Here is a 63,519-nt window from a genome sequence, read left to right on the forward strand (position 1 = left end):
CTAACCTGTAAAATCCTGCAAGGCTAATGAAACTCAAAAGCAAAAATGCTCTCTTTCTACTAGTTGTAGCCTTGAGCATCTCATATCAAAGACGCTGCATAAGATCTTAACATGCACAGCGTTGTTTCTCATCACCGTGGCCTATTGACATCGGTGGATTCTCTGGAATGTCTAAAGTTTTCTTTGTCAATACAATAAACCTCCAAAACCATGTGTTTATTTACAATAGGATTCTGACCTGGAAATGTTTTTCTGGCGCTGGAAACTTTGATTTTTACTTTTCAAGACTCCTAACGCTGCCTCACTGCAGACTTGGGAGTTACAGATTACAAGTCATTGATCATTTTTCGCTCAAAATTGACAAGCAGAGTAGGCAGATAAGGCCCAGCAGGTTGAATATAACCACAATTATTCTCAGTGCTGAACATGACAGGAAAAGTGATGATAAAAAGCTGCAATTATTAGAAATCAACATTATGAATTGTATCTTAATGTCATCCAGCTTCACCGCATTATCCCATTGAATTACCCCCCAAATGTGAAATGACACCTTTAAGACTGGATGGTGTGTGTTCGAGAGGTTAGTAGGGAGTGTGAGTGGCAGGAACAGCAGTTAGCCTAAGGTGCTTCACTTTTTTAGTCACATGCTCTGCTGTGAGCACACACACACACACACACACACACACATACACACACACTCGTTCACCTTTACACAAAGACAGACACATCTTCCACAGGGATGAGGCTCATCTGCCTGCCCTCTGGTGCTATACAGTTTTCAAAGCACCTGCAGCATTTGTTTTCTCAGAGAGTGTCTGTCAATGAAAGATGCTCCAGCCTATTTGTCAACTTACTCATGAGCAGGTTTGTTCTTTTGGTTAAGATTTTTCCTGTCAAATAGCTTTCTAAAATCAAAGGGACTGACTGTATTCATATTGCCTGTACAAGTCTGCAGTAACACTTTGTTATAGTATGTTATAATGTAATAAACAGAAGTGTTTATTTATGCATTTCGGCAACCATTATGCCTCATTTGGGCACATATACAATAAGTGGACACTGGGGTATAAACTATAGCAAACCTCAGTTGTAATATTACAAAACATTCTTCATAAGAGAAATTGTAATTGTTGACAAATTCTGTATATTTCTAAACAATAACGTCCTTACATCTGCTACATTATAGTGTGTCATAAACCAATTATAAAAAATGGTATGGAAATGATTGAGCCAGTTGCTAGTTAGTCTATTAAATCCTTGAATCAAGGTTTATTGAAAAATGGCCAAAAACATCTTATTTTAGTCCAGCAATCTGCTTTAGTTTCCCTCATTCCATATCCAGAAACATATGTAGAAAATCCCTGAAATAAGATGCAATGTGAGAGATTGACTTATCTTATTTCATTATTATCAAAGTGTGGTATTTCTTCGTTCATGCAAATTAAGTGTTGAACATAAAAAAAAAACAGGTTAAAAGATATTCAGACTGATGTTTTGCAACATGTGTGAGTCTGAATGTGTCTGTCTGCTCACTTGCATGTGTGAATGTAAATGTTGTTAATCTATGTGTTAATCCTTTTCCATCTGGGCCGGCTCCTCTGCTGCTCTGTTGCAGTGGTGTGTGTGTGTGTGTGTGTGTGTGTGTGTGTGTGTGTGTGTGTGTGTGTGTGTGTGTGCGTGCGTGTGTGTGTGGGGGGGGGGGGTCAGCCAGGTCAGGCCTGACACCATCTTTAACTGTTATTTACTGTGATTCCACGACAAGACAGATACCAGCTCCTACGACTCCACTGATGTATGTTAAGCGCGCTCCAAATTACCAGCCTGATGGATCTATTGATGGCCCATTCCAACCTGTCACCTAGTCTCCATCAGCCTCTCAGTTATCCCCCTGTTCCTCCTCCTCTCCCACTCCTCCCCCTCCTCTTCTCTCCACCCTCCCCAACCTCCGTCCCTGTGGGTCTGAATAAGAAATGAGGAAGCAGGCAGATAGAGACCTTTGTAACCCTCTGTGTGCTGCCTGCTACAAGACAATGGCCACCACTGACACTATTGCAAAAGTTAAGCAGGTCTGTGTAAGAGCACAGCTGGAGCACACACATACACATACACAGTCATGCATGCACAAAGACGCGCATGCACTCGTCCCTGGAGAGACAAGAAGGGCAATGTAGACCATGACCGTGCCTGCTAACAGCCTAGTCTTATCACATCCTGTCATTTATTATTCTCTATACAAGCTCCTGCTCCAGATAGCAGACCCTGTCATAGGGGACATGAAGATCCCAGAGGTATCTGTTACAGCTCTTGTAATATGCTGTCACCTGTGTGCTACACTGATAATATCCTGCAAGCATTGATTGAGGCGAATCCAGGTTAACACGCTCATCGGATCGCAAACTGAAATGATCAGGGGAGGAAAAATCAACTCTTAAAAAACTTGTTAGTGCTGCAAATCAACAGCTACTCAATTTCAAAACTCCCCACGGGCTTCTCCAAAAAAACTGAACGCTGTATTTTAGAGTGGAGCTGATGATGGGCCCCATGGTCCCATTAGCCGAAAGATAAAATGAAGATGGTCAATACGGTGCACGTGTTCTGGTGTGTGTAGTTGCCGGGTCTGCTCTATCAGATAAATACTGCACTGAATCTAGTTGCGCTAATTGACTCTCGCAGGCATTACTGGGATTAAGTTAGCAAGCGTCCAAAGTTCATTACGCAGATAAATGCATCGCTTAGCCTGCTAAAGAGCCCTCGCGCAAACTTAACTCCCACACAATACAAGCAACAAATAAAAGGTTTCTCATTGAGTTAAAAAGGTTGGATCATTTTATTTGTTAGCACTTCTGTGTACTTCAAAATCACCAGTGACTACGTACTAAACTTCAGTTTTAAGGCCCTGCAGTTCTTTACTTGAGTATCTACACTTATGCTATATTGTGAAGTATTGTGCCCTTTTCATTCCACTCCACTCCACATTTATGTGACAGCTAAAGCGTAAGTTTATTTGCATTTTAAGATTTTACTGCAACACATGAACAATTTCTAAAATAGGATGCATTTTATGGCTTCAGATATACAGCAATACGTAAAGCAATAAAGATTAGCTTCACTTTACCAGCTAATTTCAAGTTGTGTGTAGAATTTTATTAATCAGTCATGAGAATTCAGTCATATTCCTCTAAAACTGCCCATTCTGCATAATTAATACTTTTGGAATTTGCTGATAATGCTGCACTTTTTATATTGTGTCATTGTGATCTTCCACAACTGCAAATCAGTTTTTCATTTTATCATGAAAGGTGGGAGGAAACTGGGACTTTAAGCGCACAATATGCTGTGGGGAAAGCATTAACATGCATATTACACATTCATTCTTATAGATCTTTCAAACTGAAATAATTCCCCTTTACAGCTGTTGATTATTTTGATGTCTTTATAAATCCGGGGCAAAAAGAACTGCGATGACATCTGAGTTGATAATGGCAAAGCAATTTAACATGCGATCTTTGATAGCATTTGAAACACTTGCTCTCTCTCCCTCTCTGTATCCGCAGCGATGAGTGACACAACAGCAGGTGCTCGGAGAACCGTGGAGAGTGCTTTCATTTTGCCACTTATACGACAAATTACCGAGACAATGGACCTGGCGAGCCGGGACCATAATTCAATTCCAACTGTTGACTCTGGGCATTCGCCTGCATGCATTCGCCGGCCTCAGGAAAGGAGATTCCCCTCCACAAGAAGAAAGAAGGAGAAAAAAAAGATAATCTGAACACAGTCAAACAAAATGAAAGGTAATATTCTTTATCTGGCCGAAGATAGCAGCAGATGAACTGCCCTAATATGAGCACAAATATGATTTAGAGATTCCGTGCTTCAGACGGCCCTCTACTCAAAGTGATTTGGATCAATAGTGTTTGCAAGGCACAGCAGAAACAAAGCTAGAAAGAGCCGAGGCGAGAAAAGGGGAAAGGAAGAAGAAACGCATGCATTTCACAATGGGGGAGCAAGAGAGCACAGCACCAGAGCTGTAGTCAAATTTCACTGGTGTCAAATTAATTTCCGTGTTATCTGGAAATTCAATTAGAAAGGACCCCCCCTCGCTCTCCTCCCTCCTCTCTTCCTTTGTGAGTAAGAGAGTGTCGGACATCCCGGTGTGACAGATTACACTGCTCAGAGTGCATATCAGGCCGAAGTGTTGAGGCCCACTAATCCGCCCTCTAATTCTCAATTAGTGTAAAATGAGGCCATAAATCACGCAGACAGGCCGATCGATGGAAACGTTGTTTTAGGAGTGATTGGCAGCCTCCCCAAAGGTTACTGTTTAAGTTGGTTTAAGGTTACAGCTCTCTACAGGCTGGAGGCAGACTGTGTGTGTGTGTGTGTGTGTGTGTGTGTGTGTGTGTGTGTGTGTGTGTGTGTGTGTGTGTGTGTGTGTGCGCGCGTGTTGGCTTGGCTTGTGGTTGGGAGGGCTGGGGGGGTCGAACTCAATCTATATGATGCAGGGCCTTGGTCCTTTGGGGATACAGCAGAGGGACAGCACCAATTTTTAGCCCATCAGCCGTCCAATTTTTCTCCTTTTCATACCTGCTGTAGTAAATGAGAAACAAATTAAATTTCACCCCACTATCTCCACAGAAACCATTTAAATCCTTTATGGAAACCAAATTGTCCCCAGACAAATCGCCCCTGGTTCTGTGGAAATACACTATGGCGCTGCAACCGAAATAAATTTGTGTCACTCTGGATATGGCATTGTCTGTAATGCCATTCATTGGAGGATCCTGGTGAAAGAGAGTGGGGAATAAAATAAGGGGCACTTTTGGAGGAACAAAAGGGGTGAAAAAGACCCCAGCTCCACATTCTCTTTCTTACTCTCCTCTCCATCTCTCTCTGTCTTTCCATCCTTCTCCTTTGCGCCCACTTTTCCCCTGTGTGGTGTTATTAATTTTCGGCCAGAGTTTTTGCATTCATGAGGTTGAGATTGAAATGGAAATGAGGGCTGGCTGAGTGAGCGAAGTGAGCAGCCTCAGCAGTGGCCGCGGCCAAACGGGGGCCCCAGCGCGGCAAGGCACACCACCGACACGTGTCAGAGACAGAGGGGACTCGGCGGCCACCATCCAGCCTCTCATTCCCCCAGATTACCAGCCCCTGACATCAATCACTGCATCAGGGAAACAATGCATAAAACGGCCCCAACAAGGGCGATGAAAAATTACTGACAGTGCAGGAGTGGAGCGCGCGGTGCGGTGGAGGGGTGGGGGGAGGGTGGGGGAGGAAGGAAGGAGGAGACCTGGTGCCATTCTACCTTCGCCAAGCTGCACGATTAGTAACGTCCACAGGGGAGAAATAAAGAGGCAGACAAGACGAACACGACAGCGAGAAAGGACATCAAGCAAAACTGAAATGAGAAAAACAGCAGAAAACGCAGAAGAGAAAGGAGGTTACGAAGCAGGAGGCCATATTGACAAGCTAGCAGCTGAAATTGCTCTAATCGGGTGGCAAGGATGTGTCCCCTCTGTGCGTAACTTTAGACGTTTAGCTTATTTATGTAAGCTAATGTAAAGATCCAAAACTTAGGAGTCAATCTTTGAACACAAAATTTTGATCATAAAAAAAAAATATACTATACTAAATTCTCAGTCAATAACAACATTTATTAATTAATTTTGGCCAACTCGGACCGGCAGAAACAAGATAAATATCATCACCAGTTTTTTTTTGTCAAAAAGTCTTCTTACATACTGAGCAGACATGGAGCAACATTAGCATTCATTTGGAGTCATGCTTCTCGCTCTGTTCTGGTCTCCACCATCTCCTTTGGCTTGTAGATGCTCCTCTTTGTTCACCCGAGCGCTGCTATCTCTGTCTGTCTGTCTGCTGTTTGGAGCCGGGCAGGTATTTGGTAAGGTGGATTTACCTAAAACCTTTAACTGAAAACAGCTGCAGCTGGAAACAACGCTGATGAGAGCCGTGAGAATGAACGAGAAGGAGAGAGAATGAAAGAGCAGAGGGGAACTGAAGAGTTGGGTGATAATGCTTTGTGGTTTTATCACGACAAGCTGTCCCTTTCACAATACACATAGTCATTTGATCCATTGTAAGCAGCTTTGATTAATCATAACTTAAATTACAGGCATGTTTGAAAGCTGTGTACAGCATCAGTAGGGAGTGATAGCAGGGTCCGGTCATGCGTTTGAATGTTAGCAGTGAGGGGACCTTTGGTTTACATTCTGATCATGGATTGTGCCTTCAAACAAACGGTCCAGGGTGACCTGTCACACATGTTGACTTTCCCCAGGTAACACTTCTCATTACTTTTTTTGAAAAGCCGGGGTCAGCTTTTACGACAGTTTCACCTCAGGTTCACGTCTAACCCAGTCTGGGCCATTATTGATGACATCACCACTTAGGGGGCCATTTTGGCCAGTGGAATTCCATTTCAGCAGGGCCAGACTGGTCTCTTATTATGATCATTATTAACTGCGTGTTTCTTTTTTCTCTCTCTCTCTCTCTCTCTCTCTCTCTCTCTTCCCCCGCAGTTGCTCGGTGTCTGCTTTGTGTCCTCCACAGCAAAAAGTTAATGTGCTGAAAGGCTGGTTCTTGTCTCCCTGAGCTTATTGAAATCATGTGAATGCCATTTGTGCTTAATCCTTCTGGGTGTGCCATAAAGAGAAGAGAGTCGGCAGCTCCTGAAGTGAGATGAGAGGACCTCAGGGGATTCACTTTGCTTCGCCTCGTCTGCTGAGAGAGAGAGAGAGAGAGAGAGAGAGAGAGAGAGAGAGAAAGAGAGAGAGAGACACAGACAGAGAGCGTTAGACAACTGACAACCTCACCAAAATACGTCTCATAATTTGATTAGGTTACAATGACAATCTTTATTTATAGTCGGTCTCAGATGCAGGGAGGGGGGGTGGGTTTTTTTTTTGTAGATTCATATTAACGGGTGGTTTCATGGCTGGAATCTAAATAAAAATAAGCAATGCTCATGTAGCTAGAGGCTAATTACAGACAACAGCATGTCCATCTGACGCCTGGCCCCAACTGCTCCAAACACTCGTTCGCCTCATTAGGTTTGTGATCACTCATTTTATTTAGCGAGGGGTCGCCTCCTCCTCAAAACCAGGATATCATGTCACTGGAACACCTTCCATATGCATGAGAATTACATCAGAGACAGCGCTGTTGTCGAAGCTTTTGAAATAATAATGCGGCAAATGATAACGCCTCGGGACGCTACAACACCTCATTACAGCTCTGAGTCGTTCTTGCAAAGGAGAAAACAGGCGGGAATGAATAGGAAACATGGCGGCACTTGAACAACAGTGGTATTTATATTCATCCGTTTACATCAAATTGTTGCTTCCCCTCAAAAGCCTGAAACAGCAGCAGGGTTTGAACTCAGGGTTAATGAAAAAGTCCCTGGCGTCAAGTTACCTGCTCGTCTGCAGGCGAACCCGTCTGTCGGAACAAACATTTCATTTGTGCGCCACATGTTTCTCAGACAAGACCCTAGTAAAAGTTGTTCAATAAATTTTACCGCCTGTTTTACAGACCTCCCCTTTCCCCCCTGTGTCATTTTTTTAATTGAAAGTAGATTCTAACTCGGCTATAAACATCATTCCACCCAATCAGAGCTGGTTTAGATCAAATGGTTGTTTCAATGGGCCGCGTGCTTACAGATGCCTTCAACCTCGCCTTGTCTCCCAGGCTCTCGTACTGTTAAACACTCTGGCACTCTTTTAAGGCTGGGAGATGGCTGTCACTGTATTTTGTCAGCAAAGCATAATATTTCTTCAGGAGTTCTGAACCTGGCACTCAGCAGGGTAGAAATGAAAATAAGGCAGTACATAAACGGAGGGAGTCAGCCGTAAATCACCTAACACGCACAGGAGGCAGCAGGTAGACGCGCTGCTGGCTGTCACAGCACTCCCCTGGAAAGCAGATTGGACACCAGCCATCATGCTTTAATCAAACTGCACATAATAGACATGTCCCTGCTCTTTATGACACACACATACAGTAGAGCGAGCACACACACACCTGCACACACGCGCACGCACCAAAGAAGTGAGCTTTCAGACTTTTCCAACTTGTGCTATTTAAATGTGGCTTATGTTTGTTTGTTTGGGTGTCAGAGGTTATTCTTTTGTGGTATCCTAAAAGCGATCTTTGAAGCTTAATTCAGCGGTTCACGCACGCACACACAGACACACACATTCTTCAAAGGTCGGCTCTCTTTACTGTGATATGAAGCTGTGTTTTTTTTTTTTTTTTGACATGCTGCATGTCAAACGATAATGTTATTGTTGGCAAGGCTCTTTTATAGCGGTATAATTTTATTCTGACTTTTTCCTTTCTTTTTTAATTAAACAGTAGATGTCTGGCATGGCTGTGGGTTTGCAGCTAAGTGCGGTTTGAAAGCTAATACCAAACAGATGGGGAAGTATTCATATTCTTATGAGAGCAGAATTATGCAGAGACCGCTGAAACAATAGAGAACCTTATCATACCCCGAAAGATAAACTGTCCCAATGAGCTGAGACACTGAGGCGGTGTGGAGATGGAAGTCCATTGGACTGCATTCAGGTCACAGTGTTGCTCTCAATTCTTTTTTTAGTTACGTGACAGATTGTGTTTCAAAAGCATCCCTCAAGTGCAGTATTATTATAGAATCTGCTTGTCAGCTTATAAACCAGGAATCACATCCTTCATTTTCAGCATTTGCTACTGAACGTCACGACTTAAAACATGTCAAAAAACTACTTACAGCCCACAAAAAGGGAGCGACATTCCCCTTGGAAACCCAAACTATGTAATATGTCATTTTAGTCAAAAATAGGATAAAAAACACACATCCACAACACCTCCTGAGTTGTTACACTTGAACAAATCATGTAGGGATGTGACTAATGATGCTCTCATTATGTGGGTGGTTCATCGTAAAGCGCTCAGAGGTTTTCCACCAAATGATTATTCAACTGAAAAGCAGCACTGATTGTGTAGAGGCTCTTCTGCACAAGTGTCCTCAGAGGCCCTACGGGTCAACCCATCGAATTTAGCTTCGAATTGTCTTTTTGTTTGCTTTAATCCTCCACCTGCCACCGATTAGCAACTGCACCTACTCGACTAGAAGAACTTAAAGCCAGTTTGAGGGGGTACGGCGATTAAAAGGTGGCTAAGCCAAAACCAAGAAACAAACGAAAATCAAATACACTCACTTGGTATTCTGATTTAAAATACATGCAGTTTGTTAATGAAGTGCTTCTCTAATGTCATATCACCTGAACGGTGACAACCCCTCCACAGCGATGCAGCGGTCCCTGAGGGGAGGGAGACAGATGCATGCATGATTTGAGAGCAGGCATCGGGGACAGTAAACCAAAACCAATTGAGTTACTGCTTCATTATATAAAGCCGGAGAAGGTGGTTTAAACTATATGAATGATAACCCAATATATTGGACATTAGCAGCACAGATTGACATGTGACAGGGGGGAGAGCGGTGAAGAAAGGAACAGATGGTTCGCCCTCTCCCTCGGTGTCTCTGCTGTAACATGGTGTATCTTGTCGCGGGGCGAGTTTTATTGATTGAATTCCTGCCCTCAGACACGGGTCCTATAGCTACATGTGTCAGTGCTGCTACTGGCTGTCAGAAACCCAACACCGGAGCACAGGTTGTGCAGCAGGGTGGGGAGTGGCCTTTTATGATAGTCACACAGCCGGTCCCATCTGTCATCTGAAATACTGCTTTCCTGTTGTCAAGGTCTTGTAGAATAGAGCCTCATTATCACTTACAAATAAGTGTGGGGATATTAGCGCAAACATCGCCCTAAATCATCCTTGTATGTCTGAGTTTTTGTGTTTTATTCTGCATCTTTCATCAAATCACGACTGAGATTTTATTCAGAATCTTAAGAGGAAAACGAGACTCAAAGCCTCATTCTGCAGAAGATGAAGAGGGTTTTTTGTTTTTTTTTTTGTTTTTTTAAAAATCCTTGGATGTGATCGTGTTGTTTGTGTTTGTGTTTTGTTATCCTGTCAGAAGGGTAATTGCTGCGGTTGCAGAAGATTAAGGTTTTGTGTGAAAACAGAAGCGTGGAGTGGACGCAGTTACGCCGCTAACCACAGCTTAATCACGAGAGCACAGGATTGACCCCGCTCCCACACACACGTCACTTAATTGCACACAGAAGGCAGAAAAAAATGTTTCCCTTCAACGAACAGTTCATCATTTGATGTAAACTATGAAATGATGTTATATAATGATAACCATCAACAGTGATCCAGTGCACCCAAAGACCTTTCTCATCAATTATCTGTTATTGGAGCCTCTGTATCCTGTGTATTGTGATATTCGTTTACGTTTGATGAATGTTGCACTCGGCGGGTGTTTTGGTCCCCAGGATATCTTTCTCCCACTGATGTACTTATTAATAATAAATTGAGCGAGGAATGTGTGAGTTCTGCCTCCCTCCACTGTGATTATAGAGACAAAAGACTGTTTGAAGTATCCATCTTAATACAAAGACACTTTATTAGATAAAACTAACTTGGCCAAGACAAATAGTGACGCTGAGGCTCTGGAGGAACAGCACTGCTCACGTTCTCTCTTTTTTGCCTTTTTCTTCCTCACACCTTCTTTTTTTTTTTTTTTTTTTTACAAATGATGAATTTTTTTTACCCATAATTTCATCTTACTGAGATCATTGTAAGAAGGGCAAGACCTCTGCAGTGTCAGCTGAGGAGAGAGCAGGTCGGATGTGGTCTGAGGTGGTCCCGGTGAGTTTCTGGCAGTGGGAACCACCAGAGGTTGTCTGCAGAGTCATATGTCATTCATTCATATTACCACATTCGCCACCACCCGTCCCTAATTCCCCACCCCCCTGCTGTTCTAACACTAACAATACATAATCTTCATGTGTCAGACATTCAAATGAAAATACAGAGACTGGTATTTATGCCTTCATCGCACCTCTCGGATGTGTGTTTTTCTCCGGCTCTATCAAAGAGCAGTCAGTCACCTCAGCCATATAAATCATCCTCAAGCTGCACTTTGTGAAAACATGCCGATTAAGTTTGTGCACCGTGGTCGGCCGGGAAGGCAGTAAATTTCCCTAGTAACAAAGTTAACATTGATTCAGATATAAGCACTTGTCCGCGTGTAACAACGATAACCTTTTAGTAGATTTGGAAAACATATTTGACACCCATTAAAATAACGAATGATTTTTCTCCTCCCCAGAGGAAGGCAGAGAAGGTGTGTTTGGACAGGCGGAGGGGAGTTTAACACACTGTGACTTCACGCCAGCCTGAGTCCTATGGCTCTCCAGCAGCCCAGGATAAAAATCACACAGCAAACTGGCCATTACGTTTCAAATCTGAAAAATGATGTTGCCATTTGACAGTATTAGGAAGCATTAAACTGGACGAATAACACCCGTCATTTTCTGCTACATAAATACAGTCCATTTAGCATTTTTCTGCTTTCACACAGATTTGTTTGTAATAAATAAATGAAAAGCCGAGAGGCTTCCATCAGCGGTGACAGCCAAGGAGGTGAGGAGGGGTACCAACAGAACGTTAAAGGTCAACAGAAACTCAGATAAGAGATTCAGATCAAAAGCATATGTTGGGCAAGCTTTCGAAAAGCCTAACCGACGACTCAAATTACCCCCTGAAAAATTGCACAAGGTGCCTTTAAATACCTCCACACCAACACGCCGCATCTCCTAAGTCTGAAACATTGAAAAGGAAAATTTTGGTTTAACAGGCTGCCAGCCAAAGTTTGGAGGTATTCAGTGACCATCAACAATTAGCCTAACGTTAGCCCTGGTGACATGTTTGGGTTTTTACAGGAGGTGCCTTTCTCATCTTTTCCATTTTCTCCAGCGAATGTAACAGGCTAACCCTGGGGCACGGACCAATGAACTCAGACAAGAAAACTTCAAAATAAGTCTTACCTAACATCAACGCTGACTCAAACTCTCAGCAATACAGCAGAAAACATGAAGTAGCAGAATGTTACTGGGAATAGTAACTGTACTGTTGTTACTAAATTACAAACTCTAATCCTTAAATATACCAACCCATAATTATCTCTGTACCAGTTGAACTGTCTGATTGACATGTTACTTCTGGGAGTTGCACTTCAAAAAGGTCACATTAAGGAGCACTGAGCACCAGAGCTTTAGTGAGATTACCAAGAATTTCATGCATTTTTTTCTGAGCCATGAAAGTCCTGAATTTGTACCACTTACCACCATGACTGAGATACCACCATGACTGAGATACCACCATGACTGCAATATGATACGACATCATTAGTCTACAGACTGTAGCAGTTGCAGGCATCCATTGTCTGCATGCCTCTAAGTGCAGCCATAACAGCCATGTTTCCATCTAACAAATTTGAAGAATACTTTTGAAAAAAGAAAAAAAAAATGAAAGAAAATGCGAATTAGGTGCCTTTCCATTAAGAGGTTTGGAGCAAATAAATTAGGTTAAACAAAGCGTTGTTTCACCAGAAGTTGGTGACATGACGCAGGGCCTTAATGAACAGAGCAGAAGAAGTAGAGGTGAGCATTTGGACACAGGGGCATCTTGGACAGAGAGGTCTTCCATGGTGACATCCTCTGGGCTGGTCCGAGGACAAGTTTGTTCTGTGATGGCCATTAGCGCCATGAGCACCTCCACAGACTCAATACATGGTGTCCACCCAGTCCATGTCAGGGCAGCTATTGGAAGAGGTTGAGGTTAAACTTCTGGGTGAAAAATGAGTTTGGCCTGTTAACACATACACACACACACACACACACACACACACACACACACACACACACACACACACACAAAAAGAGTTATTAGGGACACAGTGTGCATGTTTCTATATATCAGACTGATCCTCTGTGTGGGTCCACTTTGGGCACTGGTTGCATCCTGTCCTGCTATACTTGACTTACATCTCAGCCTCCAAGCAGCAAGGACTTTTCAGCTTGAGTTGGCCCTTAAAGATTGTTCTGTTGTTCTATTGTGAGTCTGTGTGTGTGTGCGTGTGTGTGTGTGTGTGTGTCTCAATGTGACAAAACATTGTCCTGGGGACAACTACAGTAGCAGGAACTACCGCCGAGTCAGTACTTTGCGAGATGTCTTCATGTCCGTCTGTCTGTTTGTCTGTCACAAGGACATCATGAAGATATCATTCAAATCACTCAAATCCTTGCCATCGTGGCAGGTGAACTTGCCACTGCAGGCATCAACAAGCGGCCATTTCTCAACCTTGACAGACTCATCGAAAAGCAGTGACACAAGGACCGCAGAAAGGTGGAGGTCTTGATTGATTTTCAAGCATTGTCAAACCAAGAGGAAATTGCTGAGGGGGTCGTCTTCAGATAAAAACTCCTCCCTCCCGCAGACTTTCAAAATCACATTAATAGAAGCGTCACACTGAAGCCCCTGGTCTGCCATCACCCTTCTAAAAACCTGAAGAACAACCAGGATTGTACAAAAATCAACATGTGTGCTGAAGCTGATCTTGCTCGGGTAATGGAGGATGACTGGGCGCTTTCTGTCTAGCTGGTCCCGCAGGTCATTTGGATTAGGGGCATATGTTTTCCAAGGCTCCGTGGCGTGTAACATGTCATCTCGACCCCTTAGCTCTTGTTTTCTCGGAGATGCCAATTTTCTGCCTGTGAACGTGAGCTCGCCAAGTCTGTCACACGCCTCTTTCTCCAGGTTGCATCCAATCAGCTAAGCCAGACGCTGCTGCTGTTTCTTCTTCTTCTCTGAATCAACTGCCACCAGTGCACTATACGCGTCAACAGACATTTTGTTCATGTTATATCAATTAGATACACCTGAGTTTCATGTTCTTACACTGTGTGTGCTGCGTGGTAGATGATGTGTTTAAAGGTCTTTAAATAATTTCCAAGCGGAGAAACCAAACTCAGTGAAACTCAGCTTCAGTCTTTTATGATGGTGCACCGTTCAAGCATCCAGTGAATAGTTTCCATTTTAAGTGTATACATAAGAGAGTATGTACGCGTGTCCATTCTTTTAGAGTTGATTTAGTCGGGAATGTATTTTCATAATGCCACATTCAGGTTAGCTTCGACTTCAATGAGTTATGACAAGAAAAGCTCATAGTCTTGAATTTGTAAAAGTATCAAAGAACAAAAGAAAGAACAAGTATGCCTCTCTCATTTTTTTCTCTCCCAAAAAGCAGGAACACATGTCAGTTGGTTGTGTGTTCTTCCCAAGGTAAAATATTTTCCCTAGCAAAAGCACCAAAGTGACAACTCCATCACTGAAAGTAGTTTGTCCTCTGCAGTTCAGTGAAAATATTATGAGAAGCTGAAGAAGCAGAACTGAGGAGGAGGGGGCTGGGATGAGTGACGGACAGCTTTGACACACCGGAGTACTTAGACAATTACTAACAGTTTCTGCCAGTCACCACATCTGACACAACACAAACACGGCGAGGATAATTTTACATTACACTGCCGGGCACGGGTCACTTTAAAGGAACACAGGGAAGCCCGTTTCAGCTTGCATTTCAAGGCCAATCATCCAAATTGGCCCCACAACACAACTGGCTGCCTGAGACTCATTCCCTCTCTCCCTCTGTCTCCACCATGCAACTCCCAGAACAGATGATAACCATGAAAGCGAGACAGCGAGCAGATCTTTGAAGTGCAGCTGTCAGTCAACATGTTTCCAGAGTGGGAACCATGAGGGTAAAATGGTGTACAGGTGTGGGAGCAGACGCAGTTGGACCCCTCCGGGTCAAACTGATACAGAGCAGGGGGAGGGCGGGGGGGTGAAGGGGTGGGGGAGGGGTGCCTGTTTTGGTGAGAACGGGCCTTGTAGAGCGGAGGAGATGTGACATTAAATCCAGAATAAAAATGAGGAGGTGGGATTAAAAAAAAATGACAGCACACAGCCAGTGTGTTTCAGCTCCAAATATTCCTTTCAACTCATATTTAAAGTAGGAATACGACATTTCAGGAAATAGGCTTGTTCACTTTTTTTTTTTTTGCACAGTCAGATGAGATAATTGAAACCACTCTCACATCTGTACTGTAAATGCAAGGCTGCAGCCAACAACTGGTTAGCTTAACACAGCACACAGTAAACACAGGGGAAACAGCACTGTCGTTTCCATCTCTGTTTGGATGAATTAAACAAACGAGATACAACGTGTTAATAAGTGAGCTGCAGAGGTGCTAATAGGTGGATTTTATCACCTTCAGTCGGAGCCAGGCGAACTTTCCCTCTTCATGTTCAACGAAGCTAACGGGCTGCTGCCTGTGGCCTCATTTACAGGACAGATATGAGTGTGGCATTGATCTACTCATCTAACTCTTGCCGAGAAGCAAATATTTCTGCTCCTGAGCTTTTTGCCACAGGCCGCTGAGCAGATATTAATTCCTTTCCTACCCCACCATGTCTTCATGAGCATTCTTTGCTTTATTTCAACACAACAAGTTCACAGAGCCTCTTATTATATGATGATACATTACAAATAATCACTACAAATGGCAAATTCAGCTGATTTCTGAACTCATTATGAATAAGTCTGATATATCTTTTGACTTGTTAGCAAACAGTTATCTACCCACTACCAACCATCCGGCAACCCTTGCTCTCCCAGTTAGATTGACAAACGTAATCACCACTGGGAGTGTTAAAATGTAGTAGTTGCTGCAAGCTGATACTGTATTGAAAAATCCAAATTTTTCCCTAATATGTTCTCTATCAACATTTTTCTAACACATTAATTAAAAACACTCCCTGACTGTGATAATAACAAATGTAATCTGGGCTTCATTACATTTCCTTCAAAATGTATTTGCTGTTACAAATTAGCTGTATATAAACATCATTTGTAGAAGACAGGGTTGCCAGGCTTTAGCTTCGGTTTCCTCTCACTGCTGAGAAAAACATCTGGCTCTTTAGCAGCTAAGTGCTCCACTGTGTTCACCAGCTAGATGCTAACTTTGTCTGTCGTACAGCAGGTTTGTCAGAGCTTTGTCACTGAGAACAGTTGCTTGCCGAGTCTACAAGCCACACAAACAAGAGTTATGTTATGTTGTTGTGTTAATCTAAAAATCTTGATAATAGCAGTTTTAATTCTACTTTTCCTCTCTTAGAGAAAGCTCAAGACAAACTCGGCTGACTGAGTGAGTGGGTGAAGTAGAGTGTAGAAGTCACATATGTTAATTCTTAGTGTATAAGTTATTGGATGTGCTTAAAGGGAAATTTTTTCATCTTTCATTAATTCACTACCATACATCCACCGATGAATACAACATGTCATGAAATAACACACTTCAAAGAGTGTTTGCTTTCCACAGCTCACGGCCCCTCATTCAGTTTGAGCCTGCATCAAACATCCAATTGACAGACATCCTTGTCATTTCATCATTGGCAATTCACCAGTGTCCACTTTCTGCAGGGAAATGATTTCCTTTTATTTTCAGACAGCCGCTTTGATACCAGGCAGCCAGTCTTCAGATAAGTTGCCTTTGAATTATTTTTTTCAACAGTAACAATATAATTTCTGTGGGACACTTTTCCAGGTAGGAACCAGAGCATGTGGTGCCAAAGTAATACTCACATAATATGTCTGTTGTTCTGTGATTGCTGTCAGAAATGTGTGAAAATTTTAAGAGCAATGCAAACTTTAGACATGATGCATGTAAAGTGCAGGACAGAAGTGGACACAAACAGACATGAATTTGTTCTGGGTGGTGCAAAATGTTTCATCTTGAGCTACAAAAACGTGCTCATTCATGGGCTGTATGACCCCAGTTCATGAATGTATTGAAGCAAGCAGAAAAGTGGAGTTCCTGGAGTTCCTGGTGAGTTCTAATAAAGTTCTGTTCAGTTCAGTCAGGCTGAGCTGTCACACAAACACACCACAGGCACTCTGCACACATGGTCGGTGCACATGTTGCTATAGGTGGCTACCGTTAGCATCTGTATGGTTGATACGTTGAGATTTTTTTTTTTTTTTTTTTTTTTTTTGCTTTGCTTCATGGAGCCGTATTGGTGATTCATCTCCAGAAAGTTTGCTAGTGTTTAATCAGACTGCATCAGTGTATCAGAGATGTGGCCTGTCATAAGGGAGCAGTGCTGCCACTCTGCATATAGAGTACCCAATGTGTTTCTACTAATCTGTTTTTGCATTTAAAAAAATGTTTTGTGTAGAAACCTGTGAGAGAGCCTTCAGCACTACACCGACTGAGACTATTTTCTATTCAGTAGTGTTTTGACCTCCAGAATCTGTGACTCCTTAATGGCCCAAGTCCCTTCTGGATATAGAGGATCTACAAATGACATCTAACACGAAGCCCAGACTGAATGCAGCTGCATCCTGAAATCCTTGTTGATCAAAAGGTGTCACCTGAACAGTGGCCGCACATCTGGAAAACATGGGGTAAGGACCATTCTCAGGACTTGATCATGGAAATGAAGTCTTTGTCAGTGTTGTCATATTAGAATTCTGTCTTTAATGTCTGGTGTCCAAACCTCTTCAAATTTCACATTTACATTTATCACAGCTCTTTCACGTGCTACTGTGAGGTGACTGTGGTTCCCCACACAAAGTGACCCTTTTTCATGACACACGTCTTTGACCCGATTCCACCCTCGTGTAACTTCAATGGCTCTAAATTTGGAACAGCTCAAGTCACTTGTCAAATCTGACAATACTGTCACTTTGGTACACTCCAGCTTGGCCGTGCATCCAGGCTAATTGTTCCCCAGATGTGAACATCCACAGCCATCTAATCACACTCCATTCTGATGTCTGTGTCGGAGTCCAGGTTAATCTGAACTGAGCGTGGATTTCAAGAAAAATCAAAAACATCCTGATTGGCTGACAGTCCTGGTTAGCTGTGTGATTTCAGAGTGACTATGCCATCTCCAATGGACCTGGACCTCCTACTGATGAGTGCTCGATGGAAATTTGTTTGAAAGACACTCCTTAGAGATCTTAGGCGCACACACGCACACATAAACACGCACGTGCATGCGTACACACAGACTATCAGAGAGAGAGAGTCCAAACTCATAACTGTCAATGATGGACAGGCTGATGCAGAGACTTTTTGAAGTGACAGAATGGACCAGGTTTCCGCAGCAGACCCCTTCTGATTGTTTTGCATTTTAGTCTGTTTGGCTGAGCTTAGATGTTGGGAAATCACAATATTTCTATTGTTGGTATTTTTACACAATGTCTGTCTGGGTTGTTTGACTGGGCAAATTAATAGGTCTAATGGTTGGAATAATTAGGAAGGCAATGTTTTGTTCCAACAAGCACTCTGCCAAACAGCTGAAAGAAAAGGTAAGACGCAATTCCCTCCCTGTGTATACATGCCAACACATGAAAGTCATTTAGCTGCACTTAACTGTCGAAAAACAATTAGGGCAAAGCATAACAACATCTGCATGCATGACTTCTGTAACATGTTTTCTGTATCCTCCTTCTTGCCAGCAGAACAAGTATTGGCAATCCTCAAATGCTAGGTACACTTCATGAATTTTACATTACGCCTGATCATTACCATAACGATGCTATCAAAGATATTAGGAGCCTTCAACGCTGTTTTCTCTTACACAGGGATCGCTCTTAGATCTCTTGTCAAGAAGGTGGGTACCATGTACCATCATCTAGCATATAGCACACGCGAGCCCCCACTCCTAATGAGTGTGTATGCATGTCTGAGTGTACAATATGTAAATGCTCGTGCTGAGTGATAGAGAGGGGGGTCGACACTGTCTGTGGGTGTGGGTATGTGTGTCATAAATCCAGCATTGTCTCCACCACTGTGTCGTCTTATTTATCTTGAAATGAGTGAATGCTTTGCTTGCTATTACCACTTTTTTTCAGAAAAAAAAAAAAAAAGAGCCCCTCGTTTGTTTTTTATCATCCGTTTGGACAAACTGTGTTATTCCAGCTGTTTGGGAACAAGAACATGAGGTATAATATAGATGTACCTCTGTGTGCCCACATGTGAAGTGTGTGTTAAGCACACAATATTTAGATTTATTATGAGAAGTGGGTGGTTTGACAGACGTCCAATACGAGGTGGAGTAATTAGCATTCTCATCTAATGGTCTCATCTTCTGGTATTGTCTCTCTTTCTGTCACCCCCTCTCCTCCTCTTCTTCTTCCTGGGCGATGTGACGTCCTCTGAAGCAGTAAAATGAAGCTGGCTTCTGTGTTGTCCTTCCTCCGTCGCTGTGGCTCACAAACAGACTGTAATTATTTTCTGCCAGGGACAGGATCAGTGTGGAGAACAAAGTGCACACAAAACACCCTTGTGACGATCGGACTGGTTTGTACAAAATATATGCCGCGTGCACACACACACACACACACACACACACACACACACACACACACACACGCATGATCACAAGCGGACCGGCATGTATCCACAGACACATGCGCATACACACAAAAACAAATCGCAGATGAACACAGACACCAAACAAGGCCAACTTTTTTCCCCCGGTTGTCTTGTCATGCTGTGATTATTCCCAGAGAGAAATTGATTTGCTTATTAATGCAACAAATGCTGTCTGTTTTCTGGCAATTCTAAATAATGTTGTTTACATGCAATCACATGTTGTTCTGCTTTTATTAACAACCTCAAAACAAGACTTGCAGATACCGAGTCATACATACACATATTGGATGAATGCACAGCAACCAGCCATCTAACAATCACTCAGCACACTGTGGGTTTCTTCCTCCTATTTGCTGGCAGTAAATTGGATGGTCTCCCATACATATTTTCATATGCTGATGGCCGCATTACTGGTGCAGGCATCCCGCTGAAGTGATTTGTGGTGCTCATTTGAAAGTGATAGGACGCAGGCAGCCACTGAACTCCTACTCAGCTGTGGCTAGAATCAGGCTGTCTTTATTGCTTTACAGCTCGCGCAGTAACCTGGGCACATTGATAATGGGCTGTTGTGCTAACAGGCAGATAACACATCCAATCCATCACTAACTTCCCAGAATGTGTGTGTTGTTTGCTTTTAAGTTACAAATATAGGCCTGTAGAAATATGCCCGGCTATTTGTAAGGAGCCATCCATAAATGAACAATGAATCCATTAGATTGTGCCAAGTTCATTTTAACTATGGGTAACAGACGTTTTAAAGCAACAACGCGCAGTTGTTACTGACAAATGATGTAGCACATAAAATCACAAGTACTATGTACAAAGTTGCTCATTATTCACTCTGAACTCTTTTTCTTATCAAACTGTCAGACTCTGTGGTTGTTATACAATGTGATTACCTTCCTCTCTCTCCTTACCCCCCATATCCCCTATTCTCCCGCTCCTGCTCTCCTCCATGATTACCACACTGCCTCGAGCTAGTGAATTTGAATTGGGGCCACCTATTATTTTCCCCCCATGTGATAGTAATTATTTACAAATTTGTGAGTGTTCACGTGAAATACAGGATGTTCTATTAGAAGTTATGTGTAACAGTGGGGGGAGGTGGCAAGGTCTTGATTTTGAATATGCTATTAGTGCAATCAGATTAAAACACAGCCACAGGTAGTTGAGAAGTCCAGGCTGGAGGAGCCCCTGAGACACTGTTAACCCAATCAGATTAATATTACAGATTGTCATGAGCGCCTTTGTTTTCCATTTGGGAGAGGCTTGGACTCAAAGGGTTGGGACTTGGTGAATGTGATTACTCACAAGAAACAATAGGGTAGAAAGAGAGCATCGCTTTTGGCGCTGCTGTATTCAATAACCAGGAGAACAGACCGGATTCTCGCCCATTATATTTCTTAATTTGGCGAATCTTCACGCAAATTACTCAGGCTGGCCTCATTTGGGTGGAAGTACAGATTACAGAGGGAGGATGTAATTGCAGGAGACGTGGGGCCGCTTACTGGGAAAGTAGTGAGGTTGATTGCACAGGAAGTAGTATCATTGGCCATGCATAAGGAGCTGCTGTAATGTGGCACAAGTGGTTCTGCAGACATCAAACTATCAATCTCCAGTGAAATAATGTGGCAAAACATTTGTGCTTCCCTTCACAGACTTAAACTCATCAATAAATATTGATTTGAGCATGTAATTATGATCGGTACACCACTGCGATTAGTGTAGTATAACCACCCCTGTGCAGCTTGTGCTAAACCATGGAACCCAGCAGTTTGGCTCATGGCCTGAAGCACGCCACAAGGCGTATACAAACACACACTCAAAGCCTGCTCGTTCTCTCTGTATGAAAAACACACAAGGCACAGATGCCCTGCAGAGACAACATTTTGTTACAAAAGCCTTGCTGTTATCTGACACTACAGAATAGGACATTTTACAACAAAACAGTGTTTGTGTTCTTAGATAGTCCTACATTCAACACATTGATTTTTATCACAGCTGTTTGTCTAATATGAGCATAATCTTAGCATTCAACCAGTTAACAGTTACCACCACGGTCTTGCATACTAGAAACTCTTACTGACAGTTGTGCAGGATCAAAAACTCACAATCCACATCGTCAAATTTTTGCATATGCACGCAGTCTACTATATGTAAAATGCATATATTCACATATGGTGCACGTGCAGTCTGTCTGGATGAATCTCACCTGATGAGGAATGAAATGTCGTTAATCAAGTGAGTACAAATGATCAATAGAGTTCGGGATTCTTGGGTCTCTTCACAGTAATCAATCAGTTGCAATCAGCTCTCGGTTAGTGTCACAATCACAGGCTGTCATTTGTTTATTGATTGGTTGTCGAATGCCAAGAAGGTGGATCATAGCTACTGTGAGCCTGTCAGAGGCTTAATGCCAGGAAGGAAAAGAAGAAGAAGAAGAAGAAGAAGAAGAAGAAGAAGAAGAAGAAGAAGAAGAAGAAGAAGAGAGGAGAGCGGCATTCTGCTAATAGTGAGGAACTCTCTTCACTTTCCATCATCCGGTTTAGTTTCTCTCTGTGTCTATTTTTGCAAACCTAAATCAAACACAAGCTAACATTCTTTTTCTAGTCGGTGGCAACTGGAAGCATCCAGCGTATGTATGATTTTTGGACTGTATGACCAGAAGGTTTACTGGTCATTAAATCTGAAAATGAAAAAAAACAAAACAAATTATTTTACCTGTCCATATGCTTAACCATACCAGTCAAATAAACTTAACCATTCTTTTAAAGATCATGCTTAAACATAATGCATGTACGATTATTTGCTTTCCTGCCAAGAGTTAGATGAGAAGATCGAAACCACTCGTATGTTTTCTGCGTTAAATGCAGCGCTGGAGCCAGGAGGAGATTAGCTTATCTAGACTTAGCTTATAAAGACTGGAAGCACTGGGAAACTGCCTGACTCTGACTCTAAATAAATGAAAATGAATTAAAACAATAATTATAAATGGATAAAATAAAGACAATAATAATAAACAAAAACAAGCAAGAAAATGTAGCTACTTTCTGAATGAGGTTCCTAGAAAAACGGATTAACTTTGTTGTTTTAGGCTGCGTGTCATCGAACGTCATCACTCAACACTCGTGATTATCAGGGAGATTTTAGTTTGCTGAGATAAGACATCACTAGGTTCCAGGTGGAGGAAACATTATCTCTGGACCCCCTGAGTGTGTATTTACTTTTTTCAGCATCCCTCCAACTACATTATGATAGATTGTGGCTAGCCTGGACTTGTGGGTACAGTGCAAGACCTTGAACTGAGTCACACCTAGTTCAACACAGGATGTCCTCTCTTGTTGTCTTTCAGATTAGAAAGACCTGTCTATAGCAGATGGTTGTGGTGTTTGGGGGATGTTTGGATGACAGACAGTTCGTTGCTAAACTAAAGTTGTAATTCAAAGCAGTATATCTCCCTCTTTCTAACTATCTATCCATCTCTTTTTCTCTAGTGCATGTATGCAGCAGCTGCTGTGGCCAACACGCTGAAGGGTGTAGAAAGGGTTTGCGTGAAGTCGATTCAATATCACACATACTACACCTTAAAACAAAACAAAAAAACACAATGTTATTGCCTGAAAACATCCAATAATAGCCAATTAGATCATCAAAAACCCTATTCCCAGCAATCTACCAGTGCAAATACACACAGCCATGGCTTAAAAAAAAAAAAAAAAAAAAAAAAAAGGGAACCCTAGGGCTGTTAAACTTTAAAGCTCTCGCTTCAAAAACTACATAAAATAAATGATCTGACTAAAACCATAACCCTGGGAGACCTCGCTCACTGCCTGATAATTGTCTTCTTTCATGACACCATCCATCCAGAACATTAGGCCTGTGTTCTCAAGCCTGCTGGGTGCTATCACACAGGGCAATCGCAAATGAGGGGTGGGGGGGTGGGGGGGGGGGCTCCAGAAAGGCTGACCTCCGCAGGGAGCTCTACAGTCCCCTGCTTATCCAGCTGTAGGGATCTGGGCCTACATAAACAATTTCAAAGACAAGGGAAGATTGTTGCAAACAGCCCAGTTACACCGCTGGGGCACGGTATACACACAAAAAAATACACGTACGAGATTTAAACGCACATAAGCACGTGAACAAATGCACACACACACACATACACACACGTTGGCTCTGGTTCTTACTCTTTGGTTCTTCACTCAGTCTTTCTTTGAGGCAATTGCTGGTTTCAAACAGGATCTATAAAAGATGAAACAACCTTTGCACTCGTCTCCCTCTGATGTTGGGAGACATACCTGCAGCCAGTGTTATTAGTTACTGCTTGTATTGATATGCACCATGCCCAGTGCAGCGTGTTGGCGGGTAAAACCACTGTGTGTTTCTCCCACGCCTCTTCCCTTTGGACAAACAGACGCACTCTGGCCTCCAACCGCAGGATTGTGTGGGATATGTACATCTAATTGGGTCTCAGAATAACAGCAGAGAGGAGGAAGAGTTCATCAAGTTTAGCATCCAAACTAAACAGGTTCAGTCAAAGAATTCAAAGCAGGATTACAGAGAAACACACGTTTGATTGAATACACACATTAGATAAGTGCTTGTTTCTGCACAGCAGTTCCGTATTTCCTCTGAGTTTCCGTATAAGCGCCGGGTGCGATGATAAATTCAATCCAAACTGATATGCCGCTGAGCATTCATCATAACAAGCACAACTCAATTTAGCATGAGCCAATTTCCTGCCTCCCATTGAAAGTCATCTAGTGTGGGTTGTGCTATTCAAATCACAATTGAATTCAACTTTTCAGCTTCATCTAATAGAAGCTTCTCTCGTCAAATCCAACCCTGTTAATTCGCTCATCAATATGGCATAAGCACGCCTGTGGGGACCGACAGAACAGTAACTTAACAGGGCCGATTCTTTTTCATCAGCGTGTCCCACATTATGTACCTGCGACGTTTATTTGCTGTGCAGATAGAAACAGTTATCAAGCACAGCCGGGCAAAAATAAAACACTCCTAGTTCTTTCTGAGAGCAATTATACAGTACATTCATTTTTGTTAGTGTGTTAATGTGTGTGTGTGTCATCCCTGCGGGTTTGCAGGCGTCAATAACACTCTATAAATTCCTCCAACACATCCATAATAACTCACGATAGGGTTCTCTGCCCTTTACTTCAAAGATGTATTTTTGTGCGCATCCGAATGCCAGCAGAAAACTGTAATATCCATGAGGCGTAGGGAGAAGAGAAAATCCTAATGATCATATTTATTAGGCAAGTGAATCTGTCACAGCGAGATAATATGATGCTTTACTCAGAAGCATCTTGTAAATAAGGGTAATTAGGTTCTCTGTTCTCTTCAAAGCAAACAGCATCCTTGCTGGATTTACTGATGTATCTTTCACTGGTGGATAATCATTACTGCAGTGTCTGAAAGCCAAGGTGTCCACACAAATGCCTGTAAAACACCCAGAGAATACTATTTTTCAAGGCTGACAGATATATGGGTTTATGTTCTCCATTGTGTTGGTTACATGCCATTAAAACAACTGATTTATTTTAACAGAAATCCATGTTGAAATACCAAGTATGGTTTTTTATTGCTGATTTGCGGAATTTTGCTGTTCAATCAGAGTTCCACTCTACAACTCCTGGGCCCACATCGAGAAAAATCCTTGAACTGGTGTTGATCCTCAATCAGTGTGCCTGTTCCTCCAAACCAAATTCCAACTATGTTAAAATGGCAATAAAGTATTGAATGTTGAGTTTTATTTTGTCTTTTTAAGCTCCTTACTGCTTCAGGAAACCTGCGTCCAATAGACCATTTGACCATTTATCCTGTGGAAAATGGCAGCACAGTATCTGAACCAAAATCCATTTATTAATAGCTTATGGACATTTAAAAACTGCAGTTGTTGTAAAAACTCCAACAGAACAACCACAGTCACCAGAATAACCACAGAGATGTTGAAACTTTTGAGTTTGATGTTGTGACAACACTGTGGTTGAGGTCTGGTTCGGTTTAGACACAAAAAACATGTTTTTTTGCCATGAACATGACTCTAACAGTGATCCTCTGCTTGGCAGTCATGTGTCCTTGTTGTCACGCCACCACCATCCCCTCCTCCTCATGAGAAACTCAGCTCATATACATACATGCACCTGTAATCACAACTATATCACTGTAATACCTATTCTAGAAGCATTGATATTACAGAAATGTACAATGCCAACATTTTATTCAACTGGGCCCCAATCCCCTTTTTAATGTCCTAAAAATGTTTTCACTGTAGATATGACCTACTAAGGTCCACCACAGTATGTGAGGCTGCAGAGCAACATGTGGGACGTAACAGTGAGTAGCACAGGGGTACCTCAGGGGACGGTCCTGTGTCCTTTCTTGTTCACACTCTACGCCTCAGATACTGCTCACAGTCTCGCCAGCTGCAGATGCTTTTGGATGATTCTGCCATTGTGGGCTGTATCAGCAGGGGACATCAGGCTGAGAGTCGTTGGACACTTGTGGAGTGGTGTGAACGGAATCACCTGCAACTCAACATCACAAAGACGAAGGAGCCACCTGCCACTGCGGCGGGGTGAAGGGTGATGATAGGGTCAAAAGGCTCATCAAGAAAACTGGTTTTGTTCTGTCTCTCATCCCCTACATGCCAAAGTGGAGACAAATCAGAGCACCTTCAGCCATAGACTGAGACCACCAAAGTCCACCACAGAGCAGCACAGAGGGTTTTTTCTACCAGTGTCCTGCATAACTCTCCCCTTTTTTGCAGGAAGGACAGTTGGCACATCAGACACTAAGAACAATAATATCAATATCATTTTCAATACTGCTTTTTTCTTATCTTATCTTATGATTACCAGCCAAAGACATGTTTCACCATCTGACAACACAAAATTGTTCTTATTAACGGCATATAACTGATCTATGATGCATTTGTAAGTTACTTAGTAACAACTGATAAAGCCATTAGTTATAACTTATGAGAACGTGATGCCTAAATTGGTTTCCCTACATGTTATCATTTCTGCAAGGTTTTATTCAGACAGTGCCTTACATAGCAGAATTCTGCAATATCCACAAAACTAAATTCTCTTGAGAGAAGGAAAAAAAAAAAAAAAAAAAAAAAGCTGACTGTTTGGACTGTGGCATTGCACAATTGACAGGGAAAGCATCCATCTGTCCACATGCAGCCTCAGTCTATTTATAAGGCTGCCATTGACTGACAACTACTCCTTAGGCATACTATAAAAGACTGGTGCTAGCTGAGAGGCTGCATGTGTAGCTATTGATTACCAGTCAGAAGAGCATAAAACATCTGGGAAACAGTGAGATGAGTAGCAATCAGGAAAGCTAGCTTTCCCTCAGGCAATTTATAGACCCATTTGCCTTTATCGTATGAAAAATTCCCCTATTCTTCACCTTTAGGGGGTGTAATAAGTAACCCATTGTGCAGCAAGTATGTGCTGGAAGTCTGGGTGCCCCCCTGAAGGCATTGCTCTTTGCCAGTAAAATCCTTGCAGGGTGAGGAGGTCAGATGTGTGTATATGACATAGTATTGTTATTTTACATGGCTGGAGATGACCCCAGTGGGCCGTCATGGGGATTGTCTAGTTTTCTTGAATGTATTTTGTCCCATTTATATTCATATTTATTTCATAATGCCACATGCAGTGCACTCAGTAGGAGACTGAAGATAAGAGTACAGCACTGAGATGAAGGCTCTGACTCGGGCAGGTCACGAGGGCACGCAGTGTGTGATATACTTACACAGAACTGCTGAATTCAAATGTATGTTCATCGATTTTTAATTTTCAAACTGTGCATTAGTATTTAACTTTTAATTATATAAGATCATTCCAGCAGGATTATCTCGCAGATCAGCCATTTGCTTATTTAGATCGCGATCACTGTAAACTCACTGTTGTATTGTCAGTTTTGTAAATATACATCTCAAAGCATAACCATTTGCATAAAATGATTATCTGGGCACGAACGATCCAAGTTAATTCTGCTATCCATCTGCTTTCTATTAAGAAGGCAAATATGCATAATTCATATATAAAAAAATCTGAATTGGTTGCTGAACAAACACTGAGGCCTGTCTTATGGTAAGGATTCAGCACTGCTTATAGTGGTTCACAGTTTGACAGTGAAGTTGCTGTTTTTATTTTTCTAATGAGCTCAACAAAAGATGAGGGATCATGGCGTTGTACTGTGATATAATTAGAGAGGAGCCCCGACCCGTCTGGTCAAATGAGATCGTTTTTCCAGAGCGTTCCCTGGGCCAAGCCTGATTAATTTGCTACACATTGAGTTGGCTTATTGTACCGGTCGCATTACTCATTCTCATTTTGTTGCTGATCATGATGAATTTCTGCCGAAGTGACAAAAGCACAGAGGTTTTTCAACCCAGATTTACAAACTAGCAAGAGCTGCTTCTTTATCAAACAGTTTTTTTTCCAGATTGATCAGTTTAGGGACCGTATAAACTGTTTGACGAACCAAATGGATCTTGTAGTTACTAGTAGCTGAACATTATATTTCCAGAGAACATCATTGTCACTTTTGGTGGAAAGAAAACAAGTACATTTACCAAAAACAGTAGTTAAGTAAAATTTTGGAATAGTTGTACTTGAGTTTTTCCATTTGATGCTACTTTACATTTCTGCTCCAAAATGGAGATTTCGTATATACATATATTATTTACTTTACACTACATTTATTTGACAGCTTCAGTCACTATAGATACATTGCAGATTTAGATTATTGACACAACATATAATCATGTAATAAATTATAATGTATCATTACAGATTGAGGTAATCTGCTTTATATAAAGTACTTTCACCACCTTTACCAGCTGCAACATTAATGACGCTTACACATGAATGTATCATAACTGAACTCCAAAAATATAGTCTAAATTATTCTGAAATGGGCTATTTTGCATAGTGAGAACTTTCTGTTAGGCAGCTATATTTTAATCTTGACTTTGCAGTCTGGACTTAGTGCAGGAGAGTATTTCTACACTGTGGTAATGCTACTTTTACTAAAAGGACAGTGGTGTTTTTGTTTTTTTGTTTTTTTAACATGTTAGGTCAGATCCAAAATAACCCTTTAAAACACCAAAGTCGCACAATAGCACAAACAAACTAACAATCAATGCAGCGGTAGACCGCAGCTCCAGTGTTCTGTGAGGTAAAAATGCTGTTTTTGTCAAAGGAGTCTGGGGGCTTTGAAGAGAGCGATAACGGCTTCGGTCCCCCGTCAGAAAGGGCTGTCTGAAAAGGTCTATCTCTGTAGGGATCCTTTCCATAAGATTGTCAGACACTTAGAACAACAATCTGAGCCTGTCAGTGGCAAAAACAAACACCTTTACAGGACGTACTTTGACAGGCGCATTTGCCCCCAAGGACTACATTGCAGCCGCTGCAGCCCACCGGCTGAGCTGATCTACTGGACCCATTCCAACAGGGTTCGTACCTGTTAGTCATTTAAATCCCAAAATAGAGACCAGATTTAGAGTTCCAGAATTATCCTTTAAGTAACAGATCTGAATGCTTCTTCACCACTGTTTCACCAGCCCACAGCAGCTCTTGCGCTACACTAATAATAACCCTGGGGAGAATGAACCATAGGGCTCAGCCCCCGTCACACAAACTGTTTTTGTGCATTCCCTTAATAAATGCTCTCCTGCCTTTTTGGCACATTCTGAGTTCCACTGCTGAATGTTAAACATCAGTAAGGACTGTTCAGTTGTTGCTATTCACTCATAAGATCAAATTTCGTAACGCGATAGAGTTGATTCTGTCTCTGCACAGATAATATTTATCTACTTTGAATGAATAACTGCCAGATTATTGACATGTGTTTCTAAATTTCAACAATTTCTGTCACTTTTAAGACCGAGTCTTTTTCACATTTTAGCTATAGTTTTAGATATGAATACTGACCTAAATCAGGCTGATGTGCAGTTTTCATTACTGCACACAGAGAGCTGCTGACCATATTTTATGTAAATCACATTTCCTACAACCAAAACGTTCCCTGAGGACAAAAATCTGAATTCACTCAGTCAGGTCTGACCTTTTGGCCCTGGAAAGTACGGGTTTAGACCAGAGACTCAAAAGCTTAATCTGTTCATCCACACTTAAATCTCTTTGTGGATTTGCAGCGGAGGACTCGTGCTAAATGACTCATGCTAAACGTCCCCATGATGGAGGGAAAATAATGTCTTTACTGTTTCATGGTTCTGCTTTGAGGTTGTTTCATTAAACAGGCACCACAAAATCACAGCCAGCCTCTTCCTGTTCATCTCTTTTTGGTCTGAGAAGGAGAAACTTGGCACCAAGTTGCCCTTGGGTTTCTCCAACACGCTACCCCGTGAACTATCTGATCACGGGGTAAAAATGTGTCCTGCACCACATTCGCGTTTTTACATTTTATTAGCAGGACTCTAAACCCGGAAGTTGCTTTCATTTGCATCTAAATGCATTTGACCCTCACACTGGAAATGACAGATGATTATTTTCCCTGAAGTGTTCCTTGTTTGCGAGGCAAACAGAGCAGAGTACAGAGCCACGGCAATTGCTCAAACATGTTTTCCAGTGCAAATTGCAGTGGTGGGCTGTTTGCTTTTTCATTAACATTCACCCTCTGTCTGATTGCCTGAATCTGTGAGGCTCCTTCTTCTAAAATCTGCCCCAGCCACCCTGCAGAGGACACCCAGCATCACAGGATTGTCCTTATATCAGTTCACTGAGATGAGATGAGAAAACCACGTCCCCTAAAACTTACCACCACTTTGTTCTTCCAATAGCCTGAGTTACGTTCACAGGCAACATTTTTTCCAAGTGAATTGTCAGGAGGTCGTCTGGGTGGATGATGGACATACAAAGTGCAGGACTTTGACCTCAGAGTGTGAGGTTCACATCCTGAGTCTTGCTTGTGGTTATATTTAGGCAAGAAAAACACTTTGGTTCAGGTTCAAGGGAAAAATGGTTTGGCTTTCCCAAACCTTAACCAAGGGCTGCAAGTTCCTAAACATAACACTGAAAATGTTTTTTAAAGCTTTGGATGGCATTTTGGCAAAGAGACATGTTGTCAGTGAACATTTTACTGGTGCATTTGGCATCAGCAATTTGCAACTCGCCAGGTTAATTTACAACAAAAAATATAATTCAAAAGACTACTTGTCATTTTTCAAAGTGCATAATATTATAATAATTTATTAATATCATCACAATCAAATATATAATAATCTCTTCAAACATCAAAAGGTTTCAGCAGCAGCATCTTGGTGTTTAATGCAACATCATCATTGGCAGGAGTAATCCCACACTGAGGTCCTCAGTTCTCAGCACAGTGAAATATCATACTGCTCACTATATGGACAAGATGGTTCAGTAACACAGTGCAAGTGGTGTCAGTTGTTCATTTTGTCACATCATACGAACTCATCTCACACACCCCAGGATGGCCCCTGTCAGCAGTGGAATCTTTTAACAAGGTGCGAAGTCTCTCCCCTTCCTTCGGAAATGTATCGGAGCTAATTCTCTGTCAAACAGATGTTTTGCTGAGCCACATCAGAACAAAAGGCCTCTGAACAATGTCCAACTGGAGCGCTGGAGAGGAAAAATCATTTCAGTGACCTTTGTTCCGCCGTACTCCAGATGAGCATCAACTACTGTGAGTGACTGAGTGTGATAATAGATGTGGGAGGTTATTCTGCACTGTCATAGAGTCACGCTAAAGTTTGGCACGGCGTTGGAGAAATCTCTCCGGCTTTCCACGAGAAAGCCTACGTCATATGTTTACTCAGGAGTAGGGTTTTTGTTGTTCTTTGATTTTGTTTAATGGTTAACTTTACCAATCTTTTAATTCGCTCACTCAGACAAATGCAATTAAAACATCACCGTGGACAGACGTGCACTGAGACGAGGAATGTGAATATGAGACCGCCTGACAATCTGAGCTAACTCAAGCTAATAGTCTTGGAATTTACTCTGATGGTCTGTTGGGATGGTTCGCAAATGTTCACTGTTCTCAATGTAATCGTATTTGCTCTCCCATCTAGATTCATTTTTTTGTAAATATGAACATAACCTAAACTGTCCGTGTACACAAACCAAACAGTATCGACTGAGTGGTGTGTGCAGCAGAATGGGGTGTGCTGTCTGCAGGGAAGCGCAGCTCAGACAAGCCTGGCTGGAAATAAAAGTGCTGTTTGGTAAGGATTATTGATCACATTAATATGCAATGATTATTTTCTCAGGGTGAATTTGTTGTCTAAACACTGGTTTGAAGCTGCGTAATTAAAAAAAGCTTTGAAGACGACTCAAGTAAAGAGATTTGACATTTAAAAAAACAGATTTTTGAAAACAGCTCTAAGTGAAGCGTTTGTTACTCAGCACTTCAATGGAGGACATTTCAAAATGAATTATGGTTTTAAGCTCCTGCTGGATGTTTATTTGTACCATATCCACCCCGTAAAAAAAAAGGAAGAAAACAATGATGCATCATTTATCAGGAATGTTTCTCTTTTTTTTTTTCCTCAAATTGAAGCAGCTTCATTTTGAAAGAAAAGTCACTTGACAATAGAGTTCATATGTTCTCAGTGACTGTGGGCAGTTCAAAGACTGCTTATGAACAAGAGCAACTGTCAGTGGAAATAAGAGGCAAGACTCTGATGTCTAATGTCATCGCTCTGAAGCTGCTCCATCGACTTACACAGCAAACCTTATTTTCATTTCAGCTCAAACTTCGTCGAAACTGGCTTAAATTCACATTCTTCATGAAAATGATCATCAGTTATTGAGCAGCATGTTTGTTTTCTGTTGACCTACTCATCTGTTTACCTCCTCAACATATACAGGATCTGATTCCTCTATTGAATAGATATGACCTGCTGATCTGTTTCGTAAATCCAGGTAATGATAGATGAGGATACTGAACTGCAGCCCTTGCTTGATTTCTTCCTGATAATTTCTACCTAATTGAGCAGCTGTTTGTCTGTTTCACAGTCCAACATTGTCCGTTACCTACGATGTCATGGGACGAGGAGGCACTTTCCAGACAACTTCACCAAAAAAAAAATTCACAGTATGAAGAGTGCATTATTTGCCTTGGTGGTTGAAAAGGAATTGATCCAATGAGGGCCGTGGGGCCATTCGTGATTAGCCAACCAGGGCCACCTGCAGGACCAGCCATTAAGCTGTGCACCAGAACCAAGGAGGAGTAATGACAACAAGAACATGTTGGGTTTGTGCATCAATGTCGACCTAAAACAACATCGGATTCAGGTGGATACGTTGGTCCCCAGTGATTGGTCAGGGGTAATCCAATCCGCCTCCCCATGGAAGAGTGGAGGCACCATCAGACTGAAAAATGATTTGACAGTTCAGTGTATCATGCAAGCACATTATCGATATAAATATATGTAATAAACACTAGTTGCATAAAACAGTGTAGAGATTTTGGACTTTAAAAGCAGGCTGATGGTCTGCTCATGATCAGTAAAACTTGTTCTTTTATGTCAGTTAACATTTTAATACATGTTGTAAATTAGATACATTTCAGGTCATTTCAGTAGACGCTTTTCACAGCAGGTATTTTGAGCTGTCACAGTAGGAAAAAGCACAGGTGTTACTAAAAACATTAACCACAGCTCTGTTCTATTCAAGTGTGACAGAGAGGCAGCATGAGCAGCACCAGGAGCCCGAAACTGAAGCGGCTACATGGAATCCAGCCATCATTCGGTTTGTTATTCATGTGCCTGTCACCTGTCAAAAGCATCCGTGAAATCTGAACTTTTGTTCGGTGAATGTGACTTTAATCACGATAAACTCTGCGATACCGTGGCTAGAAAAAATAAATCCATTATATTCTTTATTGATGGGATTTAAGTTGAGAGTATCCCGTCTTTTCTGTTCCCGACTCCTGAATGGATCCTTCCAGCGGGGAGAGCAGTAGAGGAGAACAAGGAAATGCTCCGCTCAGGAATACAGTGAGCCCACTGGATGGAGCTGCAAGGACCCTCCCCAACAGAGAAACCCGCCCCAACCAGAAAACCACTGTTTGTCTAAAGTTACCCTAAACACAGATATTCCATATTTCTCACTACATCTGTCATCTAACTTACTACAGTTATTTAAAAGCAGAATAAATCCCAATGTGTATATATGCAATAAATGAGTGTGATGGAGGTTGATAAAAGACACCAAAAGTCAAGATTAAACTTAAACTATTCTTAATTTATTCTTTATTTTGAGACGATGTTTTAAGTCCCTGTGTTTATAGATGGAGCTGATACATTTAGTAATGGCCCCAAATTGATGGGACATTACGCTGCAATAGAACAGAAAATGTGGTGTTTTTATTAGATAACTGACTTGGATTACAACAACACAAGCCGAATCTGAAAATACACTGCTAATGAGTGTAACATAAACGGCTGAACGGAATGTGAACTTAATGCCCTGCTTTTTTTTTTTTTTCTCTTTTCCTCAATTTTCTAAGTTTGAATTCTTGACAATTTCCACCTCCAATGCAAAGAAAAAGTGTTGACCCAGACTTAAAATGTTAGTTTTAATATAGTTCTGCACTGTTGATGACTCCAGATACATTTGTGAGCATTAGCCAACAAAGCAAACCCAAGTCTAGCCCAAACAAACTGGGATGAAAGACGGCCTTTGATCCCCGGCCGACCGTAGTGACTTCAGCACTTCAGCTCGATTGTTTTCAGCTGAGGTTTCTCTGGGTGGCTTCACTTCAAGCTACAACTGAAACTGCCGGAACAGGATTTACTCGGGATTTAAGAACCACAAAGTTGGCTCACCAAAAAACTCTCAGCTAAACCAAACAAACGCTTCTTTCCAGAGTCGTTGCGAGCAGCCCCTCGAGTTATTGTGATATAGGATGACAAAAGCTCGAACTTCACGTCTTTGTGCCAAATGCTGGCTGTCTCCTCGGGCCTGTGCCGTCATTTCACACCGCTGCCAGCTTCATGTGGAGGCCACGACAGCTCACATTCCGTCTGATCATAGTTGTGTGTGACATTTCAAAGAGGATTATGAGAATGAAATGTGATAAAAACTATTTTCACGTGACCCCTGAGCACTTGACCTCTGATAGGCTAGCGCAGCGTAGCACCGAGGCTCAGACCTCTGAGACTCGCATGTTGTGCAGTCCATGCTCGGAGAGATTTAGACGAGGTGACAATCACACAATATACAAGAAGAAAAATCGAATGTGCTGCATTTCCCGGAGCTAAAAGCTCTTATTTAACGCTTAAGATGAAAACTAGAAGTTGGGACAATGAGGACTGTGTTCTGATTCTCCTCCAAACACAACAAACACATTCAGAAAAATCCAAAGCTCATCAGCAATAAAACCAGACGTAACATCGAGCCCAGCCGTCCACTAAATATCACCACACACACTCTCCTCTCCACTATTAATATATTATTGTGTATTTGTTACTTGAGGCCAACATAAACAGAGTTATGTGCTTGAACATGTTGACAAAGCAGCCATGGCTCATTGGTGGTTGATGGATGGCCGTGTGTGCCATGCTAATTATTAGTACACATAAAAGGATGCTGTTATTTCCAGACCTGGACCCAGCAGGTCCCAGCCAGAGGGGTCACTAGTTAAATACGAAGCCATCAGTCTGCGACTATATCACTCAATCTTGATGTATGAGCAAAGAGGTACAAATTAAATGCGCAGCGACCTTCTAGGGGGTACTGCACTCAACAGGACGCCATTTGGGCTAATTCCTGCATGGGGTTCAGACAATAGGCCACTATACCACATGGTGTAATTACTTTGTGTACACACATCTGGAATTAAGCTCCCAGTGGAAGCTAATACACTTGAAAAAAAGAAAAAAAAAAAAAAGAGGCCAACCATTTCAGATGTGCAAAATTTAGTATGTGTGGGAAGAACAAGTGGAGGGAGCATGCGAGTGTGTTTGCGCCTGCGTGTGTGTGTCTGTGAGTGTGTGTTTGGCTGTGGCGGGGTGGTTGACTTCAAATGTACATGCTGATGAACATAGGCTAACTCTCGACCTTCACATGTCATCTGCTCAAAGTTAATCACTGCTGTTTAAACAAGGAGAAAAGATCCTCTTTGAGCATTGAGCTCAAAGAAGATTACATGTCATATATACAGTATCCCGCAAATCTCTTGCTTGCCTTCTATTTTCCCCTCTACACTTATGGGCTTCCCACTCCGGTTACAGCCATCTTGCTTCTATTTGACGATGTTACAGCCCCACTTTCCATACCAATCCTATCTGTGTCATTTTGACGAACGCGGGCAGGGAGATGGACCATGTAGGGGGCTCCAGATTCTGGTTGCATCTGGATTTTATAGCAGCTCAATTTTCCGTGCTGGTGTGCGGCTCAGATTGGATGTGATGATACGGGCTGGCTAACATGGAGTCTACGTGAATGTCAAGCGGAGACTCATATTGATATTGATCCACCGGTTGAGACAGTTGCTGAGCGTCAGCCACAACACGGTACACGAGACACGCAGAGAGCATGAATCTGCATCAGGAGGTAAATAATCAGGACGTCAGGCGAGGGGATGAGCTGCGACTGCTGGTATTATCTCCAAAATGTGGTTAGCTCTGTCCTTCCAAGTCATTTACAGGGATTATCGTCTTGTTTGTGTTCTTGTGTACACAGCATTACAAAGCCTGTTTCCACAGCAGTCTTGCATTATTTTGCATATGAAACTCAAAGTCACTCCTGCAGCTGAACAACTTCTCAAAGTATCTTAAAACTCGAGTACAAATATTTATAACTTTATTGATAGTTTACTTGTACAAGATGTACATTCATATTTTGTGAATCAAAAGGGGAAAAACAAACTGTACGATGATTCATGTTTAGGCATGCTTGCATATGAAATGATAATCATTTTAATGGGTACAACAAATTCCATGGAGTATTGTTCAGTTCAAACCATCCCTGAAATGTCTGTAAACTCGGACACGCTACATTTTTTTTTCGACAAACAATGCACTACAGCCACACCTCCTAATTCAAATTTAACACTTAAAAAAAAAACCAAAACAAAAAACATACAAAAATAAATGCAAAGCCATGTAAAAATGTACACTTGTAGTTCAACTATTTCATCTTTCATAAACTTTCAGACAAAATAATAAATAAAACACCAATATGATTAATTTAAAATGGAGACATAGATAAAAGATTGTAAATGGAGGTCTGTTAGCAGAGTGTTTTGGAGACTGTTAGAGGTACATAGATCTTAAACAGATCTGCATGTTCAGCGCAGCTCTGACAGCAGTGTTTGAAAGGTTTTTCAAAAGAAGTCCAAAGCAATCCAAATATTCTGTTTTTGTCTGGAAGAATTTGTAAAATACAGTCTGAATTATTTGGAAATGAATGATGAAATGTCACATATAACATGCAGAATTAAGCTAATCGTGTTGTAAACAACTGCTTGGTTTGGATTACAATGCGAACTTGATGGTTTTATCATGAACATTTTCCAAAATCCAGAAGTTTCTTTCGTGGTAGTAGAGTAGCGAGGAGATATTTTTTTTATAGAATTATTCAGAACCTGACCCTAATTTCTGCAGCATCCAAAAATGTGCTCGTGTTTTCCTCAACAAGTGACAACTGTACCTGATGTATACAAAAGCGCTTGAGTACACAGGAGGTTACATGGGATATGGCACCTGGTGATGAGTGACTTTTCTCAAACTCAATAAAAATGTACACTGCTGTAGAAAAACCGGTGTGTTTGGCAAAGAAATTCAACACTCCAACAGTGCATGAAAAACAACAGAAGAATCATTGGGTCTCTTTATCGTTGAGGATTAACTGCTAGCTGTTTTTACTTTTTTGCTATTTACAGTATTGCACTTAAACTGCACACCATTGCATTTCAGTTTGACTGATGCTTTCTTCTTATTTTCAGAATTACAAAACAAAAGAGAAGAGGAAAAAACGCATGTATACCCTTTATCCAAGATAATGTCCTTTTTGCTGATCACATGACAATATCAAATCCCCCTCCCCCCTTTAATTAGTAAAGTAGTATCTGCTTGTAGTGCCATTTGTAAACACCCACATACAAGACCTGAAGTGCAAAGGCTACCTTCACTTCTTTACCCAGGACACAACACAATAAACAGAAAGAAATAAAGAGAGAGCACGCCGTGAGGAGAAATGCAAACCAAGTCTCGCCGACACATGCCCAGCAACACAGAACAGCATCTCCCCCCTCCGCAGCGAAGGGAAAATGAGCTGCTGTTATAGCACAAGTCCATAAGAAGAAGGATATCAAACCGTAATGGAGACCTTTCGCTGTGTAGGTGTGGAGGGGTTGTGGGCATGTAGAATGGCAGTGTTAAAAACAGTTGTTTATGTCAGGTGTGGATGGAGGCCAGTCCCACAACGGTCCTCCATTAGAGCTCATGCACTTGGCAGCAGCAGGGAACACAGTGGTTGGAGACAAATATGGCCTTTTTTAATGTTTTCTTTTTTCTTCATTTTTCTAGCGAGGCTGGTGCGGGGTGGGGCATGGGGCTCGGGGGGGGGGGGGGGCTGAGGGTTGGGGGTTTTGAGGGGGAGGTGTAAAGGTGAGAGCCGTTCCAATGCCTCGGTGAGGTGGTGTTTGGGTCTCTTTCCCCCATGCTCAACCCTCTGCATTGTCAACATGGCGGCAGCCAGCGTCAGCGGGGCTCTGCTTTTGGCCCTGCTGCTGCCTGCCAGTTTGCTTTGTTCTAACGTCTTCTGGTCTGACGGGCCCCGGCCTGGCCCTCAGACAGACATCCACATGTGTTTGTACGGTCCTTGGGATGTGATCTGTGCCTGGAGTGGACTGAGCCACTGGCCCCGCAGAAGTCCTGCCTGTTGGGGCGAAAAGTAAAAGGTGATTTCATTGGTATTTAATTACCGTTCTCTACAAGTGGTTTGTTTTGGCAGCTGGTTTTGTGACAATTTTCTCGCTCCCTCCTTCTTTTTTATTTTCTTCCTCCACTGTTCTCCCCCTTTCTCTCTCACACACACTCTCTCCCCCTCTCTGTATGTGTTCCTCTCTTTCATTCTCACTCAGTGTTTTTGTTTAGTTTAGTTTTTAGCTGTGAGTGTCACGGCCCTTTCACAGGCTCAGTCTTGTGTGAGAGGCGATTATGGGCATCAGGCGAGCGGAGGGGCAGCCCGGTGGGGTCAGAGTCCCAGAGCCTCGGCGTGTTTTCTTGCCTTGAGTCGCAGGTCGGCGATGCTCGAGTTCTTGCTGTTGCTTTTGGCAGCTGCTGCCACCGCCGCCGCCGCAGAGGCCGAGTCGGCGAGCGAGGCGATTGGTAGTCCGAAGGGAGGGGGCGGGAACATCAGGTAGGGAGCGTGAGCAGCCAGGTGAGGGTGCAGGTGGGGGTGGGAGTGGGTGACCCCGTCCAATTGGAGTTGGGCTTGGACCTGCAGAATGGGGAAACACAAAGTTAGTCAGTGTGGGCGCCTCAGGCCGTGTGTGTGTGTGCGTGTGTGTTATTGTGTGTGCGTGTGTGTGTGTGTGTGAAGAGGCTTGAGGATTTAGGTTTCACAGTCTGACACTATTAAATTCCCCCTCAAATTTTACCCCCTCAAAGCTGTTGCTTACAGTGTGTTTTCTAAGAAAATAGTTAAGGGCTGCGCTCTGCACTTTAGCCCTTTTTTCATGTCAGCTATTCTAAAAGTTAATGAATCATACATTGCTCTCAGACACCACATCCAATTTAATCGTCTAGAATCAAAGTCTTTCGAGGACCCAGAACAGATTTGTTTAATTCAGACTGAGGACTCCGTTATACCCTTGGAAATATGCAGTCTTGTTATCCTGATTATGTATTCAATTGCATAAATAAACAATTTTGCACTAAAAAGATATTCACATATTTGGAGTTATAAATATTTATCCAGACATATTCCTGAGTCAAGGGGAAAAAAGAAACCATAAGGAGCATAGAATATCAGTTTTCACATTCTTGGCAATTATTTTATAAGAAGTAGGTGAAAATTAAGCATCCACTCACTTCAGAGGGAGAGAGCTGAGCCTGTTGCCATTTCTCATGTGCTTCAAACGCCACAGGAAGAAGTGGGAAAACGAAGCATTTCATGCTCTCTTCTCCAACCAAAATAGAACGATTTAAAGTCAAAGTTTTAACTTGACTAAATATTTTTTTTTTCACTTTCCCTCCTTTCATATTGGCCTAAAAATACTGAAAATCACTTAAGCTGAAGTTGCTAAATGAAAGGGAAAATTAATTTGAACCACAAATTTACAGTTGCTCGGCAGCGCTGCAGTGGCATCCAAACAAAACCTCCTGCAAACAACAAGCGTTTCCACACATCTCATTTACAGACAATCAGGCAACAAACTGCAGCTGTGGCTGATAACTCCCAAATGCATAGTGCAATTACATGTGATTCAAGTGTATAAGCACTGATGGAAAACCTAATTCAACTTCTGGAAACTTAATTTGGAGGAGCATTTGGGGGACGTAACAGAAACTGATCCGTCTCTGGCAAAACAGGTGGTGGACGTTTGTGTATTATTGCGTGTGTGTTTATATCCTCATACACACACTCGCAGTTTGTGTAGTCTTTTGTTTATTAGATGATTTTGGCAGTTTTTCTTTACTCGTTGGTGGATACTGAAGAAGGATGAGAAGTAGTCACATGACGCAAAGGTTTCGGGCCAGGTTCAGGCCTCAGACCTTGCAGTTACAAGTCATGCCCCGCACGCAGCCAAACCACTTCCCATCCGCTTGTTTTAAATGCGTTTGCTGCATTGTAATATCAACGCAGCCCGTGCGTGCTGCCGACTGCCTATTTCAACCTCAAACAGCGAGCCTATGTCGGTATGCAGGCCTCAAGCCTCCACCCCTGCCAGAGCAGCTCAACGCCAATATCCATCAGAGCCCACTCCATTCGCCGCTTTCATCATCTCTTTTATGTGCTTGCGCCTGCCACACTGTTGGCTTAATTAGGCCGCTGCTTTTCACGAGGGTCAAGCAGACAACACAGCAGCCGGGCGGCAAAAGCAGATAGCAGCAGATCAAATGTCTGTCCACCTCTCCTCTGCCAGCGCAGCCTGACCCCGTGCACACAGCCAGGAGGTGAAAGGTGCACTGAGGTCTGAGCTGCTCCCCCGTCCTCCAACACACACACACACACACACACACACACACACACACACACAGTCTCTCATTGCTCACACCTACTAGCTGCATATGGCCTATAGATTCATGGGAGTGTGCAAATGCAGATGGCCTGCTATGACTCTGGTTCCACCACAACAGCTTCACGCATGCACAGAAACACGCACATGAAGCTCCAGCTCACTTTGACCCGTTTTCACAGGTTCCACCGTCTTCACTGCATTATAAGATGCTGAGTAATCATCTTTTTTCCTGCATTTTTGAGTTTGTCTACATTCAAATCTGCCTGAGTTCGCTGATTGGATGTTTCTGGATTTTTCAAGCTTCGTCAGCTGCTGCTAAAACAAGAACGTGGCCTACCTGTTGGAAGGGCATCCGGAGGGCACCCATGTTGACATAGGGTGCTACTCTGCATGCATCAAGGTGACTGCCGCTGCCGAGAATAACGCCTGGAGAGAAGGGAAAGATGTCTGTCAGACAGCCAGACAGTTGTTGTTATGTGAGATGAGGAGGTCACAGTTTTTTTTTTTTCCACATGCAGTTAAAAAACGGTGTCAAACTGTAAAACTAAAGTAGCTCAAAAAAGGGGAAATATAAATAAGATCATTCAAAAGATTAGGAAAAAGCAACAGTTACCTTTGTGCATCTGGTTTTCTTGTTTTCGACATTTTGCTCTTCTGTTCTGAAACCAGACCTGCAAAAAAAAAAAAAAAGCAAATGACGTGTCAGAAAAATATTAATTACAAACCAGCACTAAATTCAGATTTGAACAAAAATGTAATTGAGGTTCCTTTTATTTTCATATCACATGTCAGCTAAATAATACTATAATTCAGGCTACTTATGTGTGACCAATAAAAAGAAAAATCACGGGAAGGCTACATATGTGTGAATTAAATCTCACTGAGCTGTTTGTACAAAAAAATAACCAAAAAAACTGTTGGAATAAAAAATAAGATTTATTTATAGGATATAAATAAAGATTTATTCAAAGATGTAAGAAAATAAAATTCATTTTTTATGTAGGTCGAATTAAAACGCCAGAGAAAATCCTGAAGCTCGGTGTAAACGAGCTTTTCAGCTTCAAAATAAATTCTTACAGGAACATTATGGTGTTGGATAGTGAAAGACTACAAAATGACTGCACTGAATAAGCTGCCTCAACCTCGCAGATTACGTAGGAATATTATAAGAACAGAATAAAGATATTGAAAAAGAAAAAGAAAAAAAAAACCTTCGTTAATCAGCTTCTAATTTGCTGACTGTTTGAAGCTGCAGGCTGCGGCCTATTGTTAATCATCATCAACCTAATTTGCCTCGGTGAATAACATTATCTCCCCTCCCCTCCGACCCCCGCAATGATTATCATTTACAGACGCGAAATTAGTGGCTGGTCGCGGACCACAAAGGGCGCAGACTGACGATGATGATGACGGTGATGATGATGATGATGAGTCAAGGTGCCGTGGAGCCATTTTGAGCTGCGTGGATCGGCGTTCAGCATCGTGTCCACGGGACTGCAATAACAGGCCGGTCGATAAACTGGCCATTAGTGACTGAGACGAGCGGCAGAGGAGGAAAAGGGAGCTGAAACTAAAAATCCATCGTTTTATCGGTCAAAATCTGAGCCAACCAATATTATTTTAAACAAATCACACAATATAGAGACGTTTTAGATATATTTTCATCGTATAATATGGGATTTAAGGAGGATAAATGTAAGTTTCTTTTTTTATTATTGGTAATTAAATTCCATTATTATTATTATTATTATCATTATTATTATTATTATTGTCAGTCACTAAAGGCACACATTCTAAACTGTCGTGAATATAGGCTCTGCAGGGGTAAGTGATGGTAGAAAAGGTGTTTGTAAAAATCCCAGGTGATTTTGCATAGTCGCACAGTAATCCCTCAGATAAATCAAGGCTAATATTAGACGGTCCCGAGATCAATTCCAATTACGTGCCAGTATGTTAAGCAAAGTGAACTACACTGGTTCAGACAGTTATTTCTTCATTAAGGGCCACTCAATGATGCGCTTCACAAATACCCTAATCTCATTTCCTTTTTGATTTTTTAATAGAGACAGTGAATAATGACATTTAATTTAGCAGCGCGCCAGAAACCCAAAGATATTAGTCCTAACTGAATTACTGCCTGCTCCTCACCAAGCTCTCATAACTTTCAATTAGATTCATTGACAGCTGCTCGGAGCGCAGGTTCACAGCCTGCACAGCAGCCCTGCTGCAATTCACTCCCGCTAAATGTGGAGAAAACATGTCCCCGCGCCTAAAAAAGGCCCTTAAAAAAAGACTTTTCACATGCTTTATTTTCCGCGGAGAGACGATCGACGGCTCCTGTGCGCGCACGTCACTTTGATCACAGACAGCACGCAGTCAGGCTGTTATCGACCGTATTTACACCTCAATTATTTTACTGCACACGCTGCAAACTTTGTTAGTGATAGCTGCAGTGTTACCCCGCGTTATGCTGCGGTCCACCGACGGTGCTCAGCTCAGAATGGTAGTCGGTGGGTTTATAACGCTCTATGATGGGTCTTATTCACCCGATTAGATGGCTGAACAGCGGCAGAGTTGGGACGGAATTGAGTTATTTCTAATCTGTTTTTATGGGGACCACTACATCAAGCCAATGGCAGATATTACAAAGAAAATGAGGAGGGATACGAGCTGACATAAGAGCGCGTCCCCCGAAGCAGCCATTCAGGCTCTTCATTCATTTTAATCATTGCTTGAGATTTTTTTTTTCTTTTTCTTTTTCTTTTTTCTTTTTTCTTTTGCCCCCTAGGCTGCTGCGATCGTAGGAGTATACAGGCTGTTTGGCTCTATAGGCCCGCTGCTGCAAGTTCAGGAGGTTGTTCCATCCCGGATGATTTACAGCCGTTTACACTTGTTTGATATCACTGACTGATTCTAAAACTGTCTATAAAACTAGAGGCCTTCTCTGTAGCCTTAGTCTAACTAGTTGCTAATTACATCACAGAAGGTACACACACACACACACACACACACACACACACACACACACACATTTGGTTACATCTGCAGTCTAAATAGGAATTAATTAATTAGTTTTAACCTGCAAGCTTACAATCCTAAAGATCCACAGTGGAGTGCAGACAATTAATGCAATTTTACACAACTGTCACAGAAAGTAAGAACTCCCTGAAGAGAGCACGAAGAAAGAAAAATCCTAAATTGCAATAAAATTAAAATAAATCCACTGCTGAGTACCACTTCGAGAAACAAATTCCCATATGAATATCATAAGAAGGTTTTAGACTTGCAGAGGCTGCGTCAGGCTGGAAAGGGCATCCTGCCAATGAGCTCTTGACGTTTTGCTTTTTTTTTTTTTTTTTTTTTTTTTGCATGTTGCAGGACACACACACAACGATGCCTTTCTATCAGAAAAGAAAAGAGGAAAAGCTCGTCTTACACTTTTCTTTTTTTGTCCGATTTAAAAATGACATGCGGCTCGCGGAGAGTTTCGCTTGATCAGCATGAGGTCAGACTCTGACTGGTTATTATTAAAGAAGAAAAGAATAAGGGGTTAAAAAAAAACCTGCAGCTTTGTGTAAACAGCTCCGATATTTTATAAGCAAATACTTCCAAGATAAATCCATGAAGTTTTTTTCCGTGTGCCACACTGTTTTTTTGGATTGCCTCCCTCTTAATTATCGCAGTGCTTGGCTGTGGCATAAATCAACGACCGATTAGATCATTAACAAACTCCGACACAGCGCGTTAGTGCCACTAAACAACCCTCCCCCCCCCTCCTACTGCATGAGAACTATAATAGCCTGACGATGTGCAGCAGCTTACAAAGATCCTAATATCACTGAAAACTCCAGGATTATTGTCACTGACAGGTCAGGACAGTGTAAAATGCTGCAGGCGCAAACTATCGGTCCCTGCAGGAACATTGTGAGGAAAAACACCCATTCTTGGAGGTTGTTTTGACTCAGATAAGTGTGAGAAGGAAAGATGGAGACCCTCACCTGCACTCTGGCCTCGGACAGTCCCAGCCGCTGGCTCAGCTCCTCTCTCATGAAGGCGTCTGGGTAGTGCGTCTCGTCGAAGAGCCGCTCCAGCTCGTTGAGTTGCTCCAAGGTGAAGTTAGTGCGACTCCTCCGCTGCTTCAGTTTGCCCTGTGCGTCCTCGTCCTCCGACTTCACGTCCTCCTTTTTCTCCTTACACTCGTATATCCCTGTTAAACGGTGCATTGTTGGGGGGAAGAGAGAAGATGCGTTCAAATTCTGGACTTTACATCTCCCTGGAAGAGTTACACAAACACGCACAAGCTATCCGCCCCCGTCTCTCTCTTTATTCGCGCACGCACTGACACACACATCACGCATGCACATTAGTGGCCCCCCATAGCCTTACAGTGGGCCCTGTCAGGGGCCTAAGGCCTGGCAATTTGGCAGCAACACACACATTACACCTCCTGTTTCTTTCAGAGAGAGAGAGGCCTGTGGCTGCATTTCCAGCCTCCATAAGTCAGTGTGTAATGTCAGCGCCGTTAAAAAAGTATATCAGTCAATGCATGGCGTGGAAGCCTAATAAGGCTATACGTGATTTAAAGAGCAGAGAAATAAGCCCAGACCAAGCGGGCAACAGTTCGGCTTAATTACTCGCCTCCGTAAAACAGACTGAGGTTATTTCAGGCTGTAAATAAATTTCAGTCTAGCAGAAAGCATTAGTTTTCCATTAAACCGTCTGTATTTCACGCAGTGGAATACGCCGCAAGCCTGTCAGTATATATGCTCGTCTATTCTATGTGTTTCAGCTGCACTATTAGGTGTTACCAGTGTGTTTTTATTGGTAACAAACTTGACAACTGCTGCAGTTACTCGCCTGCTTCGTACACTTTCCTGTTTGCAGTTCGCTGACGTGAAAATGTGCTTTTCCACAAGCGAAAGCCATTTCATATTGTGTTTAATATTATGTAAAGCGCTTATCAAATGAATTCCATCCACACAGACCCACAGGTCAGGCAGTCGTCCTCTAACTGACTGTATTAATTAAAATAAAATAAAAAAGTATAAAGCAGAATTTAGCACAATGTTGAGCCTTTTTGCGAGTAGATATATATAGAAATAAGTTAGAATTACTCATAAATCTTCAAACTCTGCCCACATCTGACTGCTGAGTGAGAAGAGGCCTGCTCTGCTGTGCCACTGTACTTTTGAACCATTTCATAAATGACAGGCTTTTCTACGGGAGATCCATTTTTACGAGCTTTTACTGGCAGCTTTTTCAATTTTAAGGAGCGTAACAGCGCAAAGTGTGACTTTCGAGTGCACAATCGACACGACTATGACGACTCTGCAGGCTTTGGATTTTTAGGTGGAACTACATCACAATGGCATTGTAATTAAACTTTTAAATTGTGCCAAATATCATATAAAATGTCGCCCAGAATCCGTTTAATACTGTAACAGATAAAAGCAGATAGAGCAGAGTATGAAGGACTTCCATACACTTTATAATGCATCCTCTGGGATTATTGTAGTTGTAAATATTTTCCTGTTGGCACAAATGGCTAAATTGCCATTAAAATAAGACTAAAGTCCGCATTAAACGCCACAGATAAAATCAAATTCTATTATGAAAATTATGTGAATTGTGGGTTGTTGTTTTTTTTTCCCCCGTTTGGCCAAAGACAATCATCAAACAGTTAAAACGACCATCAGACGAAGGGCCCGCCTCCTGATGTGTAAAATAATCACTGTAAACAGTAGAATAATGTGTTCACTCTGTAAATCTACTTGAACTAAACGCGCACCATTATGTAAACACGACTGCTTTTACGCACGGATTTGGACGGATTTGAAAAAAAAAAAACGTCGCTCCCGGCTGCCTTCACTGAACTTGAGACATTTCCCGACACAATACGGAGCATTCACTTGAAATCCAAATAAAAGCCTTACCCTCTGCCGCCCTCGAAACATTAAAGTCCTTCAGTTTGTCCTTTTCCAGCTCGACGTGGTCCTTGAACAGATGCACCGGGCAGTGGTTGCCCTCCGTTATGTCCTGCAGGTTTGTCTCCGGGCTGCCCAGCTCCCTCGCCCTTGTCAAGCCGCTCTCCAAAACTTCCCTGTACGTGATACTCTCTTTGCTGCTCTCCTTGGTTTTCTGATCGAAAGATTTCGACACGAATGCCGTAAGTTCTTCCATGGTCGGCTCTGTCGCTCAGTAGTGGTCCTGGTCAGGGAAATCCACCGTGAATTGTCGGTATATACCTTACCGTGTGTATATAGTACCAGCACTGTTCACGGATACGCTCTTTTTGGGAGGCTGGCAGCAGCGATAGATAGAAGGGGTGGAGAGGAGGTGAGATCACTCCTGCTGTTGTGACTGTGTATTTGAGAGCACACTATTTATACACGGCCACCTCAGCCCAGCCCCCCCACCCACCCCCACCACCCCCTCTTCCCCCAGATCTCTGTGTCTTGAGCAATTACAGGCCGGCTCGACTTTGCAGAATTCAACTTTCAGCAGCTTTTTTTTTTTTTTTTTTTTTTTTTTCCTTTTTTCTTTTTCTTCGTCTCCACAAATCAATGATGGAGCTGATGGAGGCGGTTAATTGAATTACGGGGTCATTAAAATGCCCACGGTGGCTCACTCCTGCGAGGAGGCTGTATATGGCTGTTATGGCTAATTAATTCGGCGAAAATTTAATTAAAGCGATTAGGAGATACAAATGCTGCGTTTGTGGGGTAGCCCATTGACTGTGTGTGTGTGTGTGTGTGTGTGTGTGTGTGTGTGTGTGTGTGTGTGTGTGTGTGTGTGTGTGGTCAGTTGATATATATGTTTAAAAGCTGTCTGTGTTGACTCTGTCCATAGGCCACCTATAACCTCTGGTGTATCAGCTGATTGGACTTCTCTAATGTGGACTTTGTGTGTGATTCTGAGCGTAAAGACGCAGGCATGGAGGGACTCGGTGACAGAAAATCAAGAATTCAAAGTGGTTCAATAATTGGAAAAATAGAGTACTTGCTTCATCTTAACTATTTTTGACCCATCCCAGCAGACTTCATCGAAGTTCAGTTAATATCAGTAAAATAATAGGCCCCAAACCTTTGTTTTCCAGATTTTATTTTAAAGGTGTTTTCTACATGCCTCCCGTAAGCATGCATTCACATTCATCTACATGTGAACTGGAAATCATGAGGGGAAAGTAGCCAGCGTTTAACAGCAACAACAACATAATCATGAGATAACACTGTAATTAATATTTGGTTGTTACAAATCCGCGTCTCCTTTGAGTATTCACTTGTAATCCTTTGTGGTTTCCGGTTACAGATATGGGCAACAAATCAATAGATATGAGCAGTGAAAAAATGTTCCCTCTATTTACAGGATTTTCATGGGAATAAGTGAGCCCATAATGGCTCAACGTTATCTAAGTCGTTCATCAGTCCAGCACACAAACACAAAAGGCCGGGAGAGGAGTGTGATCCCCTGGGTCTGGCGCCCTGAGCGGCCCGCCACTGTGAAAGTCTCATATCTCAGCTCTCTAATGACTCGGTTTGATGTCTCTCCATTTATCAGTGAGCCCGCTTCACATCACTGCGGCTGACACACAAGTCGAGGTCTCTCCCTTGTGCCATGAACTGCGCCTTTTGTTGTTAATAGACCTAAATCCTCTTTAAGACGCAAATCTGCGCTCCCTGTCGTGTGCCTCGATATCATCCCACAATAAAGTGGCGTTTACAAAAGGCGCACGTGTGTGAAACGAAATAATCCACCAACGGGGGCTTCTAAAGAATGGAATTAAAGGAAATATCTAACTTTTACGCACGGCATCTGCACGTGCGAGCCAACTTCGGGGTGTAAAAAAGGATTTTTTTTTCTTTATTTGTTCCAAAGGTCATTTTAATGCGTAATTTAGGAAGTGTCAGTGTTGGGCATGAGAACATACAGAAACCAAAAAAAAAAAAACCGCATTCAGATATTCTCATCCAGTGGAAATAAACGTACTGTCAATCAGCACAAATGCAACTGCATTTATTGATAGAATGAAGCATTTTAAGTGCTGTGTTTTGATCGGTGTAGTCAACGCTAAGGCTCATTTACAATTCTTCAGTGCAACAAAATATTCCTCCAGAATAATAAAGGAAAACATATTGCCAGAAGGCCTATAGGCAGCGCATGTTTAATACCAATGACGAACACAGCGCTCAATTAAAATAACACAACATATAGCAAAAAAGAAAAACCCTATTTCAAATTTTCGTATTTTATCACATTACATGTGATTTTGTTTTTCAGTTCAGTTGCAGAAGACAAGCAGTAACGCATGGTTTTCCAGTGCCATTTTCCCCCCAAAACATTTCCAAATGATTGCATGTAATCTCACAGACTTGAGGCATGTGGTGTCCAATCAGCAGCAGCCTGGAGGAATATCAGAAGAAATCCAGGAGGGATGCTCTTTACGCACCAACGCTGGTGTCGCTATGGTTTAGTGGCCAAAAAAACTCTTAAAGGGGCCTCAATCATATTTTCACTTGCCGTTCATTCCCCTGGATCCCAGCACCCCGCCTTCCCCGCTGCACGTGCGCTCCCGAACAAAACAGGCGTGTTGTTTTTAATTATTCAGTTGTTTATTTATTATCAGCGTTATTGTTGTTGTTAGTGTGGCTGAGCACAGGACAGACGAGGGACACATTGCACCATTACGCACATTTAAAAGCGATAACAACAATAATGGACAGTTTATTATTATTATTATTATTATTATTATTATTATTATTATTATTATTATTATTATTGGCAGTAATGCTGTAATATAATTCAGTTCTAATTATATTCAGGGTTTATTTTACATAGTTCCAAAGAAATTGTAAATTCAATAACAAATCAGTGAGTATTTCTGAATGTCTAATTTTCTAATTTAAAAGTCTACCTGCATTAATCACTGCTGATTACCAGCTTTGATCAATGTCGTATATGTCTACTAAAATTGTAATACCACTTGTGCATGTTCATGTTTATATCCATCCACAACAGCCGCTTCTGTCTAAGAGATTCATTGAATTAATGGAACAAATAAAGCACATTATCATAAAAGCTCAACTGGCTTATTCAGAAAAAATACTGATTTTTCTGCCTTTTTTTTCCACTTCATCAAATCTATAGGAAACACTATGCTAAGTAGAATTCAATACGGCTTCTTTACATTGAGTCACACGTAAAATATCGTCCTTACTGAGCTGCAGGAGGTGACGAGCACTGTCTTTTACCGTTCATAAACGCACTCATGGCCTGATCGTCCATTTACTGCTAATTAGGGAGCTGAGGAATTCCTTCTCTACCTGCTTGTGAAGGCTTTGGAACATTATCAAGACATCAGCAGACTTAAATGAGTCTGCGCCGGCTGGAGGAGAGCAGAGAGAGAGAGAGAGAGAGAGAGAGAGAGAGAGAGAGAGAGAGAGAGAGAGAGAGAGAGGAGGGAAAGAGGGGAGGGAGGGTGAAGAGAGGGAGAGAGAGAGAGTGGGGGATATACTGTAGCAATGCAAAGCAATGAGCAAATTAGGATTGTGTAGCCCACATTGATCCTACATCAGATTCACACTTTTGCGTAGCTCGTCAAATATTAGAAGTGAACCGTGTCAGCGCCCTGTGGCCTGTGTGGAGGTTTCGATCCCTCTGGTCCTGCCATTTAGAGATGAGGGGAAGGGACACAGAGGGAGGGTATAGCTGCCACTGCCTGCCTGGACACAAGTCCTCCCTCCAAACAAATGCCACAACACTGCTTCAACCTGTTCCCTCTGCCACTCTAATCCCACATGTGTGAAGGGACTGATGATCATAAATGTAGATCTCTGCTTCTGGAAATCTGCCAAGATTTTTTTCACCCCACTTATAAGCGGAGTCAAAAACTAAATCATTTCAATACTTAAAACCAAGCAGTAAAAAGGACAGTTTTTTTGTTTTGGTTTGGTTTGGGTTTTTTTTTTTTGCACATTCTTATGTATAGCTGATTATGTATGTGTGTGGAAGGGGGATGGAAAGATAATAAAAGATGTGTCTGCACCATGCTTTAGTAAAATTCTAATATATGACAGATGTGATTGTCTAAATGTTATACTTGCCCCCAAGAGAGCTGAGTGAGTTTTGAAAATTGAACTTAAAAAGCAGCGACTGCACCTCGAGCTTCTAATATCATTTCCATGACCATAAAGCGTCTTTTAGAGCCGCGCTTATCTCCAAATATCATCATCTCGTGCTATAGGGACAGGGGAGCAACGATAAAGATGCAATAAGGTGGCACACTTGAATCTGATTCAGCAACGCAGAGATGCCGTACAGATGGTCCTGTGCAGAAACAGAAAATTGGATTGTTCCCCTGGTAGATCAATTTCAACTTTTCCTGTGAGGAAAGAGGAGGATTTGAAACCTGCATTCATGTTAATGACAGTGATTGTGTGTTTGTTTATTAGACTCCTCTGGCTTGTCTGCGGGGTGCAGGGATCTCGTGGTTGCTACATTGTCTGGTGCCTTCATTTAGGTCCTTTTCCAGTGCTGCAGCGGTCCACGGAGACTACAGGCTGTTCTCTGTTCAAAAGCCTTGTCTACCATCTAAATGAGGCTTTCGGGGCAAAAAAAGAAAAGAAAAGAAAGAAAGAAAAAAAAAAAATCCAACATGAAAATACCACAATGTGCTGAACATTAGCTCGCACTCGACTGGGATGTTTTGGGAATATGTTGGTTCTCCTTTTTGGATTGTTATTTTTCCCTGTGCATTCTCTAACTGCTATCTACCCACAGGGCACCGGGGCCTCTTGTTGAGGAAAAAAAAGGCATGAAATTGACATTATATCCTTAAATGCAGTGCAGATTTGCAGGGAAAACACAGTAATCCACTGACAATGCTTGAAAATCAAACACATATTCCTCTCTCCTGCTCGCTTCTTAACAAGCTACAGTTTGCACTTCAGGTTAAATCTACTCATTAATTACTAGCATCTGCTTAAAATCATCTCCATTCATTTGTGCCAAAAAAGAGAGTGTTCTCCTCAAGTCCCTCATAAGGCTGCTATTGTTGTTATGGTCAAATACTCCAGGGAAATGCAACAATTTATACAAATCAATAGCGTAGCAAATAATTCATGGCTGATCACATGGTGTTTTAGCTCCTTATTTGCAGTAGAAAACCATGTTTTGTTTGGCTCCCACAGGGCAACATGAAAGACCTGGGGAGAGGCGGGGAGAATCGGGAATGGAACTGAAGAGAGTGCATGAGGATAATGGGAGGACATTGATCATTTGGTGCACAAGAAGACAACTGAACCTGCGAGTCAAGGCTAACAAGATGTATCATTTATACATTATTTAGACGCGTCTGGGCTTCTCGTGTACATTTTGTTACATCAGGTTTGCATCATCATCTCTGGAGTTGACACTGCGCCGTGACCTGAAACGACGAGGAGAAGAAGAAAATGCTACTTATGTAATTGTCTAATTTTTATTGTTCATCCGCCAGCAGAGGAGAAGAAGAAATCTCACACAAAACAAACGAGCAGCGCAGCCGTCATTTTGATGCTGATTTCAGTTACATCCTTCAGTGTTGGCCATTTGAAATCGCTGCTGTGCATTGTGGGAGCAAATAAATCCCCATTTGGACAGTGTTAGTCAGTCACAGCTTGTAATAGAAATTAATTTTGTAAATGTGGAGATGGATCAAGTTCCCTCTTGGCAGGGGAACCATCCCACAGACATGTTAACAACGTCTTCAGAGACCAATGAGGCCCATTTACAATAAGTGTCTGTTTTAAGTCGCTTGCTTTGTGTGTATGTGCGCGTCTCACCACAGCAGGCTATAAGGGGTCCCTCTGGTGTCAGCCGGAGAATGGCCTTTTGAGGCAGACTGGCTTTTATGGAGTGATGCTACACTTTCTCAATCACACAATTAAAGCTGGGTCTAGAGAGAAAAAGAGAGAGAGAGAGAGAGAGAGAGAGAGACTGTCTTCTGTTCATGGTGCAGAGAGCAAGAGAGAGAGAGAAAGAGAAATAGGCTCTTTTACAGAGAGTGATTTACGCTGTGGTGTTGAGAAAAGAGGAGTCCTTGATAGATGACTTCATTAGATTTAATTAACAGAACCGAAGAACAACACAGACAGCGGAGACGGAAGGAGAGACAGAAGGGGAGAGAGTGGATTTGAGGGGGGATTGAGGGATAAAGCGAGGTGAAGAAAACACAGAAGAGGGGTCTACCCAGGAAAACAGAGAGGTAGAGCAGAGGCAGAGAGGGTGAATGGAGACCAGATGCCAGAGATTAGGATGAGGATGGCGATGCATGAAGAAGAGGCTTGTTTTCATGTGCTGAGTGTGCGATCAGACAGGAGCGCCTTCTGGAGCTGAGACTCTGAGGAAAGAGTCCCAGTAAAAGCAGCTCACCTGCTCACCATACAGAGCTCAGTGGCCCGCTTAGGAAAGGATGCACCTACTTGTGCCATACCAACACACCCGCACGTATGTAAGACTGATCCGGCATGTGCCGCAGGCTGTGTCTGCTGGCTGAAGGCAAGCTTTGATGGGCCAAATCACTGCCTCTCTCCTATCAGACATGTCTATCATCTCATCCCTTTGAATCTCTCATCCCTCAAAGAGACAGAGCTCAGAACTACAGTCACTACAGTCAAACGCAAGTCCACTTTTTCTAGACCTCAGACCCAGTTTAATGTCTTTGGACACAGCATTTAGACACAGAGGACAGGTATGAGTGGCAGTAGATAGATAGATAGATAGATAGATAGATAGATAGATAGATAGATAGATAGATAGATAGATAGATCCCAAGTTATTGCATAGTTAGGACATAACAAAGTTTAGGATTAGAAGGAGGTGAGCAATTTAAGGGAAATGTGTCAGAGTCGAGGAGGGCTAAGATTTTGAAGGAATAAAAATTGCTGTTTTTTTAGCAGAAGCAGTCAAAACACCTCGTGCATGTTGTTACAAAGCTAAGAGGCAGCCATCAGTGAAACGAGCGCAATGAAACCTTTGTCAAGTCATAAGATCATAATCAAGAAATGACATTTTCATGTGCAGAAGCAGTTAAAACGTCATGAGTATGTTATTACAAAAAGGCAGATGTCAGTTAAACAAGTACAATGAGGCCTTTGTAAAGTCATGAGATCATAATTATGTCCTCTGACCAATCAGTAATGAGAAAACCACCATCATTAGCAGATAAGGCTGTAAGAGTGATCGGTATTCAGCTACATCCTAGATTACATGTTTATCATGTTGTTTCTTATGTTCGTTAAGTAGGCAGCGGTATATGCCCTCTCTAGACAGTCATTATAGGCTGCCAGTTGTTAGCTCAGTGAGCTGCTGTAGGCAGAGAACACCTGTCACTTCTCATCCATCCATCTTTGTGTGCTTTAACTCAGGTCTGATGGAAGGATGAGGACCCTCAGTAGACCACAGCAACATCACCAGCAGCTGAGAGCGATAATTAATCTAATTCCCCCTCAATTCATTTGACACACCTAATCTATAGGTGCAGGCAGCACAGATGTGATGCAGAAAAAGTGTCATATTAAATGTAGAATATAACAAATTTGCATTGCGATTCCTGATCTTTTTTTTTTTTTTCTTTTAATTACATCACCTCTCTCAACCCTCCTTCCCTTCCTCCCATCCCCTCATCCATCCATCTCCGCTCAGATGGATTCGGGCACCAAACACGTGGTCACATGACATGAATGGGTAATCAGTAGGTATTAGTGTGTGTTAACAACCCCTAAGCTGAAAGATGATTCCCCTCTTGATATTAAAGAGATAACACAGCAGAGGAGCAAAAAGCAAATGGCCCTAAGCCTCCAGCTATGCTCCCCTCCAAAGTTGTTTTCCTGGAAAATTAGGCGATTGACTAATGGCGTAAATGCTGTTAATTACCGGCACCAGCACCCCAAACAGTCGTCTCTGCCTGTAACTAATAAGAAATCAATTAGCTAATGAATTGGTCATTAAGTGAAAAGCTAATCTTGGCCGAGGTATTTTTTAATGATTATTTTTTGCCTATGATCCTGGCTAATTGCCGTTGTCATACGGCGCTCTCAGCTTTCAGCATGCCTAATGAAGCTTCATTAGATCATAACTGGCACTCTTGGAAGATTCGCGGGCAAACCTGCTTCCCAATTATTTTTAATTGCCAGACATTCTGCACAAACAAGTGCTGCTGCACCTTGCCGAACAGGAGAGCTCAGGCTGGCTGTGCTGCGCTTCCTTCATGACTTCATTTGAAGCGATTAGAGCGTGGGGCAGGGTCGTCGCCGAGCTGCTGTTGTCTGTGGTGGATTTAAAGAGCCCATCAGCTCAAACTGCTGGGCTCATTGTTACGCTTCGTTCCTCACTTTGATTTGGACTGAGGAGAAAAGCTGCTGCTTCCAGCGTGGCTGATCTGGCTGCGTGTCGCCCATGTGCGCACACACTGACGGACACATTGTGGACGCGTCACAGCACACAGAGACAAAGAGAGAATCGTGCATTTAACTGGCATTTCTGTGCAATTACAAAAACACAGACAGAGACAAACACAGATATATAAACAGACACACACACTGTCTGCACACCTGTACATGTGTCAGCTGACAAAAACAAAGGAGAGAGAGCATCCCTCCCGGGCATGAATAATTAAGAAAAGACAAAAGAGCCTTGTTTTTTTTTCCTCCTGTATCTCCTTCTTTTGTGTGTCTAGTAAACCCCAGTGTAGTGTACTCTGAGTTCTCCACTAATAAGATGGAGGATCATTCTCTCCATGGTGCTCACACAACACATGTTTCCAATCTGACCCTGTACAAGTATCTCTCTCTAACGTGAAGAGGTTTGCGGTGAAAACAGAACTGCTGAAACTCAGTTTATCCCGAATTTGCCACCAGGTCTTTTCCTCTCCCATTGTTCGAGATGACAAACACAAGCAACGCAGCTCCAGTGGCACAGCACTGAAACACTGTTTCATTCCGCTGGTGCGAGCAAGGAGACAAAAGAAATGCATCCAGAATCGATTGCTTGTTCTTTGCGAAGCTCTGACTCAGTTTAGTTAGGCGGGGAGCTGCACAATGTTATTGCCACCTGTGCTTGTGAAGATTTGGTGATACGGAGTCTGCATTAATACAGCTATCAAGCAAATGCATATTTGTCTAATCACGATGCAGCTTTTTGCCAAAAACATTGCGCCTTTGAGAGAGCAGCCAATCTTTCCAAATTCCAGGGGCCTGATTTTGGAGCCAAGGCCTCTGATATGCAGCCATGCCAAACACCTCTCCCCAGGTGCCTCGGTGGGCATGTGTGTCTGACTGCACATGTGCATGTGACACACTGAGGAGAGGGCTGGGACTACTTCACTGGCACGCTCAAGTTTGACGGTGGATGAATGGCGCTCCAGATGTCTATCAATATTTAGCAGTAAACATCCCAAGCAGGCGGGGAGACGTGGCAGCTGAGAACATGAGGTGGTGCAGCTATGAACTGTTGACTATCAGCTTAACCGGCTAAACTGGGAGGTCTCCCTGAAGCTTGCAGTGCCACAGCTGTGTGCGCAGACACTTTGCAGTCTCAGATTTGTTGGAAGCAGGACACATTTTGTTAATGACTTTCATGGAAAACTACACTGAATTCTTAAGAGCAGGCGATCTTAAATTCAAGTTCACCCTGGAGTTCATGTCTCCACACATGCAACAGTTGCGTTCCTGTTTAGTTTATGCAAATCAGGGTCCGTCTTAAATCAAGACAGCTGGAAATGCTTCTGGTAATAAAAAAAAAAAAAAAAAAGTGAGGGGAAATTTGAAGAGAAAATTAAAAATGTGCCGATTCTTGTAGTGTGCAGTTTTTATCCCCAAATTTAATAATTTCCTTTTACTAATCAAATTCCTGATTTTCTAAAAACAGAAACCAAAAATTACACCTCACAAATGCTTCAGTGACCTGTACTAAACTAATTCAATGCACAAGGTCCCAGAATTACAACCTGCATTTATGGCATCATCCTAAAAGCTCATTCCCGCTTACTTGAAGCTACAATCAATAACTTTCATCATGTTTCAGCTACAGAAGAGATGTGAGAGCATCTAGTGTGTCATTTGTCAAGTTGTTTAGACATACAGTGACAATGTCCTTAATTAATCAGGTAATGTTAATGTAAATAATTTCACAGAGTAATGAAACTAGAAGAGTACACTCAGTGGAGTGCAGATCTCTGCCAGGGTTACAGCCAAGATGGTGGCGAAAATAACAAAAACAGGGATTTATTCACCTCGTAACATGAATGAATCATAACTTATTGGGTGTGGAATTACTCTGCAGATGCTCCAGTTCAAGATGACACAAAACTTGTCAGTTTTTCAGCAACAACGGCCAAAATGTGGGCTGCAACAGACTAATATAAAACAGACAAGTCAATAGGTTTTTCAGAAATTGTGAATCACCGCACCCTCAAGCATACAGTCATAAATGTGTAATAAGATGATTGGTCCGGTAGTATGAGAGATTAGCTGCGGATAGATACAGATATGCACGCACAGGCACACAGCACCAAACACACAGTTAAAATCGCATCGGCAGTGTCGACCAAACAGGTGGAATCCAACAAACCACATTGCTCAATAGCGGAGTGGCCGTTTGTGGAGGTATGCAGGCAGTATATACTGATTTCAGCTACACCTGATGACATTTGTTGTTTTTAAATGAAATAAATTGTGTCTTTCTGCCTGTATTTCTCCCTTACACCAACACACTTAGACTTGCACACACACATACACACACACTCAAATCACATTACAACACATCTAATTGAAGTTTATGACGCAGAGGAGAGCATATGCTCATTGAGCCAATTGAATCATTAGAAAAGCACACAGTAGGCAGAGGACCTGCCAGAACTGCAGCTGAGGAAAATATGTGAGGGCCCGGATTCCCTGTCCAAGACCGTTACCGAGACGGAGCATGTAAACACGTCAACACAGACACACACTGATGCACACATTTCACATGCAGGATGACATTCTTACGTTATGCAAATCCAACTTAAGCTGTGTGGTTGTAGCCAGGTCTGTGCCTTGATATCTGCCCACACCTCACTTCCCCCTCTTCCTGAGAGCCGGCTGAGCTCTGACATCCACACACGTCCACACATTCTGTCTGACATCGGGCCCTGTGGTGAGATGCTCCTTGACCGGCCTTGATCCACAGAGGAGGGAGTAAGTGGAGGGGAAGTAAGATAGACAGGAGCAAAGACAGCCTGTCAGAGTTAAAGGCAAACAGACATTAGGCTTTCCAGAGCTGCAGTTGCTCTCTCCGACTCTCCTCCGCTCCACACTTTATAAAATTTACATGACGCATCAGAAAGGCCACAAGAGCCTCTTTGATTGTGGAACTATGCCTGAAAAATACATCAGTCGCCATCTTTTCTGGCAGTGAAGCTGGGAGACAGAATGAAAATACACTTGGCGCGTTCGCACACCCTCTAATGCTCTCGTTCGCAAACAACATGGCACACACAAAGGCAGAAGACAGACAGACAGTCATGGACACAACACACATTTTAGATACACACATTAACTTGCATGCAGGCGTCACACTGCGTGTCTGTGAAACAGTGGGACGTAGCTCCTCGGTGTCATCTCTAATCGCTGTGATCTAAATGTATAAGAATTGATGGTGCCTTCCACCAAATGCTGTTATGGGGGACCTGGTTTGTTTATTTAATGAAGCCGGTGTCACAGTGGATCTGCGTCCTTGCCTTTGGAAACGGTGGCAGGTGTTGGTGGCAGATTTCCCTCAAACAGGGCCACTGAATTAACAAATCAAATTAACATAACACTGGCGTCAGATCTGGGGGCCTGCTTCTCTGGCACGGCTGTCCCTGTAGTTTGCCTGTACGGACGCTCCCCTCTTGTGTCCAGATGTCCCCACAGTGCCAGCTTCCTCTTCCCAGAAACCACTGAACTGGGCCCAGGCTGGAACTCAAACAAATCATGGACAAGGACAGAGCGTTTCCCTCACTACTTGAGTAAAAGTTTTTTCTGTGGGATATCACCACGCCAACACATCCCGTCACTACATCTCTTACTTGTTGAGGTTTACCATACAGCGTCTGTGTTTGTGCATATGTGATTTGTGTTCTTTATAAAGGATATAGAAAGTGAGGAGGGTAGCTAAACGCTGAAACAAACAGGGACTTAAAAGGATCATTTTGGGTTTCTTTGGCAGTCCTTCCAGTAACTGGACTTTGCAAAGTTGATTTTAGACAGTGTGCCAGTGGTGTGCCGGGACAAATCCTGGTGGGCCGCAGCATCGGTGGGCCGGTGGACCATCAAAAAATCCATCCGGCCAAGTCTGTCTCTTCATCGGCCCCCTCTGTGTCATCCCCACCCCTCCTGAATTTCTTTCCATGGTGTGTGCTGAGACTATAAGATACTGCGGCTACTGGTAAATTGCTGCTGGATAAGACGAAAATGAAATCAAATTACGAGAAAAGGGATTTGAATACACTGGAATGGATGAGACGAGGCGGTAATGGAATGGACAGTGGTGGAGTTTAAGCAAACTGAAATGGAATGGATCAAATGTGAATGGAAGAGAATGGAAGGGTCATAATTACACAGGGATGCAAACCACTGAGATTAATAGGCAGACCTCAGAGAGACATCTGGAAAAAATTCTGGAGAAATTCAACAATCAGGACATTTTACTGGGAAAGTTGAGTGAAGAGTGTTGCAGAAAACTTCCAGTAGCATAAACTGTAAACAGAGCAAACCTGTGGCAGAGCTGAGATGCTGTGCTTTCCTAATGATGCAGGACTCAGTAATTCTGCTAACCCGTCAGTCAGGCTCGGGACATTTCCTCAGAAGCAAATGATTGATCGCTACAGAAGCCTAATAATGAGAAATTCATTTGAATCACATGTTTGGAGCAGGGAAGCATCTAAAACATTCAGGACCAGGACTGAAAAACATCAGTAGTGATGGATGTATGTGTCCCCACTGACACACTTTCAGCCATCATGGAAGCAGCAGCAGTGGCCAGGGGCAGTTAATGTTTGTCAGGAATGTGTTTAAATTATTGTGGCCTTTAAAAGTTGATGTGACGTGCTAATCATGCATCCAGCAGACAGAGAGCAACACTTTTTTGGAGTCATGTGTGCAGCCATTTGATGAATATCAGGCAGCTGTTCCAGCAGACACAGAGAAACATCAACATTCAACTGGAGCAGACTTTAAGTCCAGTAGTTACTCTTGTTTTGGTCACTATCAACTCGTGAGAAAAATACCTGATTCTCAGCTGCTAAATGCTTCAACTATGTGCTATCAACTACCTGCCAGGTGGTGTGCTGTGGGTTTATCAGAGCTTGAATGAAGACAGCTGCTTGCTGCTGTTGGAAATGGGGTTGATGGGACCAATGTGACTGAACCAAAATGGTAAAGTTGCAGGTTGTGAAACTAAAACAATGAGCTGAAAGTTGCTAAGATGCTCAGTATGGCAAGTGTGAGAGTGAGAGTCAGGTGATAACTGTCACCTCTACAAGAGACCCCTTTTACACATTACCAGTCTATAAACAGGCCTATTAAAAATGATTAGTGCAGCTTTAAATAAGCGTACATCAGTAATAGGAGCAAATTGCACATATTTATGGAGAGTAAACATTTACAGCAACATTTTGTACAGTAGCTGTATTTTATATACTGTTAAGCAGTTACATTTATAGCAATTTATCATATTTTATTAGCTGTATGATTGTATTTTTGGTTCATAAAATCAGCATTTATTTGAACTGACTGAACTAAACGGGACTGTGCAGCCGATCCTGCTGCTTGCAGACGTAATGTAGCTTTACGGAAAAGTAGAAGCGTCTAAACTGACTGTAAACTGGCTGTCACAGTCATTTATGGCCTCTCTATCCATCGACCTGATGTTGTGGATGTGCTGGCAGCACAAACACAGACAGCCCAGAGACTGTCTCCTAGTGTTAAAAACAGTTAGCAGCATTTAGCTGTATTAAACAGAATATTAATGGATTTGGAATGAGACTACCCAGCACCATTAAAACCTCAAAGTGAGTTGATATGCAGATATAGATTCCATTACCTCCATTTACCTTGCCTTTTATTCACTCGCTGACAGTGGTAAACAAAAAGCAAAGAGCTTAAAATGAACGATTCTCTCCCCCTCATACAAAACATTTACTATTACGGATTAAACTGCTTGTGACGTTACATTTTCTAATCACCTAATCTCACAGCGGACTGCCTCTGCCAACAACACTTCAATGACGCTACCTGTCCCGAGGAAAACATTTAGAGTGAAGGCACACGTCCAACTGACTCAGCGTTACACGAGCCATCACAAAATGAGGCTGGACACTGGTGTAAATGACATGAGATCTGATAGAATGCAGGAAGAGGAGATCCTTATTCATAATTATTGGTTTCAATCTCCGACATAACATGCCGCCACGGTAGGTGGATAAACAGTGACGGCTTGGAGAGTTATGCTAATGGATGTGTACAGTGACAGCGGATGGCTCAGTCAATCATAACCACCTCTCATCTCGTAATCACAAGCCAGAAGCAGGCCAGGGATGCCTGCGAGATGTACCACAGCACAACACTGACAAATATAATGATCAACAACCACTGACAATCTGCAACCAACGCAGGCACACATGCAAGCACACGCTTTCAGATCCACAGACGTGACAGAAGATCCAAACTGTGAAATACGGCGTCACTGCCGCTGTGCCCGCGTCTTATTTTAGAAGTAAGCAAATAGAGAAGATTGCCTGCATTTAATGACAAAAGAAACCCCAAATCAGGTGCAAAATGAAAGTTTGCGGATCCCTTTAACAAAGGAATACCAAATCTGTCAGAGTACTCTCCAATTCCCCGCTGTTGGGAGTTTGGGGGGAAAACACAGCAGCAGCCGCAGTGCCTCCCTCAGCTCTGTCCATTTCCATAAATGCTGCTGGCTGTCTTACCTACACCAGAAACACTGCTAGGCTAAATGCCCTGGCATATCATTTCCCTCTTTCTCTGCCTCACCTATTCTGAACCAAATGTTCATTACCATGCAGCCTGCCTTGGAGAGAGAGAAGGAGAAAACGACTAAGAGTACAGAGCTGAGATCATTGACAGCTTGATGTGACGAAGGTCAATTGAAATAACAGGTTTTTGTGTGTTTATATTTTAAATGGGCCACTTGTGTCGGCTGTTCTTGGCTTTCTGCAGACGGGGAAGCTGGGGAGCGCTGCCGTGGCTATGGGGCCGTGTTGAAAGTGTGAGGCCGACACACACACACACACACACTCACTCGCTGTAATGAGCAGGTTATGCTAAGGCACAGGCTGCTAAAATCTGTAATTATAATCAACCTCTCTCTCCACCTCTCCCTCTCCCCCTCATCACCCTCTGCCTTCCCTCTCTCTTTCCTTTTTTCCAGTCGACATCAGTGAGCGGGCATCAGGGAACCCTTCACTAAGCACCGGAGGTAATGAGTTTATTGATTAACATGCAGAGATGAAGCGGCTCTCTCAAATTAGTGTTGTTTTACATTATTAGATGGACTCGGGGCACTTCAGAGCGCTACCAGACCATTACCTCATTGCAGTCCCAAAACTCACATAAGCATCAACTTTTGCCAAACTGAGGGCAAGGTGTTCGGACTTTTGAACATCCCAGGCTGCTTTGTTCACAGCCAACAGGCTTCTACTAAAAGACAGTCCTGTGGCAGTTTTTGATGAATGCCTCACTCTGTTTTTAATGTGTTTGTTTTGGTATGCAGGTAGGGTGTGTGCTCTGTCAGATGACTGGCAGCTCCGCATCTGGCAAACCATCTGGATGAGGAAGATCACATGTGACCCACTTAACTGGTGCGTGACCCCACTCTCTGACACGTCTCAGAGTCGTACTGTAACTGCACCAGGAGCTGTTGTAAGAAGCAGCAGATAATTGTTGGGATTTACGAGAAGGGTATGGATGAATGGATGGACTAACAAGTTCACTCTCCTGTTTAAATAGTTTGATTGAGTCTAAAAAGACATCATGAATGCAGGGAACAAACAACCTTCCTAATTGCAGGATCCACTATGACTCACTGATAGTGACCACTAGTTTGTCCAATCTGACTGACACAGGTAAGAAATAGATAGAATCATAAAAGAAATTCATATGGGCACATAGCCTCCAAAGGCTGTGTTGAAAGTTAATTGAGTCCACTGAACTCACAGTGATTTGAAATTTGAAAACTGAATTTTGAAATTTGAAGGGTTTTATTACTACATCTTCATTTATGCATTTGCACACATACACACACACACACACACACACACACACACACACACACATAATATATGTATATATATATATATATATATAGTTGTGCATTATTATATAAAGGTTAGTTTACAAACTTGAGACATTCATTGCCAAGTAGTACAGGTAAGGTAAGGTTGTTTTTACCTTCAAATGCTAACACTCAAAAAACACTTAAAAAGTGTTTTCCATCATGGATCATGGAAAAAATGCTAAATATTTTCCTATGTATTATACAGAAATATTTTATTCTACATAATAGGGGGATGACATGTGACTTAAATTTCCATCTTACTGAGTTTTTTTTAACCTAATTTGCATCTCAAAAAAGCTTTAGTTCAGTGACAGTGGGAGGCAGCCTTGTCACTAGAAGGTTGCTGGTTCAATCTCCAGACCAAAACTAGAAATCTGGGTGGGGAAAGTGAAAGACACACTCTTGTCCCTCCCTCATTACCACCACTGAGCTGCCCTTGAGCAAGACCCCAAACCCTCAGCTGCTCCAGTGGGGCAACTCAGTTTCCAACATATTGGACAGTGGTTGTACTGACTGGGCACCTTCCAGG

General features: G+C 42.5%; 1 protein-coding gene across 2 annotated transcripts; it reads right to left on the reverse strand.

Annotated features, from left to right (window-relative positions):
* Window positions 1-37,955: 37,955 nt before the first annotated feature.
* shox (shox homeobox) lies at window positions 37,956-46,999 on the reverse strand. 2 transcript variants are annotated; one of them, XM_076747719.1, is made up of 6 exons: window positions 46,574-46,999; window positions 44,639-44,847; window positions 41,254-41,311; window positions 40,978-41,066; window positions 38,684-38,896; window positions 37,956-38,332 (listed from the first exon to the last, which is right to left on the reverse strand). In XM_076747719.1, the coding sequence occupies exons 1-6, from the start codon at window positions 46,818-46,820 to the stop codon at window positions 38,243-38,245; spliced, it is 906 nt and encodes a 301-aa protein (XP_076603834.1). In that variant the 5' UTR covers window positions 46,821-46,999; the 3' UTR covers window positions 37,956-38,242. The 2 variants fall into 2 exon arrangements, with proteins under 2 accessions (XP_076603834.1, XP_076603833.1); XM_076747718.1 differs by having other exon boundaries at window positions 40,978-41,087; window positions 46,574-46,998.
* Window positions 47,000-63,519: the final 16,520 nt, after the last annotated feature.

Source organism: Chaetodon auriga, chromosome 13, assembly GCF_051107435.1.
Source record: "Chaetodon auriga isolate fChaAug3 chromosome 13, fChaAug3.hap1, whole genome shotgun sequence".
Lineage (NCBI taxonomy): Eukaryota > Metazoa > Chordata > Actinopteri > Chaetodontiformes > Chaetodontidae > Chaetodon > Chaetodon auriga.

Bases quoted from the DNA above. Each gene is read 5' to 3' on its own strand.
- shox (XM_076747718.1), bottom strand. From the start codon at position 46,820: ATGGAAGAACTTACGGCATTCGTGTCGAAATCTTTCGATCAGAAAACC. The intron at 41,312-44,638 runs GTGAGGGTCTCC...TTTTTTTTGCAG, and splicing joins TGTCCGAGGCCAGAGTGCAG to GTCTGGTTTCAGAACAGAAG. The intron at 38,333-38,683 runs GCAAGAAAACAC...TCGCCCCAACAG, and splicing joins TCGCCGACCTGCGACTCAAG to GCAGGACTTCTGCGGGGCCA.